This window comes from Triticum urartu, chromosome 7A (genome assembly GCF_056163025.1).
Source record: "Triticum urartu cultivar PI428250 chromosome 7A, HENAU_Tu73, whole genome shotgun sequence".
Lineage (NCBI taxonomy): Eukaryota > Viridiplantae > Streptophyta > Magnoliopsida > Poales > Poaceae > Triticum > Triticum urartu.
In genome coordinates this window covers 305,800,162-305,872,250 of record NC_141879.1, presented here as the reverse complement: position 1 = coordinate 305,872,250, position 72,089 = coordinate 305,800,162, and the positions used below count along the sequence as shown (strand labels likewise).

The 72,089-nt window shown below is 46.3% G+C and overlaps 1 protein-coding gene across 1 annotated transcript; it reads left to right on the top strand.

The window, feature by feature from the left end:
- Positions 1-49,713: 49,713 nt before the first annotated feature.
- On the top strand, positions 49,714-50,415 carry LOC125524212 (uncharacterized). The gene has a single exon (XM_048689284.2). It carries the CDS (start codon positions 49,763-49,765, stop codon positions 50,219-50,221), a length of 459 nt encoding a protein of 152 aa, XP_048545241.1. The 5' UTR covers positions 49,714-49,762; the 3' UTR covers positions 50,222-50,415.
- The last annotated feature ends 21,674 nt before the right edge of the window (positions 50,416-72,089 follow it).

Genomic DNA, 72,089 nt, shown 5'->3' with positions numbered 1-72,089 from the left:
GCATGACCTTTGCTAATTTTCTTGACCTTGGAGTGCCCCATTTCTCAACCGAAACGGAAATTAATCAACGTTTCAGGAGAAAGGGGTCATTTTAGAAGATCACAAGTAGCAGCAGCATCACTTGACAAAATCACAACTAGCAGCAGCAACTCGCAGATAGCAGCAGCAGCATCACTTGACAAGTAGTACAGCAGCAGCAGCAGCATGCATGCACTGGTCCATGTCACAAAGTCCATGATCCAGAACAGAGCACTTTACTAAAAATGAAGAAGAAAAAAGGCATGCATGCACTGGTTGTAGCAAATCATCACTTCTGAATCAAAACAACAATAAGGAGAGGGAAATTATGACACACTTCTGAAGAAAAAATGATTTGTGTAATCTGGTTGGTACTCTTACAGTTGCATAAATTGAAAAAAATTTGATCTGTGTGATCTGGGTTACAGTATCAGCAACCTTGCATTTCATTTTATACAAAGGAGCTCACAAAGGCCATGTCATGCTTGGCAATATTTGTTTACTGAAACTAAATGAACATTTTACTGGTAGTGTACTGATAGTGTAATCTAGCTATTGTACTGATATTTCTGTTTCTTTGAACATTTTACTGTCAATAAAAATGATGTACTGCTGCTTTCAGTTAATTCAAATTAGCTAAAACCTTTTACTGTCAAATAGTGCTAATGTTTACTCTATGAAATAAACTACTCCTCCTCTCTTCTCTTCTTCAGTTCATTAGGAATAGTTTTAGAGGTAACTAACTGAAACTATTTATCATGTTGACAACAGTAGCATGTGGACCTATCATGGTGATTTCATATCAAAATAGAGGAGTACTCCTGTTCATTTGGAGAACTCATACAACAATTGTTATGCATCAAACTTGGGATCAACAGTAGCATGTGACAAACAAATTATACATCAGGAATAAAGCATCAACTTTGTCAAGCGTATGAAATTGCTTAGGTTCAATAGAAAACAAAAATGCCCTGTCAATTTTCAATGCCCTGTTTAATTTACCAAACAAGTGTTTTTATAGGCATAATACAGCAGCACAGCCCCATAATGATACCACGGGCCCCCTGTCTCATTGTAAATAGACAAGTAGTACTGTCCATCATGTATTATCTAATACTGTATATTCTTGCTAGGAGGAAGACCAACTTTCTGGGTAACTAGTGTATAAACTAAACAGTATAGTCAATATCAGCCTGACAAAACAGAACTGAAAGCATTCTGAGGTTGAGCAGAAACCTAATCAGGCAGTTTTACTAGACAAAGACGGCAGCAAACAAAATAACAGGCCAGCCAATGAAACCTAAAGAAGAATGATCCAATTGACGGCGGTTGAGTAGGGGAATCGAGGGTGCGGGGGGTCGGCGGCGGCGGCCGGTGGACCGGGGGGTGCTCGGTGGCGAGGGGGACCGGATCTGGCGAGGTGGGATAGCGATCGAGATGGAGGGGGATCGAGACCGAGTGTCCATGAAATTTAAAAATATTCATGATAGTTCAAAAAGTGCCCATGAAATACAATCGAGAAATGAAGGCTACGATTTAAATACAATCGATCTTAGCTAGCTATCTGTTCACAATCTTCTTGCCCTTCTTTTTCGCAAATGGAGTTCTTCTATGGAACGGATGTCCTTTAGGTAGGGTGGTCCTGCTTCTTCTTGTGGTGTATGCTGCTACTTCATCATCGTCGTCATGTTCGATCCTCGGGTCGCCGTACTTGTCGAAGTCTTGCTCATTGGCTACTCCATCCATTTCGATGATCTTCCTTTTGCCTCTCCTCACAACAACACGACTGGGCTTTGACGGGTCGGTAATGAAGAAGCATTGGTCCACTTGGGAAGCCAGTACCCATGGCTCATTTTTCGCGGTGACGTTTGCGCCCGCGGTCTTGGATTTGGCTTCGGGTATAACCATGGTGGTGAAATACCGGTCTTCTTTTAGGACGCTCTTGGCCCATCTGACACGGAACATCGGGACCTTCTCTCCAGCGTAGCTCAGCTCCCAGATCTCCTCGATCCTTCCGTAGTATCTGTCCTTGTCATTACCATTCCATCGTTACCCTGGAGTTCTGATAACCATTGCTCTTCATGTCCTTGGCCTCGGTGTAGAATGTGTAGCCGTTGATATCGTACGCCTCATAGGTCATCAGGTTGTGCTCGACGCCCTGTGACAAGGCGAATATGAGTTGTTCTTCCGCGGAAGAATCCTCATGTAAAGGGTACGACAGAAGCTTCTGCTTGAACCAACGCGTGAAACATGAGTTGTGCTCTTTGAGTATATCTCCGTCCGTCCTCTTTTGGCCTCGGTCATTGTATGTCTTCTTAGTAAAGGTTTTGTGCTCTACCACCCAAGGATCGACCACGTCTATGTGTTGTAGTGCGACTAGGTTTGCTCTTTCAAAGTCGGCGAGTCGACCCTCAAAGTCGACATGCATTTCACGATGAACCTCACGGTGACCCCATCCAGCGAGCCTGCCGAGGTGCCTGTTGACGGGCAGACCAACGGGGTTCTCGATGCCTAGATAATTCGTGCAGTAGGAGATGCACTCTTCGGTCAGAAAGCCCCTGGCTATGCTTCCCTCTGGACGTGACATGTTGCGAACGTATCCTTTGATGACACCATTCATCCTTTCGAACGGCATCATGCTGTGCAGGAACGTCGGCCCGAGTTGGATGATATCGTCCACGATATGGACTAGCAGATGCACCATAACGTCGAAGAATGCGGGCGGGAAGTACATCTCAAGCTCGCATAGTATCACCACGATCTCTTCCTGTAGCCTTCTGAGTTGCCTCACGCCAACAGACTTCCGAGAGATGACGTCGAAAAAGTTGCATAGGCCAAATAGGGTTTCACGGACGTGCGCGTCCATGATCCCACGGATTGCAACTGGAAGTATCTGCGTCATCAGCACGTGACAGTCGTGAGACTTCATCCCGCTGAACTTCAGCTTCGCTGGGTCTAGGTATCTGCTTATCTTCCCCGCGTAACCGTAAGGAAGTTTTACTCCTACGAGGCAGGTGAAAAACTGCTCGATCTCCTCCTGACTTAGAGTGAAGCACGCGGGAGGGTAGTCATTTCCGGTCTTCTTGGCCTTTTTGCCTTTGCGACGACTTTCCGTGTCCTGCTTCGCCTCATCATCATCATCATCATATATAGTGTGAAGCTCTTGCCTGATGCCCATTGATTTCAAGTCTGCCCTTGCTTTTGGCCCATCTTTGGTCCTCTCTGGCATGTTGAGCAGGGTACCAAGGAGACTCTCGCACACGTTCTTCGTGATATGCATGACATCAAGGCTGTGAGGCACACGGTGGATCTTCCAGTACGGCAAGTCCCAGAAAACAGACCTTGTTTTCCATACCTTCAGCAGCGGCTCTGGCGCCTTTCGCTTCTTTCCCGGCTCTGGCGCCTTTTGCTTCTTTCCCGGCAGTGGGCAGTCTTTCCAATTTTTCAACAGCTCGTCTATTTCCTCGCCGCTCCTCGTACGCGGGCGTCCTCGGGGTTCGGTTTCACCATCGAACAGATCCTTGCGTTTTCTCCACGGGTCATCGTCGCGAAGCCACCTTCGATGTCCCATGAACACGGTTTACAAAGACCCGGGATCTCAATCTAGCTGGCGATACGTTGTGTCATCCATGCACCTGACGCATCCAGAAAATCCGTGGACCACCTGCCCCGCGACATATCCGTAACCGAGATAGTCGTGCACCGTCGTGAGCAGCGCGGCTCTCATAGGGAAATATTCTTTCTCTGCGGCGTCCCACGTATTGGCTGGCGTTTTCCACAGCGTGTCAAGCTCCTCTTTCAGCAGCCCCAGATACAAATTGATGTCGTTCCCTGGTTGTTTCGGTCCTTCAATTAGCATACTCATGTGAATGTACTTCCTCTTCATGCACAACCAGGGGGAAGGTTGTACATCCACACAAACACAGGCCAGGTGCTATGTGTGCTTCTCTGGCTGCCAAACGGATTGACTCCATCGGTGCTCGCGCCCAGCACGATGTTCCTTGGATCGTTCCCAAATTCTGGGTCTTCGAAGTTCAACGCTTGCCACTGGCTCGCATCCTTAGGGTGACTCAGCATCTTGTCTTTTTTATCTATCTCCGGATCATTTGTGTCATCTTCTCGCTTCTTCTCCTCCCTATCCGCGTGCCAACGCAGGAGCTTTGCTACCTTAGGGTCCGCGAAATACCGCTGCAGACGAGGAGTGATCGGAAAGTACCACACCACTTTTCGAGGAGCTTTCTTCCTCTTCTTGTATCGAGTGACGCCGCACACCGGACATATGGTAGACTCCGCGTGCTCGTCCCGATAAATGATGCAATTGTTCATGCACACATGGTATTTCACGTGCGGTAAATCCAAAGGACACACGATTTTCTTCGCCTCCTCCAAACTGGTCGGGCACTTGTTCCCCTTGGGAAGACGTTCGTGCCAGAATGACATGTTCTCGTCGAAGCATGCGTCGGTCATTTTGTGTTTTACCTTCATCTCCAGAGCCATGAGCATTACTTTCAGGCGGGTATCCTCGGGCCTGCATCCTTCATACAATGGAGTAACCGCGTCTAAATCAAGTTGATCCATCTTGGCTTTCTCTCGGGCGGCAGCTCTTGCGTTATCCATCTGCTTGAGAAGCAGCTCTTGAATATGAGGGTCCTGCACCCAGCCCATCGATGGTCCAGCATCGTCTGCTCCGCCGGCATCATCATCTTCATCATCATGCCCGTCGACTGCTCCGGCATCTTCCTCATCATCATGTCCTGCATCTTCTACATGATGATTGTGTACAACATCACCGTCGTGATCATCTCCTCGGGATTCTTCGTCTTCTTGCTCGCCCGAGCCGCGGTGGTTGTCTTGCTGCCCTTCCTCATTTCTTGCCCGGCCCCCATGGACGACTTCGTAGTCATCTTCATCACCTTGGCACCGATAGCCATCCATGAAACCACGCAAGAGCAAGTGGTCCCGCACCTGCCCGGATTCCGGGTCCGCAATAAGGCTCTTCAGCTTGCATCTTCGACACGGACATCTTATCTCCGTCTCATTCTTTTGAAGCATCTCGGCCTTCGCGGACCTCAAAAACCTATTCACGATGCCTTCGGTCATCATGCGGACCATGGTCGCCTGCGGGGTAGAGCAAAACGATATTTTAGAACCAAGAAAAAATTTGGCATGACTTTCCCTAAAAATAGGACCAAAAAGAATGCTTAATGCCAAAATTCTCGCCGAAACGGAAATGAATCAACATTCCGGCAAAATATTGGCAACTATCAAATTTCAAAACCGGTACACCTCCAAACACAAACACATATGCAACACCACGAACATACATAGATCTAGCTAGGCCATAAAAAGTGCATGTGCACATTGTTGTAGGGAGAACAACATAAATATAGCTTCCCCCTTACTTACCTATCAAAACAAGGTAATTTAACCACTTAAATTGAATGAATCTATGGTGGAAATGAGGTGAAAAAGAGGAGGCACCCGAGACAAGGAGGAGGTGGAGAGAATGAAGTGGGGAGAAAGTGAGTGTGGGTAGGAGAGGCTGTCCAAAATATCTTGTTGCTACTAATGGCGCACCTCCTGGTGGTGGGCCATTAGTAGTTTTGCAAAAAAAAATACTAATGGCGCACTGTCCCACAGTGCGCCATTACTAGAACTAGTAATGGCGCATGGTGGAACAGTGCGCCATTAGTAATTTTGCAAAAAAGGGAATAAAAAATATAATAAAAAAACAACATTAGTGGAGCACTTTCCGGCTGGTGCGCCATTACTAGTTACAACTAGTAATGGCGCACTGTATCTGGATGCGCCATTAGTATGTTTGGACAAGCGCACTAGTTAAAAAAAATTTGATACTAATGGCGCACCCTGGGCCAGGTGCGCCATTAGTAGTTTCAACTCTAATGGCGTATCAGTAGGTGGTGCGCCATTAGTATATACTAATGGCGCACCGCTTGGCTGGTGTGCCATTAGTATCAATCCCATCTATAGCCCTTTTTCTAGTAGTGAACTACCTTATTGTTGTTGAAGCTCACAAAGTTCATCTGATCTTGCCAACTCATCTTGTGTCAAGAGTGCTCCGGAAGTAGTGTCAGGTGGCAAGGGAGCTTGGGAACGAGCTGCTAGCTGAGTTGACCAACGAGTAAATCGTGCAGCTGGTGGTACTGTGGAAGGTGTTGCAACAACTAGGGTTGTCTCTGCTTGTTTGGTGGCAGCTATTTGTTTCTGTTTCACTTGTTCTACAGCTCGTGTAGCACGGGATACCCTGTCGGTATAATTTTCTACTGGACTTTGACCTTCTATTGCACCATCAGTACCAGCAAAATCTGCAGGATTGTTCTTCTTCCCTTTCCCTGTCGTTCTATCTTGCTTCCTCTTTCTCTGTGCCATGTTAAGTCAAACCGACAAGAAAAACGAATAACAAATTAGTTCTTCAAAACAAATGTACTTTGATGTAAGAACATGGTGTGATAGACAGATATTGTATGTTCTAGAAACAGGAACACGTGACTTAGTCACAAGTATAATGTGTAAAGTAAGCAGATGAAATTCAACAAAATTAGAAGCAATACAAGCTAGACATCATACATAACATGCAACCACATATAACAGTGCCAAGTTAGAGGGAGCACCTGTGAGGGTGCACTAGGCAAGACGTGCTCATCACCAACACAACTACGTTGAGTGTCTATGCATGTGTTGTCTTGGAAATCATCTTGGGGGGATGGAGGAGTAGAATCTGTAGAGGCCCTCCATTTTGAAGGAGCACCTTCATCCGTTGCCTTGCTAACTTCCTTCCGCTTTATTGATTTTGAATTGTCTAGTAAAACTGACAAGAAAAAGCAATGAAATTCACTCTTCAGAACTCATTCGTGCATGATACTGGCAATCACTACTTTGATGTAAGGCAAACACATGATTCCAGGATGGAATAATACGAAAACGGGACGACATGGCATATTCACAACTGTTTGTGTAAACTAAGCAGAAACCATTTCACCAAATAAGAAGCAATGCAAGCTAGACACCACGTGAAAGATGCAACCAATATGACTCTGCCAAGTTAAAAGTGTCCCATCATAAATGGCATTTCAACAAATTAGAAGCAGTGCATGCTATAAATCATATCAAAGATGCAACTAATATCACACTGCATATACTGAAGGTGTCTCGTCATATTGATTTATGCGGGATACAAAAAAAACAATAGTTTTATGTGAGGACATGCTTAATAGACAGATGTACTGTACTAAATACAGGAAGGCATGTCACATTAATAGGTATAATGTATAAGCTAAGCAAAATAGCACATGCAATTTAACCAGATTGGAAGAATTACAATCTAGACACCATATGCAACATGCAACCACATATCATGCTGCCAAGTTAGAGCAAGCACCTGCGATGCTAGTGTAGGGGAAATGCGATAATCAACTACAGATCTACATTCACTATCTTCATCTATCCTTGTTGTTTCTTGAGAATCATGTGGGAGGCTGACGCTGCATTCTTTAAATGAGGAGTAATCCACTTGCCTGACTGCCTCATCATAAGTGATTGACGAGGGATACACAAGAACATTAGTTTGATGTAAGAACATGGTTAATACACAGATGTACTAGTATGTACCAAAAACAGAAAGGCATGTCATATTCAAAGGTATAATGTGTAAGCTAAGCAGATGCAATTTAACCAACTTGGAAGCAATACAAGCTAGACATTCGGCTGGAGTGGTGAGCATGATCATCTAGGACCTGAGAGCCTGGTGGGAGGCGGGCTGCTTCGCCACCATCGCGGCTTTTTAGTTGGCTTCCAGGTGATGCCTCTCTTCTAGGCATGTCACTAGCTCGGCCAGTGCCCTGACTAGCTATTTGTCTTCTGTTGCTCACGGGATGGTGGTTCATGTAAAAAAATATCTTTCCTTATCTTAATAAAGACCGACTTTGGCCTTTCGAATACAAGCTAGACACCATATGGAACATGCAACCACATATGACACTGTGAAGTTAAAGCAAGCACCTGGAATGGTGGTTCATTGCGAGCGAGGTCATCAACTCCAGAGCTACATTTACCGTCTCCATCTGCTGACACTGCACCTATTATAAGGCTGAAACGTGTCTGGCCTATCCGTGTATGGCGCTGGAGTGACTTCTCTCTTTTCTTTTTTGCTTCTCTCATAGCAGCAGAGTTTGAAATACCCTTGCATAAAAACACAATAGTGAGAGTTTGAGTGAAGTGTGTGCAGAACTAGTGCACTGTAAAAGTAGCAGATAGCAGGTGGCTAAAAAATAAATGACAAGAGACATATGATAGCTCTACAACATTGCATGGCAAACAAAATTAGATTCTACTCCGTATGATTTTGTAATATATGAGCACAGGAAATGCAGGTACTCCTCCAGCACACCACCACATGTGGTCATATCAAGATAGCAGTCGATAGAAAATAAATAGGTCAGTCGATTTTTTTAATGAACCATCCGATCTATAAGGAACGGGCAGATGTCCTTCGTCTACCTCCCGCCAGTCACTGTTGATGATCTTTCTCGAACCGCCAACGACCACCGGCCCAGACCCCTGCCTCCGCCGCCCCGCCCTCCCCTCGACCTCACACCACTGCCATGCTTGGCAACGCCCCCAGGCCATCCCTTTAATCCCGGCCGACCTCCAGATCGGGCGCCAGTAGCTCTAGGCCCCACACGCCCCTAAGATAAACACCGAGGCGCTGCTTCCCCGACATAATAGGCGGACTAGCGCCTGTTATGCCGGGGAATGCTTCCGTTAATTGGGAATCAACTGACCAGGAATTGAAATTCAAGGGGGCGACGGACCTGTAGCTAAGGTGAAATAGTATATGAGGAGAAACCTTGTGCATCGCGAGTTACTAGGAACATCTAGTATCAAGAAGAAGTGGTCAACTAGTGTCTTCTATGGGATCAATACAGTGCAAGCAAACACGTAAGATTTGCATGAATAAGGGAAGAGGAGTACCATTTTCGGTTGCCGGTGTGGTCGCCTCCATATGTCGCGCCGATCTTGTTCTTTTTGCTGGGGAAACCGATGTTCTGGAGGAGGGTGCAGGCTTGGACGAACCCATGGCCAAATTGTTGACTGTGTTGCCGTCGCCGTATGTCGGTGGAGGGGAAGCAGATCCGAGGCGATGAAGGACGGCGTAGCAGGAACAGCTCCGTTGCGATGGAGGGTGGCGAAGTTGGAGCGGCAACGGTGAGGCGCAGGACGGCGTGGTTGAACTGGCTCGGGTACGGATGGCTCGGCCTCGGCTTCAACTACTAGCCGTGGAGGGCGTTGCGGTTGAGGTTGCGGTGGACGACGACGTCGGCGTATCGGCTCCGGCGTGATGGAGGAGGGCGGCGGTTGATGAGTAGAATGGGGTGGCGGACGGAGGACGCCGGGGTTTCGCCGCTGGTGGAGAGGTAGTTTTTGCGCCCACGGAGTATGAATGGGGAATCGGACGGGTGGGCGGGGGGAGGGGGAGAACCATGTTTCGGTCTGGGACGCGCTTGTTTTTGGCTTTTTTGAACAGAAGATGGGACGCGCTTGTTTGAAATTGGGGGAAAGTACAAACTTTCCCCCCTCTTAAATTTCGGGCCTACTGTGGGTCAGGGGTAGGATGGTAATCCCAGGTGTCCCAAATAGTGGGCGGGAGCGATTTCGGCTGCACGCATGTGTGCTTAGGCGGCCATTGTGTATGAATGTTTTTCGGAGGCGGTTGCGTAGCGTCTAGATGAAGCTACAAACCTACCCCGGTTTAGACCTTTGGACCTCGGGCCGGTAGGTTTCATGGGTCGGAGTTATTAGAAAAGTAATTTCCTTGTACTACCAAACATTGGTCTCACGTGGTTTCGGGCGAGTAGAGGCTCTTTTGGCGCTTCGTTTGAAATTTTGAAACACAAGCATTCACGTTTAGATTACTCTTGAACTTTGAGGATTGACCTAAATAGACAATGTTAAATTTGACCTTGTAGGTTTGAAAACCTCATTAAATTATCCGCTTCTTTTTGAAATTTTGACACTTGAAAATCCTATAACTACGATTATTTTGGAATGGAGGAGCTAAATTAGAATATATTTTGTACACGACTACATGTGCTATTATGTACAAAATCAGAGCAAAGATTGGTGCCCCCATAATTTAGGTATGATTTACAAATGCCATGATACCAAATTCAAATAATTGAATGGACTTCATGTTGAATTTGAATTTTTTTTAAACCATCTTAAGTTGAATTCAAATGTATGCTAGTTCATAGGTAGCTATTTATAATGTTCATTGTGTAAATTTTGTATGTATAATGTGCTTTACACACACAACATGAACTATACTCACGTTTATATTCGATTGCTAAAGCGATGCATTGTCTGGAGTTCAAAATACTGACTATGTGGATCAATTGTGTCGAATAATAACATAGACATGCTCAAATTCGATAGAATCCAGATGTCTGATGGATCAATGACCGTTCCTTACGCGAATTGCAAATATCATGATCCCATCCTAATATTTGGATACAATTTATATCTTTAATCAATGTGTACAGCAGTCTTGTATGTGTAGTTTCACTATCCATTGGTGGTCTCTCACACATGCTCACACACTCTCTCCTGAGGTGTCTTTCTCGCACACATGTTCTCGATATAACCCTCCCTCCCTCTCGTAACCATTTACGACTGTTTTCACTAACCTTTATCACAAGCACTCTTCCTCTCGCAAGCATATACACACACAATCCCCATCGACCCTTTCTATATACATAGACCTGCCTATGTGTCTCCTGTACGCACATTATCTTTAGGCATGTCTCTCACGCATTGTCTCACACCTCTCTTCATAATCGACGAGTATGATTCTAGCAGAGCATTCTGTAGGATGCCCCTTAAAGTTAGGTTGGATGAATAGTAATATCAGATATAAAGGGGTTAGCTTAGTCCGAGAACCTAGGGTTACAAATCCTAGCCGGCTTTGTCAGTGGACATAGAGTCCTTCACAATTATGCTATCTTTGTCTTGTACGACTATCCATTCATGGGTCTCCCTAAATGTGTCACGGGCTGACCAATGTGGCGCAGGACGGAACCGAACGAAGGGCCTCACCTCGACCCACCGGACCTCATGCGGTGACACACCCTCTGCCCCCACGTCTCGTTATCTTCTCACACCCACACATACCAACACAGACACCACACACAAAAAAATATTCTCCTGGTGCCTCTATCCACTCCCCCTTGCATATACACACTCAAGGGAATCTCTCGCCATGATGTCATATTCGTCTCTGTCTCTAGACCACTCTCATTTCTCGTGCTATCTGTCCCACGCCCCCCCCCCTATCGGCCCCTCTATCCATGCCTCTCTCGAATACGTAATACACACACATACCTCTCTAGGCCCTGCCAAATGCATCAACTACACATTCACACATGTTACATCACGTACCCCATTGATCTAAAAAGCGCTCTCTTCACGTTCATTTCGCATACAACATTCCTTTTGAATAAAGTGTGGCCAAAAAATATTTTAGAATTTCTACATATATACAACATTACAAAGTTATATGGAGGAGTATGAACGCTTGCATTGCATGGTGCCCACAATGATATTTATTCCGCACTGTGAATTTGTATATTTTTATACTATATATAAAGTTAGTCATAATAAAGAGAAACGAAGAGCATCTCTCTCTCTCCATCGCATACCCCCCCTCTACACCCCTTTCACGTACGCACACAATCTATCTCCAGGTCCTCTAAAAGTAAGCCCCCAGCACATTCACGCATGTTTCATATTTCTCTCGCGATATATATATAGTGACGATCATTGTATTTGAAGCGAAAGCACGATACGTACATTGGACTTCAGAATCCACTCATTACGGTCACCATTTACGTTTTGTGGTTATTATATAGTCACGGGCTCATCGTATAACTCTGTATTTTCTCAAGACATGACTAGTTGACCAGTTAAATGCTCCATGTGGTACCTCTAGTGTTGCATCACATTATCTCACTACCATCGGGCCCACCTGTCGGCTTGTATCTACTTTACATCTACACTCTTATAAAATACTAGCAAGATGCCCATGCGTTGCACGGAACATCAAGATGCATTTGTATGATTAGTTTATCTTGTGGGAGAAAAGAATGAACAAGGGAAGGCCTTATTTGCAAGTGTGGAGAGGGGTGTGTGTATCTTTTTGCAAAATTGCCATAGTTTCCTTCCTATCCGTCAGATATAGATCGGACGGCCTATATTGCAGGATGGCGGGCACACGATCATCACCGACTATGCTTTTTATAAGAGTAGGGATAAAATACACTCTTATAAAAAACAGAGTTGGTGATGGTGGTGTGCCTGCCATCCTGCAATATAGGCTGTCCGATTTATATCTGACGGATAGGAAAGAAACTATGACAATTTTGCAAAAAGGTACCCACACACCTCTCCACATTTGCAAATAAGGCCTTCCCTCATTCATCCTTTTCTCTCACAAGATAAACTAGTCATACAAATGCATCTTGATGTTACGTGCAACGCACGGGCATCTTGCTAGTAAGAATGAAAACAAACGACAAAAAAATATTGGACGGTGGTTCGAAGTCATGACCGCGGGCACAGCGGACAAGGTGGCCTTGTCTTGGTATGCTGAGCCGTCTGTTTTAACACATAGGAACTGGTGTGGTGATTATACACACACGCACACATGCACACGAACTGCATGCACGCAACACTCACACGAACACATGCACCCACGCACGCACGCACCACTCACACGTACACATTCAGCCACACATGCCCGCAACACTCACACGCATGCATGCATGCACACACCAGTACACCACACGACCAACATACACTCTCATGCTCAAGTGCTCAACCTACACGTGCATGTGCACACATCAGGCCCTGGCAGACACATACACAACCAGGTGATACCCGTTCACGGGGTGGAGTCTTGTCGCGCCTACGTAAATTTATGTTTATCTAACCTTTTCCCTATGCAAACTGATAGGTGGGACCCGCAAGGAACGTGGTCAATTTAACTAGTCAGCATGGTGCCACGCAGACTATTTGGCCGGTCAACAGAGTGCAATCCGATGCTGAACCGTGAGCAAGTGACCGTATAATCACCGCAAAACGTATATAGTGACCGTAATCAGCTTATTCTAAAGTTCAGTGAACGTATTACGCTTTACTCTCTGTAGGCCCTCCAAAACTACATCTCTACACGTTCTCGCATGTTACATCTAACAACTATGCAATACAGCACTACTACTACTACACTCTAACACAATAAATCATAGTATGTGTTTTTAGTTTTACTAGATATCATATTGTTACTTAATTATTCAGTTTGCATACATTAAAATTGCCTTTGAGATGTATGGCCAGTATCATATACCGCGCGGGAAAAATCCCGCCCTTTCCTGTTTAATCGGGTTTGTATCGATGGATCGTGTGAAACAGCAAAACTATAGTACTATATACAGTACAAGTGACAGTTCACTATCGATGGATCGTGCGAAATAGCAAAACTATAGCACTATATACAATACAAGTGACAGTTCACTGGGCCATCGTGTCGTGTACTCCTCCATCGTAAGAGTGGAGCGCTCGCTTTCATAAATCTTCTAGTCCCTTTCGCCGACATGTGGGGCATCAAGCTACCGGGTCCACATGCCATACCGGAATACAGTGCAGAGCAGCCGGGGTGAAGCACCCAGTCATGGCGCCGGTGTAGTAATGAGCAATGAGGCGTCAGATCACAAAGCTGCACCTTTCCCATAGTTAAGTTGGAGGGATGAAGTAATAATGCTAAAAAAGAAGTTGGAGGGACGAAGAAACCATCAATTCACTCGTTGCTGAATCCGCTTCTCCCTCATATTCTTCAAGTTAACCATGTATTGCTTCTGTCGTTGTTCTGCCTCATGTGGGAAGCTGATCAGCTTGGGAAAGCACTGAGACGTGGGACCGCATGTTAGCAAACCGCCAGGACAACGTCCTCTAAAAATAAGAAACGCCCCCCCCCCCCCCCCCCCCGCCATCTGCACGGCAAAATCACCTCCTTTTTAGTAATCTTGATTCTATAATTTTTTAGATCAATATAATTGAGATTTGTATAGATAGCACACAGGAGCAAAACCAAGTGGTACGGTTAAGGGCATCCACAATGTGTATCCAAATGTGAAAATAGCTTTTGGCATTGTGGGAACCATTGTGGACGGTGTTGCCAAAGCCAAAAGGATGGAACCAAAGCTCCCTGATTGATTGATTGATTGAAGGAATAGAAAAATGCAACATCTCTCCTCTTTCTCCCGTGCTTGGATGCATGTACAGTATAGAGGGCGGAGTCTACTCCCCTGTCCCTTCTATCACAAATCAATGAGGCATCAAATCACAAAGCACGGACGAAGCAACCATCATTTCACTCTTCGCTGACTCCGCTTCTCCATCGTCTTCTTTGAGAAACCATCTCACCGCACTAAGCTGGACGGGCGACGCTATTGTGTACGAGTAGTACTGGTACATTTGTGTGTCCTTTGGTTCAACGGACTTCCTGGATGCAAATAAGGCGGTTGTCTCGGCTTGCAGGTGGCACTTGCGAACGACTTACCGTGGTCTCCCTCAATGGTGTTCTCCGTTGAACGCACTTCGCCAAACCACAATGTTCGAGATATCGTCGACATCACCGCAATGGGGAAGGAAGTCAAATATAGTTACTACCTCCATTTTTTTACACAAGGCCATTATATCAAAATTACAATTTGCAAAAGGCCACTAACACTAATCGAGGCAAAATTGATGGGGTTTGCCTCGTACTAGCAACCAAGAACATTAATATCTCCTGCATGCATGCGGAAGTGAGAAGGTTGGTTTGCATGGCGCTGCATTAATCAAGCGATGAGGAGTGAGATGGTTAGCTCTTTGGGCTTTGGAGAAAAAAATACGCATTAATTGACACGTGAAACGAGGATTTGTATCGATTAATCCCGCGAAGGAAAACCCCGCCTTTCTTTTTTAACACTAGTACTCCTAGTACATAGTACTACGTACTTATCCTGTTTGGGTCTAGGCCTTGCATTGCCATACTTCGCCACACATTTTTGCCAAGCTTGCCTAAAGTTTTCAAAATGAAAAGGAGGTACACTTGTGCATGGCTGTCGCGGTCGCACCGCACCCTCACATGCACAGTCGCTCCTGCATGCCGCAAACCCAACCAAGGGAACGCACCCTCACTGACATGTGCTATCGCTGTGAACAAACCAAACTCAGCCATCCTACCACTGACACATAATTTTCGTTCATAGAGTATGTTTATCCAACCACATGTTGGGGAGTATCCGTACAGCCCGTGTGATGGTCTGATGGGGAAGAAGAAGAGGTGAGGAAGAAGGGTTAGGAGACGTAGGATATTCATCCAACCGCCTGAAATGGTAGACTGACCCAAGTCAGGCGACTTGCATAATAATATATGTTTTTACACAGCAAAAGATCCATAAAAACAACAACATAAAGAAAAACTATCACTGCTCGCGGAACGAGACGGCCTCGTCGTCTTTGGCTACCGGCGCGAACCAGGCGTAGCGGCCGACGTGTGTCTCTGCACCGTGGTTGTCCTCGGCCTCCAGCTACTCGTTCACGTGGAGCGTGCGGGCGCTCTGCACAAACGAGAGCACCGCCCAGTTCAAGTCAAGGACGTCCGGTTCTGCCTGCAGGAGGGCCTTGATGGCAGCGGCATCCGCGCGCTCCGCGTCGAGTCGAGCCTCCGCCGCCCGGTTCAAGTCCAGGACGTCTAGTTCCGCCTGCAGGAGGGCCTCGATGAGAGCGGCATCGCGCGCTCCACGTCGAGTTGAGCCTCTGCCGCCCGGTTCAAGTCCAGGACGTCTGGTTCCGCCTGCAGGAGGGCCTCAATGGCAGCGGCATCCGCGCGCTCCGCCTCAAGTTGAGCCTCCGCCGCCCGATTCACATCCACGACATCTGGTTCCGCCTGCAGGAGAGCCTCGATGGCGGCGGCATGTGCGCGCTCCGCGTCGAGTTTAGCCTCTACCTCCCGGTCCTCCTTTAGTATCGCCAGGTTGAACCGCTGTTCCGCCTGCACCATGGGGGACTCAGACACCGGCACGAAGTCGACGTCCATCGTCTCATACCCATCAAGGGCCTTCTGCGCTGCGACTTCCACCATGAACATTGGATCGGCTTCCTCCTCCTCGTATCTTGGCTCCAGAGAACTCGGGGATTGGCCCGCCACAAAGCGAGCTTGGGAACGAAGGTCTCTGGCGCCGACTGCCGCCGTGATTTCTGCGCGGCGCTCCGGCGTCAGCATCTTGTAGTACGTGATCTTGCGGCGCACCATGGCTTTCCAGCGAACTAGGGGCGGCTTGATGCGGGCTAGGGGATCAAAAGGTAGGGGAAGGGGCTGGAGATTAGGTGTGGTTTTAGGGAAGTGGCTGGCGTAGGCCGAGCAGCGAAGGTTTTGGTGTGAATAGTGGTTCCGGTGATGACCGATCAATCGGTTTTGATTGTACATCGCTCTTGTCGCGTTCGCGTTGCAGCCCGGCACGCTGGACCCTCCACGTCGCTCACTGAATGGAATGCACTTCGCCTTGCGTTTTTGCTTGCTTGTGGGACCGCAGTTGAGAGCAAACCGACGTCCCTCCCCCTCCCCCGCCCGCGTCATTTTATGCGGAGTAAATAAAAACAGAAGGAGTATACTACGGATGAGGATCCCCTGACGTGGCCGAACCCATTGAGTAACTGACATGTGGGGCTTGGGGTCCGCTAGTAAGTGACCGAAAGGGAGGGTAAGGCAGGGATACGTATGTGAAAGGAGCTTCCAATGATATAATTTTCACATTATACATCTCATGTACTATTAATCTTGTCAATAGTCAAATGCGGTTTTGAAAAACGCATTAGAGCATGGTTAATAATATAGCCAGTCGATGGCTATAAGGAACTGCCATGTCATCTATAGCCATCATCTATTATATGCAGTCATACAGTAGTGTGGGCTATAAGGTTGGCTATTTCCCGCAAAAAAAATTATAAGGTTGGCTATTGTATTAGTACTTTTTTCCATCTCCTCTCCATCTCTTTCTTCATATTTATTGTACGTATTTAACTAGGAATGCGTATATAGCTAGCCTCTTGCATGAGAGCTCACTCCCCTTACTTTTTCACATCTCTCGCCTCCACATAGGCCCTATATAAATGGAAGGAGGGAGTACAACTATGAGCACTGCATACTCTAGTACAGATGTTGTCAGTACTCCACTAGTACTATTGGACAGGGAGCTTAAAAAGTTACTATTGGACTGGCTATATCTGGCGAAATCCTAGTAGGAAGAGCATGCGCAAGAACAAGCACATTCATGTGGTTGAAAACAAATTGGAAACCATCTCGAGTACAAATCTAGGAGTACGTACGAATCTAACAATATTGATTGGGCGTTGTTGAATGTTGATACTTTTTTATCAAAGTAGAGACACTTTGACTACACATATAACTTATATGTAAACTAGAAATGATAGGAGGGAGTATATTGTACGTTCAAAAACGAAACGAACATTGAATACCCTTTATATATGATTTGCGGATGCTATGATCACCAGTTCAAAATTTTGAATCCGCCTTAGATATCACACATGCCCCCACTCGTTCTCTCTCGATTTCATCTCGGGGTCCGGAGATTGATTGAAAGAGGACTATGGTGGGTACAATACGTTCGTTTCGCTTATGAACGTACAATATACTCCCTCTGATCCCCACATACCCCCCCCCCCCCCGCGGGTCATTTCTATCATAGAAACAGACCAAACATTTATCTCCTTGCACGACACGCAATTGATCTCTGAACATCAATCGATCTCGTCAACATGTGTCGGGGCATGAACCGAATGGGATGTCAAAACTAAGACGCGAAGCGACACGTAGTGGAGGCAAAGTGAAACTTCAAACGAACCGTTTGTTTGTATGCATGTCAGAAAAATTACAAATAAACATTGGAAATACAAGCATGGTCTAGGCCCACATGTGAATGATACTCGGCGGAATGTTCAAATGAGGCATGCGGGAGGATGGACTCGACCGGAGGGCGACATGATCGATGGAGAAGAGGGTTGGAGAGGAATGACAAATAAGCAAACGCCACATGATTATACTTGAACAGCTCAAATAAACAATAATTTGTCTCGCTTGGCCTACATAGTGAAAGGCCTAATGCGCAACGCGGAGCACTGACGCTCGAATATGGCCGGGAAAACAGGGAAACCGACATGTGGGGCACACCTGTCGGGACGATGTAGCGCAAACTAGTCCAATGGAGGAGCTGGCCCACGACCTCCTCGCCACCGGCAACCGTTCATGTGGGTCGTGGGGGCCAACAACGTGGCGCAGCTCCAGCACCGCCTTTGGACACAACGACCGCGGTGAGAGACACGCTCATCATCGCTAGACACGGTCAGTTTCAGTGTGCCGAGGGTGGCGTTAGTGCTGTGGCACAACCAACAGTATGTTTGGTTTGTGCCCAAGGTTGCCCCATCAAAGCATTGGGTAGCCAAAATTTTGGTTGAGGTTTTGGTTGCCCATGATTTGGCCGACATTGCCAAGAAAAATGAACTAGAATTGGCTAGAGTTCATTGGCATGCAAAAAAAATGGCAACCATACAAACAAAGACCAATCTTTGGGTCATGACCAAATTTTTGGTAAGGTGCACTTTGGCCACAATCCAAACACACCCCAACACCCGGGTCATCGAGGATGCACGGGGCGCCGGGACGCGTCCATGGAGTGGTGTAGCGCGGCCAACTGCATCCTCAGGACCTGAGACCATGTCGGGTCGTCTTGCTTTTTCAATGACATGCGTCGATCGCATGTGAGCAAAGGGCATCTCCAACGTTGCCACGAACGCAGCTAATTACCCTGGCACACCAAAAACACTCGTCCCTCGCACCGTCGTGCGGTGCGTTCCCAGTCGGCGTCAGTTGCCTGCATTCATGCCGTCCATCCGTATGCCGTCGTTAAGAGGCTCGGTGCCCAAGGAACCAACTCCGGCGACTTAATGACGCACCAGGACGCTTGGCCTCATTGGAATGCGCTACTTAAAGCGGCAACGCCCACCTAACCTCCACAACATAGCGCAATGTCCTCCTACCTGGCACCACATCCTCCATGACCGCAAGCGTGAACGCTCTGCGGGAGAGCTTGTCTTCGGGGATGGAGCTCGAGGTCGCCGCCCTCGCTCAAGTCGCCGCACAAGCGGTGGCCACGCTGGCGGCCGACGACGGGAGCACCGTCAGCCACGCGTCTGACTTGCCGTCATCCAACGTCCGGCACCGCCGAGGTCGGGAACTCCTTCGAGGATGAGAAGGGCATGGGAGGCGGCAGGGCATGGTGTGCCAACTAGCCGGTCCATCTCCCGTGTTCTACTTCTCCTCGCCGGAGACCGCACCTTCACTTCACGGGTCTTGAACCCCGCCCTCGTACATGGAGATCGCAGATGGAGGACGTCGGTCGCCGCCATAGAATAGATTTAGGGTCGGGTTTCTTTTATTTTTCTGTCCTATAAAAGTTCGAAATGTAATGAAAATCTGTCGTGTTTGCATTAATCTCGGCCAGTGTATATGAACTTTCACAATAATATAGTATATTGTAGGAGTACTAGCAAGATGCCCGTGCGTTGCACGGAAGATCAAGATCTTGTGGGATAAAAGGATGAACGAGGGAAGGCCTTATCTGCAAATGCACATTCACGCATTTCACATCTTTCTACATCTACAGGAACCTACGAAAGGGTTAACGTAAATTGCCTCTCTCTCTCCTCCCCTGATTTCATGGTGGTGGGCCCCTCCCTCCTCCCAATCTACAATCAACAGCTCACACGTTTCACGTTATGTTAATTACGTAACTGGGACTACGTAGGTGTGGCATTACTCGTCCTAAAAAACCCAACTAAGCCAACCTCCCAGCATATCGCGCGGGAAAAGACCCGGTCACGTCGTTTTAGTCGGGATTACCGGATTACTAGTAGTAGTATCGATGCATCGCGCGAAGCAACAAGTTTTTTTTAAGGGGCGAAGCACCTAGTTTAAAAGGAAAAAAAGGCCGTACACTCACAGCACCCCTGTCGTGGTCGCATTGCACCCCACACACGTTCGGTCCTGCACACGGCTCACACAAAAGGAATGCGGTTCGGCTTGCCTCTTCACTGACATGTGGGACTGCACTTGGAGAAACCGACCAAGCGCCAAACTCCCCCCGCCCACCGTGTGAAAATCCTCCCCCTGCTACCTCTTGAGCACTGCGTTGGATTTCCCCGAAGAGGAGAGGATGATGCAGCAAAGTAGCGTAAGTATTTCCCTCAGTTTTTGTGAACCAAGGTATCAATCCAGTAGGAGGCTACGCGCGAGTCCCTTGTACCTACACAAAAACAATAGCTCAATGCAACCAACGTGCTTAGGGGTTGTCAATCCCTTCATGGTCACTTACTAAAGTGAGATCTAATAGAGATGATAAATAATATTTTTGGTATTTTTGGTATAGAGATGCAAATTAAAAGGTAAAAGCAAAGCAATAATAAAGTGATGGAGATTGATATGATGAGAAAGAGACCCGGGGGCCATAGGTTTCACTAGTGGCTTCTCTCAAGAGCATAAGTATTCTACGGTGGGTGAACAAATTACTGTTGAGCAATTGATAGAATTGAGCATAGTTATGAGAATATCTAGGTATGATCATGTATATAGGCATCACGTCCGAGACAAGTAGACCGAAACGATTCTGCATCTACTACTATTACTCCACTCATCGACCGCTATCCAGCATGCATCTAGAGTATTAAGTTAAAAATAGAGTAACGCCTTAAACAAGATGACATGATGTAGAGGGGTAGTTTCATGCAATATGATAAAAAACCCCATCTTGTTATCCTCGATGGCAACGATACAATGCGTGCCTTGCTGCCCCTTCTGTCACTAGGAAAGGACACCGCAAGATCGAACCCAAAGCTAAGCACTTCTCCCATGGCAAGAACAACCAATCTAGTAGGCCAAACCAAACTGATAATTCGAAGAGACTTGCAAAGATAACCAATCATACATAAAAGAATTCAGAGAAGATTCAAATATTATTCATAGATAGACTTGATCATAAACCCACAATTCATCGGTCTCAACAAACACACCGCAAAAAGAAGATTACATTGAATAGATCTCCACATGAGAGGGGGAGAACATTGTATTGAGATCCAAAAAGAGAGAAGAAGCCATCTAGCTACTAACTATGGACCCGTAGGTCTGAAATAAATTACTCACACTTCATCGGAGGGGCTTGGATGATGATGTAGAAGCCCTCCGTGATCGATGCCCCCTCCGGCGGGGCTCCGGAACAGGCCCCAAGATGGGATCTCGTGGATACAGAAAGTTGCGGCGGTGGAATTAGGTTTTTGGCTCCGTCCCCGATCGTTTGGGGGTACGTGGATATATATAGGAGGAAGAAGTACATCGGTGGAGCTTCGACGGGCCCACGAGGCAGGGGGCGCGTCCTAGGGGGGCGCCCTCCACCCTCGTGACCGCCTCATGGCTTTCTTGACGGAGGGTCCAAGTCTCCTGGATCTTATCTAATGAGAAAATCATGTTTCCGAAGGTTTCATTCCATTTGGACTCCGTTTGATATTTCATTTCTCCGAAACACTGAAATAGGAAAAAAAACAGCAATTCTGGGCTGGGCCTCCGGTTAATAGGTTAGTCCCAAAAATAATATAAAAGTGGAAAATAAAGCCCAATATAGTCCAAAATAGTAGATAATATAGCATGGAGCAATCAAAAATTATAGATACGTTGGAGACGTATCAAGCATCCCCAAGCTTAATTCCTGCTCGTCCTCGAGTAGGTAAATGATAAAAACAGAATTTTTGATGTGGAGTGCTACTTGGCATAATTTTAATGTAATTCTTCTTAATTGTGGTATGAATATTCAGATCCGAAAGATTCAAGACAAAAGTTCATATTGACATAAAAATGATAATACTTCAAGCATACTAACTAAGCAATTATGTCTTCTCAAAATAACATGGCCAAAGAAAGTTCATCCCTACAAAATCATATAGTTTAGTCATGTTTCATTTTCATCACACAAGAATGCTCTCATCATGCACAACCCCGATGACAAGCCAAGCAATTGTTTCATACTTTAGTAATATCAAACCTATAAACTTTCACGCAATATATGAGCGCGAGCCATGGACATAGCACTATGGGTGGAATAGAATATAATGACGGGGGGTTATGTGGAGAAGACAAAAAAGGAGAAAGTCTCACATCAACGAGGCTAATCAATGGGCTATGAAGATGCCCACCGATTAACGTTAATGCAAGGAGTAGGGATTGCCATGCAACGGATGCACTAGAGCTATAAATGTATGAAAGCTCAACAAAAGAAACTAGTGGGTGTGCATCCAACTTGCTTGCTCACGAAGACCTAGGGCACTTGAGGAGGCCCATTGTTGGAATATATAAGCCAAGTTCTATAATGAAAAATTCCCACTAGTATATGAAAGTGATAACATGAGAGACTCTCTACTATGAAGATCATGGTGCTACTTTGAAGCACAAGTGTGGTAAAAGGATAGTAACATTGTCCCTTCTCTCTTTTTCTCTCATTTTTTGGGCCATTTTTATGGCCTTCCTCTTTTTTTGGGGCCTTCTCTTTTTTTATGGCCTTTCTCTTTTTTTTTATTCCTCACTTGGGACAATGCTCTAATAATGATGATCATCACACTTCTATTTATTTACAACTCAATGATTACAACTCGATACTAGAACAAAGATGACTCTATATGAATGCCTCCGGCTATGTACCGGGATATGCAATGAACCAAGAGTGACATGTATGAAAGAATTATGAACGGTGGCTTTGCCACAAATAATATGTCAACTACATGATCATGCTAAGCAATATGACAATGATGAATGTGTCATGATGAACGGAATGATGGAAAGTTGCATGGCAATATATATCGGAATGGCTATGGAAATGCCATAATAGGTAGGTATGGTGGTTGTTTTGAGGAAGATATAAGGAGGTTTATGTGTGAAAGAGTGTATCATATCACGGGGTTTGGATGCACCGGCGAAGTTTGCGCCAACTCTCAATGTGAGAAAGGGCAATGCACGGTACCGAAGAGGCTAGCAAGGATGGAAGGGTGAGAGTGCGTATAATCCATGGACTCAACATTTGTCATAAAGAACTCACATACTTATTACAAAAATCTACAAGTCATCAAAAACCTCGGCACTACGCGCATGCTCCTAGGGGATAGATTGGTAGGAAAAAACCATCGCTCGTCCCCGACCGCCAATCATAAGGAAGACAATCAAATAACACCTCATGTTTCAAATTTGTTGCATAACGTTTACCATACGTGCATGCTACGGGACTTGCAAACTTCAACACAAGTATTTCTCAATTTCACAACTACTCAACTAGCATGACTTTGATATTATTACCTCCATATCTCAAAACAATCATCAAGCATCAAACTTTTCTTAGTATTCAACACACTCATATGAAAGTTTTATTATTAATCTTGCATACCAAGCATATTAGGATTTTAAGCAAATTACCATGCTATTAAGACTCTCAAAATAATCTAAGTGAAGCATGAGAGATCAATAGTTCCTATAAAACAAATCCACCACCGTGCTCTAAAAGATATAAGTGAAGCACAAGAGCAAAACTATAAAGCTCAAAATATATAAGTGAAGCACATAGAGTATTCTATCAAATTCCAAATCATGTATGGCTCTCTCAAAAGGTGTGTACAGCAAGGATGATTGTGGTAGACTAACAAGCAAAGACTCAAATCATAAAAGACGCTCCAAGCAAAACACATATCATGTGGTGAATAAAAATATAGCTCCAAGTAAAGTTACCGATAGAAGTATACGAAAGAGGGGATGCCTTCCGGGGCATCCCCAAGCTTTGGCTTTTAGGTGTCCTTAGATTATCTTGGGGGTGCCATGGGCATCCCCAAGCTTAGGCTCTTGCCACTCCTTGTTCCATAATCCATCAAATCTTTACCCAAAACTTAAAAACTTCACAACACAAAACTTAAAGTAGAAAATCTCGTGAGCTCCGTTAGCGAAAGAAAACAAAAGACCACTTAAAGGTACAGTAATGAACTCATTCTTTATTTATATTGGTGTTAAACCTACTGTATTCCAACTTCTCTATGTATTATAAACTATTTTACTAGCCATAGATTCATCAAAATAAGCAATCAACACACGAAAAACAGAACCTGTCAAAAACAGAACAGTCTGTAGTAATCTGTAGCTAGCGCAAGATCTGGAGTCCCAAAAATTCTAAATAAATTTCTGGACGTGAGGAATTTATCTATTAATCATCTGCAAAAATAATTAACTAAATAGAGCTTTCCAAACAAAAATTACAGCAGTTCTCGTGAGCGCTAAAGTTTCTGTTTTTTACAGCAAGTTCAACAAGACTTTCCCCAAGTCTTCCCAACGGTTCTACTTGGCACAAACACTAATTAAAAACAAAAACACAACCAAAACAGAGGCTAGATAATTTATTTATTACTAAACAGGAGCAAAAAGCAAGGAATAAAAATAAAATTGGGTTGCCTCCCAACAAGCGCTATCGTTTAACGCCCCTAGCTAGGCATAACAAGCAAGAATAGATCTAGGTATTGCCATCTTTGGTAGGCAATTCTTCAATGAGGCATCTATCTCCCTTAGGAATTTATTTCTTTCTAGTGATTATCAAACTCTTAGGCACAAGATCAAAAAATTCATTTGTCGCAATTGGTTCCTTAATGATAGCTAAAAGATTGGGATGAATACTTATAGATTTAAGATCCGCAGTTTCCTTACTAGATGATTCACCCTTATTTTTAGGAACATACATAAGCTTGGCAATTTTAGTAGGAGGACTTGGAGTATTCTTTACGGAAGAAAAAGCGGTTCCCAAGTTCGTAATGATACCCTCAAGTTTATCGATTCTAGTAGAATCTAAGTTTATTTTCTCATTAACTATGGGTTCCTTTTCCTTAATATTTTTCAAAGTCATTCCTACCTTAGATCCATATTGGGTAATTTGATTGTGGATCTTTTTATCTAGATTTTCAATTAATTCAATAGTAGCAACTTTATTTTCAATAATTTCAAGTCTTTGCATAACATGCTCCAAAGTTAACATAGTTCCATTAACCAAAAGAGGTGGTGAGCCAAATAAATCTAGCATAGCATTATAAGAATCAAAAGTATGGCTACCCAAGAAATTCCCTCCGGTAATGGTATCAAGGATATATCTATACCAAGGACTAACACCTACATAAAAATTGCGGAGAAGAACTGAAGTAGATTTCTTCCTGGTAGATCTATTTTGAGCATTGCAAATTCTATACCAAGCATCTTTTAGATTTCCTCCCTCCCTTTGTTTAAAATTTAGAACTTCATTCTCAGGAGACAACGGAGAAGATATGAGACTAGCCATGACAACAAGCGAGCAAACTAACACAAGCAAACAAAAGGCAAACGGGCAGAAGAGGCAAATAGAGAAAGAGAGCGACGATAGAGAGAGAGAGGGCGAATAAAACGGCAAGGGTGAAGTGGGGGAGAGGAAAACGAGAGGCAAATGGAAAATAATGTAATGCGGGAGATAGGGATTGTGATGGGTACTTGGTATGTTGACTTTTGCGCAGACTCCCCGGATTCCCCAGCAACGGCGCCATAAATTCTTCTTACTACCTCTTGAGCACTGCGTTGGATTTCCCCGAAGAGGAGAGGATGATGCAGCAAAGTAGCGTAAGTATTTCCCTCAGTTTTTGAGAACCAAGGTATCAATCCAGTAGGAGGCTACACATGAGTCCCTCGTACCTACACAAAAACAATAGCTCAACGCAACCAACGCGCTTAGGGGTTGTCAATCCCTTCACGGTCACTTACGAAAGTGAGATCTGATAGAGATGATAAATAATATTTTTGGTATTTTTGGTATAGAGATGCAAAGTAAAAAGTAAAAGCAAAGCAATAATAAAGTGATGGAGATTGATATGATGAGAAAGAGACCTGGGGGCCATAGGTTTCACTAGTGGCTTCTCTCAAGAGCATAAGTATTCTATGGTGGGTGAACAAATTACTGTTGAGCAATTGACAGAACTGAGCATAGTTATGAGAATATCTAGGTATGATCATGTATATAGGCATCACATCCGAGACAAGTAGACCGAAACGATTCTGCATCTACTACTATTACTCCACTCATCGACCGCTATCCAGCATGCATCTAGAGTATTAAGTTAAAAACAGAGTAACGCCTTAAGCAAGATGACATGATGTAGAGGGATAGTTTCATGCAATATGATAAAAACCCCATCTTGTTATCCTCGATGGCAACGATACAATGCGTGCCTTGCTGCCCCTTCTATCACTGGGAAAGGACACCGCAAGATCGAACCCAAAGCTAAGCACTTCTCCAATGGCAAGAACAACCAATCTAGTAGGCCAAACCAAACTGATAATTCAAAGAGACTTGCAAAGATAACCAATCATACATAAAAGAATTCAGAGAAGATTCAAATATTATTCATAGATAGACTTGATCATAAACCCACAATTCATCGGTCTCAACAAACACACCGCAAAAAGAAGATTACATCAAATAGATCTCCACAAGAGAGGCGGAGAACATTGTATTGAGATCCAAAAAGAGAGAAGAAGCCATCTAGCTACTAACTATGGACCCGTAGGTCTGAAATAAACTACTCACACTTCATCGGAGGGGCTTGGATGATGATGTAGAAGCCCTCCGTGATCGATGCCCCCTCCGCGGAGCTCCGAAACAGGCCCCAAGATGGGATCTCATGGATACAGAAAGTTGCGACGGTGGAATTAGGTTTTTGGCTCCGTCCCCGATTGTTTGGGGGTACGTGGATATATATAGGAGGAAGAAGTATGTCGGAGGAGCTTCGAGGGGCCCACGAGGCAGGGGGCGCGCCCTCCACCCTCGTGACCGCCTCGTGGCTTTCTTCACGGAGGGTCCAAGTCTCATGGATCTTATCTGATGAGAAAATCACGTTTCCGAAGGTTTCATTCCGTTTGGACTCCGTTTGATATTATGTTTCTCAGAAACACTGAAATAGGCAAAAAACAGCAATTCTGGGCTGGGCCTCCGGTTAATAGGTTAGTCCAAAAAATAATATAAAAGTGGAAAATAAAGCCCAATATAGTCCAAAACAGTAGATAATATATCATGGAGAAATCAAAAATTATAGATACGTTGGAGACGTATCACCCCCCCCCCCACCACCACCACCACCCAAAAATTCCCCCCCAAATCCTAGATTCAACCGCCCTTCGGTGAACTAGCCAATAATATTCCCCAAACCCCCCCTCCCCCCCCCCCGTCCCCCTCCACTCCATTCGCTCTGCCAAAGCCGCCCTCCCCGCCACGCCGATACGTCGGCGCCGCGGTTCGTCGAGGGGACGCACGGCGATCCTCTCGCTCCCATAGTACGCTCTCGTAGACTACCGTCCTCTAACCGCGCCGCCACCACTGGCGATGTTCTTGTGGAGGCGCACAGCGGTCAGCGCCACCACCGCTTGCGACGTTCGTGTGGAGATGCACGGCGGTCAGCTTCTCCCACGGTACGCGCATTCTAGACTGAGGCCCCGTGCATGTCGGTGTAGCGCTGAATGTTAGCTGATAGATGATGTTAATCTCACTGTTTGCCGAAGTAGTTTACAGTCAATGTGCTCTGCTTAAGAAGCTTCCTTGCCCTGTTCTGCACTCAATCTGCTTAGCTGAGATGGCATGCCAAGGCCGATTAGTTGCTAACATATCCTACCATATATTTATTGTGACGTAGATTGCCATGGTCTAGTAGCCAATCTGTTAGGTGAAATAGCTCTACACCATTTTATACTCGATCTTTATTGCTGCGATGGCCTTCTATAGTTGGATGACTATGTGCTCGGCCTCATTGACTGCTGAAATAGGCTGCCATAATTTAGGACTCAAATATGTTTGCTGAATTAGCCTTACATATATTTCGTTACTTAGATCTGCTCGTCCAAATATCTTGACATAGCTTTAGACATCGACCTAGGTATTTTCTTCTGGACTTCATAAAAAAGCATATATGTTTTTCCTGTAATATCTAGTAGAAGAACTAATTTGTATGTCTAACAGATGGACAGGACTTGGATAACTTCTGCTCGAAGATTCTCTGTTGCATATGTCGAGGGGGTTGAAACTTCATGAACTTTATCAAAGCTAAGTATGATGGTCCAAAATCAGATGTGCTCTGCCCGTGTAGCAGTTGTATGAATTCAGTTACAAGACCCCAGTCAACTGTGCAAAATCATCTACACTTGCATGGGATGTCGGTCACATATACTAGGTGGGTTCATCATGGTGAATCTATGAACGTCAATGTTATTGACTACGTGGAAGCAGCAGGTCACCATCTTGATTTGCCTGATGCTCAGGTGGAAGAGGAGGAGGAGGTGGTGGTGGCGGAGCCAGTGAGTTTGACCAATATTGAAACAATGCTACGAAATGCTCGTGCATTCTGTGAACTTTCACCTGCAGAATAAAAACGATGGGCCCGCATGTTGGAATAATGCAACGTGGCTGTCACCCCAGGAAATAAGTTGTCAGTATTCTCAGCTATGGTCACCTTTCTTCAGGTGAAGACATCTGAGCGGATGACCAACAAATCATTCGATGCGATGTTGGCTGCTTTCCGCAAAGCTTTCCCAGATGCGTCTGAGCTGCCACACACCTACAGTAAATGAAGAATTTCTTCGTGTAGTTGGAATTGGATATGATATGATCCATGTTTGTAAGAATAATTGTGTTCTGTTTCGGAAGGATTATGCCAACTTAAGTGAATGCCTGAAATGCAAATCATCAAGATGGAAAGATGGCGATGCTGTGAAGAGGATTCCTCATAATGTTCTGAGACATTTTCCAATTATACCAAGATTGCAGAGGTTGTTTCATGATGCTGAAACAAGAGAGGATGTACTGTGGCTTTCTAGGAACCAGGAGTACAGATATCAGAATGTAATGAGCCATCCATCACATGGTAGTGAGTGGAAAAGCTTCAATCAGAAGCACGAAACGTTTGCTGACGACCCGAGAAACATTAGACTTGGCTTAGCTTTAGATGGATTTAACCCATTTGTCCACCAGAGCGCCACATATAGCATGTGGTCAGTGCTTGTTATCCCTTACAACATGCCTCCAAATGTCCGCACCAAAGAATCAAACTACATGATGGCCTTACTCATCCCAGGTCCAAAAAGTCCTGGAAAGGATTTTGATTTGTTCATGGAGCCTCTTGTGGAGGAACTTCAACAGCTATGGAGGGGTGTTCTCACTTGAGACCTATATAGCATCCCACCAGTTGATTTCTTTCTGCGTATTGTTATAATTTGGTGCATCCATGATTATCCGGCTTTGGGCACTATGTCAGGGCGAACGACACATGGTTACAATGCATGTGTTCGCTATGACAGGAATCCGCTGTCATATGCAATACTTAGCAAGATCTTTTACATTGGACACTGTCATTTCCTTGCCAAGGACAAGCCGCATCCTAGAAAATATCAAATACATGTGTTCAATGCAAAGCATGAAAACCGTGATGCGCCAAAGAGGCTCACTGCCAATGAGTTGCAAGTGGAATTAGAGAAGGTCAGGCATATTACACCAGGAAACCATCCTGATAATGGTAGCGAGAAAAGAAAGCGTGGCAGGGCAGAAGAGATATTATTGTTTACCCGCAGGTCCACTTTGTGGGACTTGGAGTATTGAAAAGATTTGGATCTGCGGCATAATCTTGATGTGATGCACATCGAGAAAAATATATGTGACAGCATTATCGGCACACTTCTTAATATTGAAGGCAAGACAAAAGATACCTTAAAATCGAGGATTGATTTAACACACCTCGGTATCAGACAGGATTTGCAGGTGCAAGATGAAGGTAAACCACGGGATATGGCACCAGTTGTGTATGTCTTGGACAAGGTAAAAAGAAAAGAATTTTGCGAGGTCCTGTCACGTGTGAGATTCCCACATGGATTTGCTTCCAACCCTAAAAGGAGAGTCGGTGCAGATGGAAACATGGTACAAGGGTTGAAAACTCATGACTGTCATGTCCTACTTCAAAGGGTTTTACCTGTTATCCTTAGAGGATTGGGCCGCCCTGACTTATACAAAGCAGTTGCAGAGTTGGGACAATTCTTCAGGGAACTCTGCAGTAGAAATATCAGGATAGATGCTTTGGAGCATCTTAGAGACAAGATACCAACGATCCTATGTGACCTTGAGAAGATATATCATCCAGCCTTCTTTGATGTGATGGTGCATTTGGCTGTTCATCTACCTGATGAGCCACTACTTAGAGGTCCAGTACAGTATGGCTGAATGTACCCTATTGAAAGGTGGCTAGGCACTTTCAAGGGCTATGTTAGGAACAAAGCTAGACCCGAGGGTTCCATTGCAGAGGCCTACATTGCTACAGAAGCATTGACATTCTGCTCAAAATACATTGAAACAGTTGATCAGCTTAGCAAAGAGGTGGATGAAGACAATTCCGGGCTTAATGTTTTCGATTATTCTATTCGAGTTACAGGGGAAGAGTCGACAAGAGGACAAACCTAAAGATTTGGACAAAATGGTTTGGTATGTGTTGAATAACTGTCTTGAGATACTACCTTATATCAAGTAAGTGCTAAGTACTGCAGCTTATACATCGTAATCTACTAAACTTGCAGCACATTCTTATATATTTAGATGTTTGACAGGATCACTATGTTGTGCAGCATCTACAAAAAGGAGTTACTGCCGCAAAATCCAAGAAACATTGACAAACTGGTTATGGCAGGATTTGCGAAATGGTTCAAGAGCCATGTAAGCTTTTGAATTGCACTGTCAGTTTTTTTTAATATATTGAGTACATAAGATGATCAGCTTGTCTATTTTCTAACCATAGGTTAAGAAGATGCGGGAGGATGGGCAGGCAGTTGATGATGCCCTTTACTCACTAGCAATGGGTCCTGATACTCGGGTAAGACATTATGAATCTTGCGTTGTTGGAGATGTGCGCTACAACACCCTTGCACGAGACGGAGGCAGGAAGACACAAAATAGTGCCATCATGAGCACGGATACGTATGACAAAGAGACAACTGAAATGTATGCTAACATAACAGACATTGTTTAGTTGCAGTATATCTCCAGTTTCGAGAATCATCGGTGTGTGGTTCTGTTGTGCTGTCGTTGGTATAACCTGTTTTCCAGGATCGCAAAACCCAGAGCTGATGATTATTTCAAATCCATCAATGTCAAGGCGGCGTACCAAACCAACGAGCCTTTTATTTTGGCAAATCAAGCAACACAGATATTTTTCTTGGAAGACACATTTGCATGTAGCGATGACTGGAGAGTATTGCAAAGGTTTGAGTAGAGGAATTCGTTTAATGAAGTTGCACAGCAAGATGATGCTTACACTGCTCCTGATGTACAAGATAACACAGATGTTCCTAATATCTTAGAGAACCATCACGTCAATGACGCCGGCGAAAATATTGCATGTCGTGTTGTGGACATACAAGAGTTGATCAAGAAGAAGCCAACGTTCGAGGACGTTGAGGACGAAGAAGAAGATGACACCGTGGGGAATTACGATTTAGACTGATACACATGGCGAAGATGTTCACACTGCTGCTGCGGATGATGATTACATTGCTTTTGTCGTATTTGCCTGTCAGAAGACGTTTTTTTATCTACTATGTGAAACCGTGTTTGCTATGACAACTGAAACATGATGAACATGTTGTTTAGTATTTTCCTGTGAGAACATCACTTGTTATGTATGCTGATTTGTGTTTGTTGATTGTATGACGACTAAAACATGATGACATTGTTGTTTAGTTGTGCTCATATTTGGCTGTGAAACTTGAATTTGATGACATAGTTTGATGTTGGACTACAATTTACTTGACGTCTTCGAATGAGAACAAAGCTGACTCGACAGGGCCTCTGCTAATTTATTTATTTATTACCAAAAGGGCCTCTGCTATTTATTTATTTATGAGCAAAAGGGGATACCCCCTGATTTCCGTTAATAGAAATCATGAGATGTTCACAACACTACGCCCAGCCTGCTATACAGGTTTCATTCATTACTAGTTTCAGCAAAGTGCTCATGTCATAGCCACTGAATACATCACGAATGCTACATACACTGCAAATAAAGAGACAATCATCCTACATAGCACATCGCTTTTGCCCATTATCTTCACAAGCTCTTTCATCTCCTCATTGATGTCAAGGCCGTTCAGCAGTTGTTGCTTGGCCATGATCACAGGAACTGCATCTTTAACCTTCTGCTCTGCATCTTCCTATTCTGTCGTTCCTTTAGTTACTTGTCCAACACCCCAACCTGCTGGTATTGGGATTCCTCGGCTAACCAAATAATCAGTGTAGTTGCACTCCCCCACATCAAAAACTTCCCAGAAATACAAATCACATGAATCTTTCCTTTTATGCACGAATCAAATTGGAAGATCATCAACCAAACTATTAAAAAAATCTGCAACTGAAAGCAGCAGAACAACACTTAAACATATTATTACCCCGTGATTCGGGCATTTGTAGAAAACTCGGCCAGGGTTGAGGATTGTGATTGAGATGCGACGGATGACCCTGCATGATTTGCAGCAGTGGCACCACACCAACGGCAGCAGGTTGCGATGAGCAATCGGCTGCGGTGCGCGTGCCGGCGGGGGTGTGATGAGACCCACAGGCGATGATACGGGTGGCGACTTGGCGCATATTTGGTTGTTGCCTGCTGAAGAGCATGTGGATGAGCAGCCAGCGGACATGGTTGCTGCAGCCGAGCTTCTGATGCTAGGTAGAGTAAGTAGAGAAGAGGAGAAGCGAGCGTTCGATATGTCAGTTTCATTACTTGCGGAGTAGCATAGCACCATATATAGTCATAGTCTAGGTTTGGATTCGAACCAGCTACAGGAGCACGTCTCTCTTGTTTCTAAAACTCAGCAACGTCTCTTTACTGGTACACTAGCTTGTTTTGTACGCCTTCTCAAGTCTTTGATTCCTCCACCTGACATCTAGGACCCACTGGAAGGGCCTTTGTATTTCGAGAAAAAAATGTGCCCCCTGCTGACAGGTCGAACCCACCAGCTATCTTCGCACGCAAGGAAGTGCCTCCTTATTACGCACAAAAAAATGAATACTTCCCTTGCCAGCTAGAACCCAGCATCGTGGGAGGCTGACTTGTGGGCCTACCAAGTTGACGGGGACGGAGGGCTTTGTCAACTTAGTCAATATGAACGATTCTAGCTCCAGTTACCGTACGATGTTCATCCAACGGCAGTAGTGCTTCTTCAACCTCTGGTCTTCTTGCTCCAACCGCCCAAACCAGCGCCAGTCGTGCCGCATGCTCCTGCCTCCTATGGCCGGTTGTGATGCCGCGCAGGCCTCACCGCCCCCTACTACTCCCACCGCTGGCCAGGGCATCCCTCTACTCACCCACACCCCCTGTTATTCTGCGGCGACGGCAGCCTCACACCGCAGCCGAACTAGTGAACCCTCGTACTCCTCTCCGTGTGGGCATCCACTGTCGCGTCTTCCCCGGCTCCGCGTCATCCCTTTCCTAGGCCTCGCCGTCGTCCACCACCTTGGTGCTCTCGGCGCGGCGTGGTCAATGTGGTCAACGACCAACTTCCATCAGAACAGTACTATACGTGGAGCGGCTGACAGCTGGATCCACGGCCGCAGCTGGGTTCATGGCCACAGCCCAATTTTTTATGATTTGCCAAGTAAGTCGCTTTGTCAGGCATGTTGGGCTGCAAATCTTTCAAGACGAGGAGAGCTTCATTCGGCTGGCCGAGAAAATGGCCTATCAGTAATAAGAAATGGGATGTACATTTTTAAAACACATCAAACCAGCAATTAGTTTCAAATTTATTTATTTTCATTTCGAGATTTTAAATTGCATTGATTTTTATGCGTGGACAATTTGTTGGATTTTATATTGATATATATTTATTTTTAAAATCAGTTTGAATGTGACTCGAAATTTCGGGACTAAAAACAGTTTGGACCGCACCGAAATATGCAAAATTTCGTATAATTTTTTAACTGTGTCCACAATATGGGCTGTAATGCTAACAAAAAGAATATGGGTTCCAAAAAAACCTTAAGAATTAGCAAATGGGCTGTAAATTATTAGAAATAATGACAGATGGGTTGTATGATGTTTTCCGCAGATTTGAGGCATTCCTAAAAAAAGGTTGACGCACAAGAAGTGACAGTTGGATGTCCATCCAACGACCGTCGTGCTTCTTCAATCTCTGCTCTTCCTGCTCCAGCCGCTCAAACAAGCGCCGGCGGGACTGCCTGCTCTTTCCTCCCCGCGGCCGGCTGTGCTGCCGCGCAGGCCTCACCGCCCCACTGTACTCCCATCGCTGGCCTAGCCATCCTTCTACTCACCCACACCTGCTGTTATTCTTCGGTGACGGCAGACGAACCAGTAAACCCTCGTACAGTCGTCTCCCCTCCACGTGGGAAAGAACTACCGAGTCTTCACTGCCTCCATGTCGTTCCCTTCCTAGGCCTCACCGTCGTCCACCGCCCAGGTCCTCTCAGCGCGGCCTAGTCAACATGGTCAACGACCGACATGCATCTGAAGTGGACTATACGTGGAGAGGCTGACAGCTGGGTCCACGGCCGCATACAAGGAAATGCCTCCTTATTACGCGCAAAATAATGATTCCTCCACCTGACATCTGGGATCCACCGAAAGGGCCTCTGTATTTCGCGAAAAAAACGTTACCGCCGCTGATAGCTTGGACCCACCAGCTATATCTTCGCACGCAAGGAAGTGCCTCGTTATTACGCACAAAAAATGAATACTCCCCCTGCTAGCTGGGACTCAGTATAGTGGCAGGCTGACTTGTGGGCCTACTAAGTTGACGGGGACAGAGGGCTTTGTCAATTTAGTCAATATGCATGATTCTAGCTCCAGTGACCGTACGATGTCCATCCAACAGCCGTAGTGCTTCTTCAACCTCTGGTCTTCTTGCTCCAGCCGCGCAAACCAGCGCCCGATCGTGCCTCGCGCTCCTGCCTCCCATGGCCGGCTGTGATGCGGTGGAGGCCTCACTGCCCCCTACTACTCCACCGCTAGCCAGGCCATCCCTCTACTCACCCACACCCCCTGTTATTCTGCGGCGACGGCAGCCTCACACCGCAGCGAACCAGTGAACCCTCATACTCCTCTACACGTGGGCATCCACTGCCACGTCTTCCCCGACTCCGCGTCGTCCCCTTCCTAGACCTCGGCGTCGTCCACCGCCCTGGTGCTCTCGGCGCGGTGTGGTCAATGTGGTCAAGGAATGATTTCCATCTGAACAGTAATGTACGTGGAGAGGCTGACAGCTAGGTCCACGGCAACCGCAAGGAAGTGCCTTCTTATTACGCGGAAAATAATTATTCCTCCACCTGACAGCAGGGACCCACCGGACGGGCCACCGTATTTGGCAAAAAAAACGTTTCCCCCTGACTTCTGGGACCCATCGGACGGGCCACTGTATTTCGCGAAAAAAACGTTCCCCCCGCTGTCAGCTCGGACCCACCGGAAGTGCCTTCTTATTACGCACAAAAAAATGAATACTCCCCCTGCTAGTTGGGACCCACCTTGGTGGGTGGCTGACTTGCGGGCCTACTAAGTTGACGGGGACGAAGTGCTTTGTCAACTTAGTTAATATGAACGATTCTAGCTCCAGTGACTGTACGATGTCCATCCAACGGCCGTAGTGCTTCTTCAACCTCTGGTCTTCTTGCTCCAGCCGCCCAAAGCAGCACCGGTCGTGCCGCATGTTCCTGCCTCCCGTGGCCGGTTGTACTGCCGCGGAGGCCTCACCGCCCCTACTATTCTCACCGCTGGCCAGGCCCTGCGGCGACGGCAGCCTAACACCGCAGCCGAACCAATGAACCCTCGTACTCCTCTCCGCGCGGGCTTCCACTGCCGCGTCTTCCCTGGCTCTGCATCGTCCCCTTCCTAGGCCTTGTCGTCGTCCACCGCCCTGGTGCTCTCGGCGCGGCATGGTCAACGTGGTCAAAGAATGGCTTCCATCGGACGTGGACTATATGTGGAGAGGCTGACAGCTGGGTCCACGGCCGTAGCAAGGAAGTGCCTCCTTATTACGCACAAAATAATTATTCCTCCACCTGACCGCGGGGACCAACCAGACGGGCCACCGTATTTCGCAAAAAAAACGTTTCCCTGACTGTTGGGACCCACCAGCTACATCTTCGCACGCAAGGAAGTGCGTCTGTGCAAAAAAAACGATTCGCCCCCTGACTGCTGGGACCCACCAGCTACATCTTCGCACGCAGGGAAGTGCCTGACAGTCAGGACCCACCTGGTCGAAGCGTACGTAGCATTGTCATTCTGGTCGCGAATATGTACGTACATAATGGTCGATGTAGAGGCGCGCATGTGTCGTAGTAGAGGCGCGCACGTAGCATGTACACGTACGTACAGCGGCCAGTGTGCAAGAAAGAAAATACGGCCACGTACATACATACGGACAGGGTCTCGAACGCCTACTCGCGTATACGTACGGCCAGGGCTCGTGTACATGGCTGGGTCAGAACGGAGAAAATGCGTCATCGTCGTGTTCATGGGGAGACAACCGGCTGGGTCGGAACGGAATGTGTCGTCGTGTTCATCGGGAGGGCTTGGACGGAACAGCCGATGGAAACGAGGCCTGGCGTACCGTAGAACGGAGGAAACGGCCTTGTGTTCAACCGGGCACGATCGAAACAGGATCCTGTTCATTGGGAGGGGTCTGGCGTACCGCAAAACGGAGAAAACAGACCTCCTACGGTCAAAATGGGGGTCATGTTGATCGAAAGGGGTGTGGCGTACCGCAAAACGGAGGAAACGGACTTGTGTTGGAGCGCTGCGGTCAAAACGGGGGTCATGTTCATCGGGAGGGGTGTGGCGTACCGCAAAACGGGACTCCACGGGATACTGTTCATCTCCACCGTTGACCCCCTCCAGTCTCCACGGGCTACTGTTCATCCACCGTCGACCTCCTCCAGCCTCCACCTGCGACTGTTCATCCACGGGCTCCTGTTCATCCATCCTCCACCCCATGCTACTCCACCGGCTACTGTTCAACCAGCCCTCTCCATGGGCTCCTGTTCAACCACCCCTCCACTGGCTACTGTTCATCCAGCCCTCCACCTTCTACTGTTCATCCTGCCCTCCACGGGGTGGTCCTGTTCATCCAGCCCTCCACAGGGTCCTGTTCATCCAGCCCCAACCGGCTCGATCGATCGGGGTCCTGTTCATCCAGAGGCAACACCACGGGGTCATGTTCATCCACCCCCACCGAGAACTGTTCATCCAACGCCCCCCCCCCAGCAACGCTCATTGTTCATCCAAAGCCAGCATCGATCGGCTTCAGTTAGCAACAGTAGCGAAGGAATCGCTCAATCAGGTTCAGTTAACAGCCATCGATCGATCGCTCGGGTTCAGTAACGCGTAGCCTGCAGTGCAATGGCTCGGTTCAGTTAGAGCCCAACGCCTCGCTCGGATTCAGTTAGAGCCCAACGCCTCGCACCCACGCGCGTGCATGTACGAGAGAAACGTGCATCGCTCAGCCCCGACCACCCACCGTAACCGGGAACACCCCGATATTTTCCTCGCCCTCGCTTCTACCACGGTTTTTTCCGTCATGGACGGCCCAAAGAATGTCATGCAGTTGCGTCTCCGGCCTGCCCAGGACGAAAAGCCCATTTTCTGTCATGATTTTTTGTCATAGAAGTAGGACCCCACCACATCTATGATGATACCGGGTTTTGTCACAATTATCGTCATAGAAGTGCCATAAGTATGACAGAAAAAATTTCGTTCGGCCCAAAATGTCACGGATGTGTCTTTTTTTGTAGTGTGATCACTCTTTGGGTGTTGATCACATAGCGATGTGAACTAGATTATTGACTCTAGTAAACCCTTTGGGTGTTAGTCACATGGAGATGTGAACTAATCACATAAAGATGTGAACTATTGGTGTTAAATCACATGACGATGTGAACTAGATTATTAACTCTAGTGCAAGTGGGAGACTGAAGGAAATATGCCCTAGAGGCAATAATAAAGTTGTAAATGTTTATTCATGCTAGAATTGTATTAACCGGTAACTTAGTACATGTGTGAATACATAGACAAAACAGAGTGTCCCTAGTATGCCTCTACTTGACTAGCGCGTTAATCAAAGATGGTTAAGTTTCCTGACCATAGACATGTGTTTTCATTTGATGAACGGGATCACATCATTAGAGAATGATGTGATGGACAATACCCATCTGTTATCTTAGCCTAAATGATCTTTTAGTTTTATTGCTATTGCTTTCATCATGACTTATACATGTTCCTCTAACTATGAGATTATGCAACTTCGGAATACCGGAGGAACACCTTGTGTGCTATCAAATGTCACAACATAACTGGGTGATTATAAAGATGATCTACAGGTGTCTCCGATGGTGTTTGTTGAGTTGGCATAGATCGAGATTAGGATTTGTCACTCCGATTGTCGGAGAGGTATCTCTGGGCCCTCTCGGTAATGCACATCACTATAAGCCTTGCAAGCAATGTGACTAATGAGTTAGTTGCGGGATGTTGCATTACGGAATGAGTAAATAGACTTTCCAGTAACGAGATTGAACTAGGTATTGAGATACCGGCGATCGAATCTCGAACAAGTAACATACCGATGACAAAGGGAACAACGTATGTTGTTATGCGGTTTGACCGATAAAGATCTTTGTATAATATGTAGGAGCCAATATGAGCATCCAGGTTCCGCTATTGCTTATTGACCGGAGATGTGTCTCGGTCATGTCTACGTAGTTCTTGAACCCGTAGGGTCCGCACGCTTAACGTTCGATGACGATTTGTATGATGAGTTATGTGATTTGATGACCGAAGTTTGTTCGGAGTCCCAGATGAGATCGGGGACATGACGAGGAGTCTCAAAATAGTCGAGAGGTAAAAATCGATATATTGAAAGGCTATATTCGGACATCGGAAAGGTTTCGAGTGGTTCGGGTATTTTTCGGAGTACCGGAGAGTTACGGGAATTCGCCGGGAGAAGTATTGGGCCTTATTGGGCTATACGGGAATAGAAGAGGCAGGCCAAAGGGAAGTAGGTGTCCCCCCATAGGTCCGAATTGGACTAGGGGAGAGGGGGCGGCGCCCCCCCCCTGCCCTTTACTACTCCCTCTCTCTTTCCCTCTTTCTTCTCTCCTACTCCGGAAAGGAAAAGGGGAATCCTACTAGGACTTGGGAGTCCTAGTAGGACTCCCCACACTTGGCGCGCCCCCTCTAGGGCCGGCCTCCTCCTCCTCCCTCCGTTATATACGTGGGCATGGGACACCCCAAGGCACAACAGACAATCTCTTAGCCGTGTGCGGTGCCCCCCTCCACAGTTACACACCTCGGTCATATCATCGTAGTGCATAGGCAAAGTCCTGCGCCGGTAACTTCATCATCACCGTCACCACGCCATCATGCTGACAAAACTCTGCCTCGGCCTCAACTGGATCAAGAGTACGAGGGACGTCACCGAGCAGAACGTGTGCAGATCGCGGAGGTGCCGTATCTTCGGTGCGAGGATCGGTCGGATCATGAAGACGTACGACTACATCAACCGCGTGGTCATAATGCTTCCTCTTATGGTCTACGAGGGTACGTGGACAACACTCTTCCCTCTCGTTGCTATGCATCACCTAGATGGATCTTGCATGTGCGTAGGAATTTTTTTTAAATTACTGTGTTCCCCAACAACTACTACGTGGAGACCGCCGACAATCAGGAGTAGTTAAGAGGTCCCGGGCAGGAGGCCTTGCCTTTTTTTATCGTTGTTGCTTTTGTGTTGGCCTTCTTAAGGCAGTCTTGTTTAACTTTATGTTTATACTCAGATATTGTTGCTTTCGCTGACTCTTGTGCTTTCGAGCTTCTATATTGGAGCCCTCGAGGCCCCTGCCTTGTAATATGAAGCTTGTATTATTTTAATTTGTGTTGTGATATCTTCCCGTGAGTCTCTGATCTTGATCGTACACATTTGCATGTATGATTAGTGTACGATTGAATGGGGGGCGTCACACAGACAATCCGACCCTATAAAATTAGCATGTAGGCATACAAAGAAAAGGTTGTAACTTTCTCATACGATTTTTATGATCTCGGCTCGTTTTGAAGCTAACAACATGCCCGACGTCCTTTGATAGAGAACTACCCAAGAATAGCTAGAGAATAGGATTAATAATATGCAAAGGTTTAAGCAATATATGTACGACGTGATTGAACTACTCACCCGATAGCCCCTCCTGATAGTACAACTATCAAACTTATAATCCGGTCTCCCACCAAGCACCATGAGACCGGTATAAATAGGGAAGCCTCCGTAGGTTATACCTTGTCTTTGATCATTCAACTTGAGCTTGATGCTGACGTTCACGCTTGTCTCAAGTTGAAAACACAATCTTGATCACATCACTTGGTGAAGACTTCAGGTAACTCCATAAGCCATGTGGGAAGCATTGCATTGCATACCATATTCACATTTACCAATCATCCATGGATGAAGCTTCAAAATTAAGGCATATGTCCATTCATCAATGTCTCTCAAAAGCTTGGTGAAGTTGTCGAATCTCTTCACCAAATAGCATGTAATCCCTCTGGCGGCCTATCTTGAACTTTCCCTTATCAACCTTGAAGACTGTCTTCACTTGATGTCATCTTCACACACTTGAAATATTTCTTTCGAGCATGCTCATGAGAATCTCCTAACCCACTTAGACGTAGAAAACACATAGTATGGATTAGCTCAAAAAACACAATTCACAAGCTCTTACCATTCACTAGATCCCATGCTCTATGTCATTTGCGCTTGTTTGTTGACCATATAAAATTTGATCTTCTGGCTTTATCTTGGTCAACATTTATCTTTACTCCATGCTATATCTTGATGTCTTGAAAACCACAATGACCCTTTCACTTCACTTCATTGCTTGAAGACAAGATCACCAATGTCTCAATTTTGTCATCACCATATCAAGTTTCTACATGAATATCATATTGTTCATCACTTTCTCTTCTTCATGCTCGATCAAAATCTCTTGAGAGGCACAATGAACTCTTCACTTGAATTACTTACTTCAAGGCTTGATCAGCCACGACTACATATGATCTCATCTTCAAGCCATATATAAAATTCTTATCAATAAAAACTCACAAAGTCTGGATCCTTCATAGCGCCTAACCTCTCCATTGCAAACAACCAACATTTATTCTAGTACTTTACTTTTATGTTATTTATGTACTACGCTTGCTACTTTGTTCCACCACTCATTCGCATGTTTTCCGGCGCCATGCTAATCACTACGGATGCCAAAACGGTTCATTCACACAAAATCTGTGACAACTTGCGTGCGACAAAAACACTTGTATTAACACTCCCTCACTCTTCGTTGGGAACGATACAATTTTAGGATACTTACATGAAAGTGCTACAACTAACCATGTGTGTCTTACAGGACATCAGCTGCCACAACAGCCAAATTGATTGCCATGGCAGATTTTCCCGCGGAGTCCCTCTCATTCACGAACGCTACCTTGGCAAAGAAATTTGCCTCGCCTCCATCACAATCCACTACCATGACAGTGAAAGGTGAGCCACCGGTGAAATGGACGAAGACGCCAGGAGCGTTCGTATCGGTACACCCGATGATGACTTGCTCTGATGTTCTCACCAAGAAACTTGGGCGTGTCAAGTTCCAGGAATTGCATGCGAAGACCGACATGGCAGAAATTGACAAGGAGCACAACCTTTAGAGAGTGAATGTTGAATAAATCTTGTGCACTTTGTCTAGGTAGTTTTTCCCATTGTTTTTCTATCACATGAAATAACAGCAATTCCACATCTTGTGCATGAGCTGCGCATAGTTATAGTTGAGGCACTGGGCGATCTTGTCACACCTAGACCGCGTCCCTTGCCACGGTGATCACGCCCCGCACTCCTCTGATCGTGGCATGCCACAATCTGAATAGAGGAAGTGGAGCACTCTCCTGGCCGTTTGCTTGTTGCTACAAATAAGATGAAGTAAAACAATTCCGTGTTTACTAAGTTCTCTCTCGAGTGGTTTGATTAGCTGAGCTTAGTGCTGACATATCCTACCACCACCTACCACATTCAAAAACAGCAATTAGGCTCTTGAATTAGCATGCTGTTTTGGCAAAGGGTAGCTATACACATAGTAGCGGAGCAATCGCTTGCTATAGGCTAAAGGAAACAGAAGACCTAGTTGAAGCTATAAAGGAGCGTGCCGCTAGTACTATAGCATAACATTGGCCCGTAGCTTAGCAAAAACAGCTATTACTAGATAAGATACTCCCTCAGTTCCAAAGTACTTAAAGTTCAGATTGGTCCTAAGTCAAGTAACTTTATGTCTGACTAAGTCTATTGAAAAATATACCAACATTTACAGTACAAAATATTTTAACGTACGTCTAACGTCACTCGTACATGGTATAAAGATCAACAATGCTACACCCACAGGCAGATCTTTACAGGATTGATGTTACGGACTGAGTTGTCAAACTATGTTTGGGGATTAGGGAGGGTGGGGTCCATCAGTTAAAATCAAGGAGAGCAGTTATTGTTGGCCTGGTGGGAAAGGAGTCCGTAAGCAGCAGTCCGTAGGGGATCCCGTAAGTATAGCATACTATACACGGTCAAACGTAACCTAGAACTTTAAATATTTTAGAACAGATGGAGTGCTTAGAACATTACGAATAAATGCGAGGACAGATGGGCAACATCTACTGTAGTGTAGCCTGTATCAGATGGTGCAGATCCAGGTCCTGCTCCTATCATTATCATGAAAGGCCCACATACTTTCCTGAAGATTTTCAAAGCCCACAGATCCATACACTGTAGCCAAGTAAACTAGCTAGGCAGCTGTGGTCTTGTCAAGAAAGGACATGCAGCTGCCTTCATCGTGCAGAGCTAGATTGTTGTGGAGCTCCAAACCAAACAGCTAGAAGCCTAGAAGCACCATTGTTGTATTGCTGGGGACAGTTAGGAATGGGTGATGGCATCTGATCTCTGAATGCATATGCACTAGAGGCTAGACTAGCCCAAGTCATCCATGGTGTACTTGCTCTGATCCTGCGTTAGGGACATGCATCGACAGTCTCCATCTGAGCAATATATGTGCACAAGCATAAAATATACATAAACATCTTGTGGCTTGGGCAATAGTTCAATTTGAAAATAACTATGCATGTCCATGATCATGCTAGCCATTCATTTTATATGTCGATATGTGCATCTCTCCACTAAGTATATTATCCTAGAGACACCGAAAGTGTAGAGTACAGTTCAGACTTACAGTAGTAGGTGCAATCAATAGCAGAGTGATCACTGATATTGAGTAGCATCTTGGAGATCTTTTTGGCGGAGGCTGATCGATCGCTTGCTTTATACTCCCTCCGTTTGCAAATACTTGTCCGAAAAATGATATATCTAGATGTATTTTAGTTCTAAATACATTCATTTGTATTATTTTTATGATAAATATTTCCAAACGAAGACGAGTATTATATATACTCTTTCGGGTCGATTCAGCCATGTACTCGTGGTTTTGAATAGTAGAACTTCGTGTAGGCTACACTGAAGATGAAATACATTTTCATTTCAACCACATCATTGCTGATAAGTCATAAAGCCCAACGTAAAGCTACCGTCCCCCTAAAAAATATTGATGATGTGTTGTGACCTCTTGCCGACAAACCAAGAAAATCCGTGGCCTCACCAGACCGCCTGCCTGCTAGTCGGGAGTATCAACAGGTGTAGCAGACTCTCAACACGCACCGCATGCACACGCTTTAGAATTTGCCGTTATCTTTTTTGTCGTCCCACCTTCAGGCGTGATCCATGCATTGATCTTGCAGACCCTTCATCAAAAAAGGTTTTCGTCCCGCTTTATATTATAAAGCCAACCGCACAACAAGCATCTGTTGGAACCGCAGCCCTCTCTCACACACGGCTAGAGGTAGAAGAAGACACAAGACACAAGAAATTCCGAGCCGGCGCACGAACGCCGCCATGGGCGCACGAACGCCCCAATCCTTTTCCTCTTTATTGTGGCTACATGGCTACCCTCAGCTCCACACCGGCGCAACTCGATCAATACATAGAGGAGGGGTTTTTATACTCGTGCACACACACCACACGGCCGGCACACCCGGCAACTAACTCACGCACTAAGCTAACCACTACATACACGATTCATATCCATGCATAACCACATGACCCGCCGGGCTAGCCCATGCATGCATTAGCATGACCCGGCCAACCATTTAGCTAGCTTGCAACTAACTCTCTCCAGCCGCGCGCACGCCGCACCTGACTCCAACAGATCGCAACGGCTCCCTGCATACAGCTCCTCCACTTCACGAACACAACCACGGGCTCACGCCGGGGGACACACACGCTACGGACTCAACCTGATCATCTTCATGCCAGTCGCCATCGCCGTGTGCATGGCTTATTGCCATCACTCACCCCTTAAGCCATGATATCGTCGTAGTCGGAGTTGTTGCAGCTCCCGTCATCGATCTCACCACGACCGTGACCCAGTCCGCGGACTTGACCTGGCGCACCGATGCCGGTAGCATCGTGCTCCGTCACGACTCCGGCGACACACGCCGAGCTCCTTCTCCGCCGGCGACACACGCCTGGTGTCCCTCTGCGCTCCACATGTCCCGCGCGCATCCGACGCGCCCGACCGCACCAGTGCGTCCCGCACGTCCCGCGTGCACCCGACGCGCCCGACGAGCCCGACTGCACCAGACGCTCACCGCGCGCCGCCTCCGCGTCCGCCACGGCATCCGCCAGCGACAAACGCCGGAAGGATGTAGCCGAACTCGAGCACGGACTCGAGCACAACGGCGACATACGCCTCCTCCCAACGTCAACCGCACGCTCGTACGCGCGCCCGCGGTCCCAACGCGCCCGACGCATCCAGTGCGCACCCATAACACGCACCGGTCGCGCCCGGCTCGCCGCCACGGCTTATTGCCCTGCACCGCCGCGGCCTCCATGCCGCCATGTAGTGCCTCCACGCCGTGCTGCACCGCCGCGCCACCACGCAGCGCCTCGGCGGCCTGCGCGGTCGCCGCATGTACGACATCACCGCCCGCCGCCTCCGCCGCGCGCCATGACAGCCACAACGCCGCCCACCTCCTTGGGCCCACACACGGTCCGGAGCTCAGTCGTGCAGCCACCGGCGAGCGCCGCCATCGCTGCCATGCCTCCGGCACGGCAAGCACGCCCAAGACATCAAGATCATGATACCAATTGTTGGAACCGCAACCCTCTCTCACACACGGCTAGAGGTAGAAGAAGACACAAGACACAAGAAATTCCGGGCCGGCGCACGAACGCCGCCATGGGCGCACGAACGCCCCAATCCTTTTCCTCTTTACAGTGGCTACATGGCTACCCTCGGCTCCACACCAGCGCAACTCGATCAATACATGGAGGAGGGGTTTTTATACCCGTGCACACACACCACACGGCCGGCACACCCGGCAACTAACTCACGCACTAAGCTAACCACTACATGCACGATTCATATCCATGCATGACCACATGACCCGCCAGGCTAGCCCATGCATGCACTAGCATGACCCGGCCAACCATTTAGCTAGCTTGCAACTAACTCCCTCCAGCCGCGCGCACGCCGCACCTGACTCCAACAGATCGCAACGGTCCCCGCATACAGCTCCTCCACTTCACGAACGCAACCACGGGCTCACGCCGGGGGACACACACGCTACGGACTCAACCTGGTCATCTTCATGCCAGTCGCCATCGCCGTGTGCATGGTCCAACACATAAACGCGCACACACACAGAGGTCCACAGGGACAAAAGTATAAAAAAAGGTCAATGCTGAGGGCACAGCACAACAAGCCCTAACACCAAACACACACGCCACCACGGCGCCACACAACGCCTCTCTCCCGGGCGCGCCCATGAAATGGTGTACAACGTCGAGTCCGCGATGCACCATGCCGCCCAGACTCGCCGTCGTCGATACCATAGATGCCATGCCGCTCTTGGCCACCGCATGAGAAGCATGCAGGGACCTACGCCCAGCCACCGAAGTCAGACACTCGTGCCTCCAAGCGATGTATGGCTCCAAAGATGCACTACTGCAGGAATGCCATACAATGGCGGGCGCCAAAAACTCAGCAGTGGCGGGCGATGCTTTTAGGGCCTCCCGCCACTGGTAATATGTCATCCGTGGCGGGCAATTTACAGCGCCCGCTACTTTTTTTTAGGTAGAGGGTGAATTTTATTGGCTCAAAATGAAGCATCAAGAAGATACATAATACAATGAGTATACACCCAATCTTTGCATAATTAGGATGCACACAACCAACACCAACTCATTAGCACGCAAAAAACACTCCCACAACTAGCAAAGTCATATAAGACCAAAGCTATGTGTAGGCGAGAAAAAGAAAATCATGACATCACATAATTTGTATCTCATCACCGAAATCAACCACTGGATCAAGAGAGATGAACCCTCCCAAAAATCTTTTGTTGATCAGCGCCCGCTACTAGAGCTGAAATTTTGTAGTTCTCTTTTCCTTTTTTGATGCTGACCACAGTAGCATAATCTTCCTTGTTTTCTCCATGTTGCATAGAGCTGGGATTGGATAGTTCTCCATGTTGCGGTTTAATAAAAAAGACCGGGAGATGAACGAGACACTTTCTTCCCGCTCGCCCCCCGCGAGGCGACGGGAGGAACCCTAGCGCGCCGCCGCCAACTCCTTCCCCGCCGCCTCCTCCTCCCTCGCCGCCGCCAGAGGGCGCGGCCGGGCGAAGCCTGGCCGGTGCCGGCGGCGGTGGGGCCTCCTCGTCTCCCCTCCCAGCGGCCTTGGCGCGGGCCGAAGCGGCTGGATCAGGGTGCCTCGCTATCCTAGGGCGAGGCGGCGCGGCGGCGTGGTGATGGCGCTGCGCGTGGCGGTGGCGTGACGGGCTGGGCGTCGGAGGACGCGCCGATGCATGGAGCGGCGGGGCGGCGAGCGGCTGGTGCGGGCGGTCCTGGCGGCGGGCGGATCTGGCGTGACGGCGGTCGCGTTGAGGCAGGGCGTCGGTGGCGGACTCCGGTGGCCTGGGCAGGCTCCTGGCTGGGCGCTGCGGTGGTGTGGGTCGCAGGCGACAAGGATCTGCGGGCGGTCGCCCCTGCCCTGGCTTCGGGCTGGTGGGGGTGGCGGCGCAGTGGTGGTGGCTGGCGGGGCGTGTTGGTCGAGTCCGCGTCCGATTCTTCCTGGTCGGGCGCTCGGACGTCGGCGGACGGCGCGGGGAGACATCTCCGGTGAGCTCTCATGGCTGCAGCTGCGGGTCGGTTTGGTCTCCCTCGTCGGCGAGCTCGCAGTTGCTGATGGCCTCGCGGAGATGTGTGTCGGCTACCATGGTGGGGCGACATGGGGGTGCTCGCGGAGGAGCTTGGTAGGAGGGATAGGTGGCCTCGATGCGGTCGCGCCACCTGTCACCGGCACGGTTTGCCGGTCCGGATGCGTCCGCTCCTCCTTCTTCCCCTTTCCCCTTGTTCGGCGGGGAGCTTGGTTGGAGGGATGGGTGGCCTCGATGCGGTCGCGTCACCCGTCGCCGGCACGGTTTGCCGGTCCGGATTCGTCCGCTCCCCTTTCTCCCCCTCTCCTTAGCCGCGGGCGGGTTGGCGCAGGTTTACCAGCGGAGCGTCTGTGGGTGGTTCCGTCGGTCGAGGGCCATCGGTTGGTCCAAAGCTGGGGCCTTTGTGTAGGTCTTGGGGTTGTCTGGTTGCAGGGCGGCGGCTCTGGCGGCGGGAGGCGCGACGTTCGTGGGCGGAGCGTGCGTCTCAGGTGCGGGCAGGCAATCATGGCTGCGTGGATGGCGTGGTTGCGGGTGGTTGGCGGAGTTCAGGTTCAACGGTGGGGTGTGAGTGCCGGGTACACCACCTGTCCAGTACTTTGACTGCTGACGGTGGCGGTGGCCTTTGCCGCCGTACCCTTCCTGAAGGCTCCGTCGCTGCGTTTCCACTCTTGTCGTCTTGCTCCGGGTGAAAACCTGATCTTTGCTGATCGGGCGGTGGCGGCTATCCACGGTCGTATCCTTCTTGGAGGCACTGCTTTGGAGGCCTGGCTTCGTTTTGGTCCGGTTCACCTCTCTATTGGTAGTCGGTGGGGTGGTGTGTCGGTGCCTGGCACCTTTGTATCTTGCCTTGGGTGTGTGCGGTGTGTGCGTTGTTCGTTGTCTCGGATGTACTCGGTAATGTTTGCTTTATAATATAAGGCCTCTTTGGTTTGAAGGAATTTCATAGAAATTTTAGAGGATAGGATTCTTATAGAATTTTTTCCTTTAGAGTCCTTTGGTTCATAGGAATAGATTTCTATTCCTACATAGGATTGGTTTCTATTCTCTACATTTCATAGGAAAATAAAAATGAGCCTAGACTCAATGGAAAAATTCTTTTGATGTCAACCAAATGACATCTCGTTTCCTATTCCTAATCATAGGATTTGAGATACATGTCATCTCATTTTCTACAAAATTCATATTCCTATAATAATCCTATCCTATAAATCAAAAGAGGCCTAAAGCGGAGATAACCCTTTTTCGGTAATGAAAAAGACCGGCTCCTGATCAAGCAGATATTGACCATTTCTTGCGAAGCAACCCGGAACGAGAATGAGAGCATGCGACTCAGCTGGGTTGGGCGAGTTGACGAGAGGCCGCACTGCAATGGCGATTTAAGCTTGAAAGTCGAGACCCATGGCGTCGCCCATGTGTGGGATGAAGTCGTAGCGCCACTTGAGCAGCGCGAACGTAGATGGACTCCAAGGGTTCATGAGGGTGGTGGTTTCGCCGGCGGCACAGGCGCCGGTGGTGGTGTGGGGGTGGTGTAAAAAAGAGAGAGCCGTTGTCATCGCCTTTGGTTTTCACAAGCATGATAAATTAATGATAATCCTTGTATTTTCTTTGTTTCTTTAGTCTGCATATAAGATTTGGTCAAAATCAAACTTTGTCAATTTTGAGTAAGTTTATAGAAAAAAAATATCAAGATTCATAATATGAAATCAATATTGTTTCATGATGTTAATTTTCATACAATTTAGTTTTAATGTTGTAGATGTTGATATTTTTTCTAATAAAGTTGGTCAAATTTTATAAAATTTGATTTTGACCGAATCGTATATAAAGATTAAAAAGAAACAGAGGGAGTATTTTGGTTCAAAACCTGGGTGGTGTGCTTAATTTCTATGGAGCGCCGTCGGCATGCATTCACCAACCAGCTGCACGTTTGGTAAACTTCAATAATTGCGTGACCACCGTCGTCAGACAAACCCCATGCTAAGTCGTCGTCGCATTCGCCTAGCTAAGGAGCCTATGTGCAGTACAGCCTCTGATCTAGCTGCTCACTCACATCTACTCCTCCCTCGCCCCTCTATATATACCAGTCACGGCGCACAGCACAGCAGCGCTATACATTTGCTCGATCAGTCTCTCCATCGCAGGCCGCCAAGTGCAAGAAATGGAGAGCTCAAGGGCGCCGGCCGGCGACGTGAACCTGGACCTGCGGCTCGTTCACCCAATGGCGGCGGCAAGGCGCCCACACCCGCAGACGCCGGTGGCCGCCGACCGGACCTTCTCGTGCACCTACTGCCGGCGCAAGTTCTACAGCTCGCAGGCGCTGGGCGGCCACCAGAACGCGCACAAGCTCGAGCGCAGCCTCGCCAAGCGCAGCCGCGAGCTCTCCGCTGCCAGCCAGGTGGCGATCGCCTCCTCCAGCGCCGCGTCTTCCCCGCCGCCCTCCGACTTGATCAGCTGGTACACGCCGGGAGGTGGAGATAGTGGCCAAGCTGCAGGGTCGGCCGCCGCAGCCGCGGCCGTCGTCAGCTGGATCGCCGATGGTGGGCGCCGCCGCTACGTTCATCGTGTGCACGCGGCCGGCAACGGGGAGGACGACATCGATCTGTCGCTCAAGCTGTAAGACGCACGCACGCATGCGTATGGAGTGGACTTGAATGCATCTACTCCTAGTAGCTTGTCCCTCCGTACGCTATAGTTCTACTTCTACTACGTACGTACGTCAGTTGTTTCTGTGCATGTATGGCGCGACGTTATTTGTTGTTTAAATTCTTTTATTGAAGTCCAGTTTGTTGGCCGAGCTGATTATACAATAAACCAGAACTCCTACGTACGTACATATAGAATTAGCCATCATATCATAGTAACCAAATCAGCTAGGGTAAAGCATCGCTCCTTTGTTGAAGGCATTGCTTAAATTTGCTCGAACATATTCTTCAAGATGAAAACCTAAAAAGTCCATGGAGCGGCCGACCTAGCCAGCCGCCGCCTTTAAAAAACGCCAGCGTTCTCTACCTCCCGCCGGCGCCGGCGTCGGTCCGTCCTGTCTCCGGTGGCCTTAGGGCCATGGAGGCCGAGTGGATCTCGGCCCCTGCTGGTGGGAGGGCACCGTTTTTAGATCTTTTTTCGAGTTTTGTTAGGGTTTGTGTTCTGCTCAGGAAGACGAGACGGCGGCGGCTCCCTGAAGATGGAATAAAGGTCTCCCCGCCTAGCCCCCGTTCTGGTGATGCGTCTAGCATCATCAGTGGGCGTGTGGAGGTGTATCTCCGACAGATCTGTCTTTGGTGGATTTGCTCGGATCTGTTCATCGTCTGTCTTCGTTCGTATGTTTTCAGGTTGGATCCTTTTGATCTACACTCTTCATCCGCGGCGGTTGTTGTTCTGGTGCGTTGGTTCTATAGGACTTTAGCACGACGACTTTCCGAAAGTCTACTACAACAAGGTTTGCCCGGCTTCAGCGAGGGAGGGGCTATGACAGCGGCGCGCCTTCGGCTCGCTTCAGTGCTCGTAGTCGTCACTAGGTGGTCTACGGATCTGGATGTAATTTTTATTATTTCTAGTATTCGTTGTACTACCATGATTGAAAATGAATAGATTGAAAGTTTTTCTCGCAAAAAAAAGATGAAAACCTAGAAATTGATCTTTGGTGGTTGGATGCGGTAACAGAGGCGCTTGAGCGTCAGTTTTGTAAAGGCGTTGTTGTTGAAGAACGTCGTTGTCCTTGTGATGTCAAGAGATGGTTGGTGCGGATATGGTTTATATTAGTTTGTCGATCGATGTTGATCGCTTCAAGGTCTTTTTATATATATACTCGCTTGGCATAGCTTTGGTCTTGTATGACTTTGCTATTTACCGGTGTTTTTATGCACATGTATTGAAATTGGCTGTGCACATCCTGGATATGCATAGACCGCGTGTGTGCTCTTTATATTTGTATCATCTTCATTTCGAGGTAATAAAATCCACTTTTTGTCAAAAAAAATAACCAAATCAGCTAGCTCATGCAGTTACGCAGTTCATACTTGCTTCAGTTGAAATTTTATCAGACACGTTAGTATAGCATGCTACTCTTTCCTTTCAGAAATTTCTGACTTGTGAGATTGTTGATGTGATTTGTAAAATGAGCGATGGTGCTGCCATACGAGATCTATCTGTCCAGAACACATAGGGCAAGTCCTGCAGCAACTGGGATCGATGTACATAATACCACGTCACATTCGATCACAGCCACTAGATTTACTGTCATGCTTAAATCGGACATCAAGCATTGGATGAGTAGTACTCTCCCTCTTTTCCGGTTTCGGATCTACTCTGTGCCTGACACTTCATGCCTGATTTTCAGACGATACTGGATCCATTGGCTATGCGAGACTTGCTCCTAACCATGCTTGGCTGGATGCATGGCATCGTCTCAAAATCGAGCATGAAGCACATGTTCAGATTTTAAGATACATTAAATTATTGAACGCGAGGATCAAGAGAAAACTCACATATGCATGCAAAAAAATTTTGTCATTTAGTAGCCATGCATGCATGCATTGTGAAATACAACTTTTTGAGAAAAATGAGTGCACTTCCTCCGTTCGGGTGCATAGAGCATCTAAGAATACCCATAATAGGAGTAGCATAAATGATAACATCACATATATTTAGGCAAAATAGATAATGTGGCAAGTAATTAATAAAATAAGAAAGGCACGTGATAACATGGTATGTTACTCAGGCTAGTCATGGTGGGAGTAACTTAGCTAGTAATATAGTGCAGTCTAAGGAAAATTTGCTTATGTGGCATGTATTTAATGCGGAGAGATGTCTTTAGGCTAGTCATAGTGGGAGTAACTTAGCTAGTAACATAGCGCACTTCAAGAAAAGTTTGCTTACGTGACATATAGTTAATGAGAAGTGGTAACATAATATGTTACTGTAACATAGCGCTTCCCAAGACAAGATGAATCTACAAACTAATAAATGAAGTCCTCTATGACACTAGTACTATGTTATTTTGCACTATGAAGATAGTAACTTAGACTAGTGTCATATGCATGACACTAGTACTCCCTCCGGTCCTTTTTACTCTGCATATTAGGTTTGTCTGAAGTCAATCTCATCCAACTTTGACCAAGTTTATATAAAAAATTATAGACATTCATATAACAACACCAATATCATTAGATTCATCTGGGAATATATTTTAATATTATATTTATTAGATATTATAGATGCTAATAATTTTTAATATAAATTTGGTCAAACTTAGCAAAGTTTGACTTTCGGAAAATCCAATGTGCAGAGTAAAAAGGACCGGAGGGAGTATAAGTTACTCTCCACTATGACCAGCCTTAGAGTAATATAATATGTTACTTTAACATATGTAACATAGCGTTTTCTAAAAAAAGATGTGTCTATAAGTTAATAAATGAAGCCATCTATGGCACTATTATTATATTAGTTTGCACTATGAAGGTAGTAACTTAGACTAGCGTCATATGCATGACACTAGTATAAATTACTCCCCACTATGACCAGCCTCACACTATGTGTAACGTCACACATATCAAGACAAGATGAGTCTACAACCTAATAAATAAAATGTTGCATGATATCACACATATGTTACTCTTTACTGTAGAGATAATAACATTAAATAGTAACATATGCATGTTACTCCCTTCGTTTTTATTTACTCTGCATATAGATTTGACTGAAGTCAAACTTCGTAAAGTTTGATCAAATTTATAGAAAAGAATATAAGCCTTTGTCATAACAAATCTATATTTATATGATGTGAAAGTACATTCAATAATGAATCTAATGATATTGATTTGTTATTGTATATGTCTATAAACTTTTTCAAAATTTACAAAGTTTGACTTTGATCAAAGTTAATATGCGAAGTAAATAAAAACAGAGGAAGTACTACTCTAAGTTATTATGGGCATCGACGCATCGCAATCTAGGGATCTGTAGATTAGGCTAGACGAAAAACAACATTTTAATCTCTCCCCTAATAAATGAATTCTCCTGTGCGCCGGTGCATGAAGGTTTTCTTGTTCATTAATTGGACCATGCATGTGTATAGTATCCTGGAAACCGAGCCAACACCTCCACCAGTGCATGGAGGGCAATAGTGCGTTAGGGCTTGTTTAGTTTCAATAAGTCATCCGACTTATAAGTCAGGTGACTTAAAACTAGTGACTTATAAGTCACGCCTGTTTGGTTGTCACCTGACTTATAAGTCACCTGACACACCTTTCCACACCAATCAACATCATGCAGGTGGTGGGACCCACGCAAAAGGGGGTGACTTATAATTTTTAAGTTGGGGTGGAGCAACTTATGACTTATAAGTTGGGGTGACTTATAAGTCGGGTCTATTTGGCAAAATAAATCATTTTTTTCACTTTTCGACTTATAAGTTGGAGACTTATTTGGAACCAAATAGGCATTTAATCATGCAAATTAAGGCGGTACTAGCTTCTTGGTCTGTTGTCTCACCGCCTGTGTTTTTATTTATATATTGGGTTTGTTAAGTTCTACGCTCAGCAGAATCTTTTCGTATCTTGTATCGTGCTACCTTGTGTGCGGCGGTGTTGCGTGTGTGTGTTTGCTGCAAACTTTTGTTGGACCTTGTTACTTGGTGATTTTTTATATATAAAGCGGCGGAAGTCTTTTTAGTAAGGCGATACTAATCACATGAATTAAGGAGGTTTTGTTGGATTTTGATTGGCTATCTTTCATAGGTGAAATTATTGCTTAGGGCAAACGAGATGCATCGTGACTTATTCTTGGATTATATAATTTAGTTAGGTGCCCTATGCACCTGGACAGAGTGAATACTAATTAGGTACTTTAGCAAACTATGAAATTTAGGCTCTGGTTATAGGGACTAGACTAAAAAAAGTTTTCTTTAGTCCCTATATAATCAAATAGGAGGGACTTTTTCTTAAGGGGCTAAAAAAAACTCTATTAAAGGGTCTTTTTTTTAGTCTGTGGGACTAGAAAAAATCTAGTCCCTTACAACCAAACACCCCCTTACTTCACCACTCATCACCTATGTTGATTAAAGATATTTTCAAATTGAGCCATATACAGGCGCTTCCAATGCAAAAATGTCTAGATGTAGAAAAAGGGCCTATAGTCCCGGTTCATAAGAGACTTTAGTCCCGGTTCAGGAACCGGGACTAAAGTGTCGGTACTAATACCTCCACCCTTTAGTCCCGGTTCAATCCAGAACCGGGACTAAAGGCCCTCCACGTGGGCAGTGCGCAGAGCCCAGTCAGGAGACCCTTTGGTCCCGGTTGGTGCCACCAACCGGGACCAAAGGGTCTCCTGACTGGGCTCTGCGCACTGCCCACGTGGAGACCCTTTGGTCCCGGTTGGTGGCACCAACCGGGACCAATAGGCATCCACGCGTCAGCACTTCTGTGGCTGGAGTTTTTGTTTTTTTTTGAAAGGGGGGGGGGGTTGGGGGTTTTAGGGGGTTAATTTAGGTGTTTCATATATTGTGTTAGCTAGTTATAATTAATAGAGAGAAGTGTCCTCTGTTATGTCTGTGCTTGGTCGACGCTACGTACTATACATACGTATATAGAGAGGACTAGACACGCTAGCTAGCTAGTAAGCAAACGAAGGAAACAGAAGATCGTCATGAACATATATGCATATATACAGAGAGAAGTGATATCGACCACCTCTCCTTCTCCGAGAGATTGGTCGAACAACAAGTTCTCGTATATCTATCTGACACTACCGGCTACATATATACAGTAATTATCTCTTACAAATATAATCATACGGACTCAGGGTTAACATAGAATTCTCCGTCTTCAGGGATCACGTGGTCAAGAAAGAATGCCGCCAATTCCTCTTGAATTCCTCGCATGCGAGCTGGTGCTAGGAGTTCATCCCGCTTCCGAAACATCTAATTTAAAGAAGGGGGTCAATACATATATATATGAATGAATGAAACTCAACACAAATGATGGTAATAAAATAAAATTGTGAATTTTGTTATTTACGTACTTCATATTGTTCGTCAGTGTAGCCCCTCTCACAGGTCGTGTGGCGGATGGACTCGCAAACATAGTAACCACAGAAATCATTCCCTTGTTGCTGCCACAACCACTTTATAAGAAATAGAGGTTAATCAAACTGATAAGCAAGAATGCCAAATGGTATTGATGAAACTAGCGCTTGAATGACTAGTAGATGCGCTTAAAATGCTACTATAGCTAGTACTTACTTTCGGGTGTCTAAATTGCAGCTCCTTCGGCAGTCCCGGAGCTTTTCTGGTGAATTTTCTCCAAACCCTGCCGGACAAAGAAAACAATTACTTGATATATCAGGAAATAAACAAAGTTGCTGATATGGTGGATAATGTTCGATTTAACTTACTTCTCGAGTATTTGAGTCATGTCTGCATAGTCCTTGGGATCTTTCCGTCTTGAGTCTAAGACGGTTACTAGTCCCTGCTCAAGCTTAATATGTAGGAGAATATAGTGGAAACTGCACACGCATGCATAACTCATCAATTACATTACTATAACCTTGACTAATATATAAGGGAAACCGAATACGCACAAGACAGTAACACTCACTTGAAGTTGTAAGGAAAGAGTATTATATCTTTGTTTTGATTTATTATCAACGATTCTAGCATGCTGGCCTCGGTTTCTGCGGCATGAAATTTAACCTGAGTTGCATCTATGAGATTTGTGTTAATGAACCCAATATCACCGACTTGTCTTTTCTTCAATTCGATGATGTTCAATCTGCATAATATAGTGAGGATGATTATAAATACATGCAATGAAAGAGCTAAGCTATATAGAGAAACTTAATGACAGAAGTAGTACTACTTACAGACAGTAGCAGGTGACAGTTGCTTTATCGAGGGCCAATTGATTGAAGAACTGATAGAACTCCTCAAATGGAACAGGCAACAGATCAATTCCAACGAGGTCATGCTCCGGTTTAACTCTCGCATACAAAGTACTCCTCCCCCAGAGTCTCTGCAGATTTTCAAGTACCAATCATGCAATCTTCGCATCATCGTTGATAGAGATCTTTCATCTTTGACGAGAGGCTTCCCGTACTCGTATCTTTGTATCTGCACGTCCATGGGGTCATAATGTACTTCGTCGGGCAGGTAATCTGCAGGATTGCTATAACCGGGCACCATCCTCGGATCATTATCGACGTTGTGGCTAGGCACCTTGAGCGGGGGGCACGATTGCTTCGCTTGTTCGCCGAGCTGGGCAGTTTGTTTCCCAGCTCGTCGTTGTTTCAGCCTTTGATCACTGACAGTACTTCCCGACCGCTCCGCTTCGGCAAATTCCTTTCCAATAATGCGGTCATAGTTTCCTTTCGGCGAATCAGACTTCGGTGGTTTTGTCAGGGCAGCCAGAGTGCGCTTCACTTTCACCCGATCTACCTTCTCTTCCGGAGGTGGATGTTTCTTTGCTTTCACCCCTTCAAAGAATTTCTTCACTTCTTCTCGCGCGATCTCGGCGTTCTCCTCCTGGGTCCTCTCGTATGGTAACTTCTCTGGAGTCTTCAGAGAAGGACCGAATCTGTATGTCCTCCCGCCTCTGGTTGTACTGCTAGACGCCGACCGAGCAGACGTAGCGGTTGTCTTCTTTACTTGCTTAAGCGGCGGAGGAGAAGGACTACGACGCGCCGGAGCAGCTGGAGCGGCGGCAGGTCTCTTCCGCCCTTGCTGACGAGGCGGAGAAGGAGGAGGCGGGCTGCTCGGACGCGTCGGCGCAGGCGGAGAAGGAGGCAGAGTGCCGCCGCGCGCCGGAGAAGGAGCCGGCCGAGGGCCCTGATCGTCACTCGCCGGAGGAGGAGGAGGCGGTGGAGGCGGAGTGCCCTGACTCGCCGGAGGAGGAGGAGGAGGCGGTGGCGTCCAGTTCGGAAGGTTGATGAGGTCCTTCCGCCATAGGCATGGAGTCTTCAGAGCAGACCCCAACCGAGTCTCCCCTTCACCGGTAGGGTGGTCAAGCTGGAGGTCCTCAAATCCCTCCGTTATCTCATCCACCATCACCCTAGCATATCCTTCTGGAATCGGTCGGCAGTGAAAAGTTGCGCCGGGTTCAGTAGGATAAACAGAGCCAACAGCCGCCTTGACCTTCAAATTCATCCATTGCGTCATAAGGTGGCAATTTTGAGACTCCGTGATAGCATCCACGGGATAGCTAGTAGGAGCCGTCAAGGCATGCTCTAGTTGAAGCAGCTCGGTGGAAGCCACGCTGCTTCTGCGCTGAGATGGCGGGGTAGCTTCGGGGGAGGCTTCGGCAGTACGTTTGCTGCGATTTGCTTCTCGTTCCTCTATCGCGTCCACCCTTGATTGCAGCGCCTGCATTTGGGTCTTCTGCACTTTTTTCCTCCTCTCATGGGATTTGTAACCGCCTGCGTCCGGAAACCCAACCTTCCACGGAACGGAGCCTGGCGTGCCTCGTGTCCGTCCAGGGTGCTCAGGATTCCCGAGGGCCATTGTGAGCTCGTCGTTCTCTCTGTCTGGAAAGAACGTCCCTTCCTGCGCTGCTTCGATATACTGCTTAAGCTTACTGACTGGTATGTCCATTTGATCGTTCGTCCAAATGCACTTCCCTGTTTCAGGGTCCAGGGTTCCGCCAGCCCCGAAGAACCAAGTCCGGCAACGGTCTGGCCAGTTATTTGTCTCTGGTTCGATCCCTTTATGAACCAGATCATTCTCACTCTTGGACCACTTAGGCCGGGCTACGAGGTAGCCACCTGACCCCGTGCGATGGTGAAGCTTCTTCTTCGCAGCATTTTGCTTGTTTGTCACCGACATCTTCTTACTCTTTTCTGATGTCTTGTGGGCCACAAATGCGGGCCAGTGATCTCTGATCTTCTCATATCTGCCCTTGAATTCTGGTGTCTCATTTTTTTGACAAACTTATTCAGCTCTTTCTTCCACCTCCTGAATAGTTCTGCCATCCTCTTCAGAGCAAAAGACTTGATTAATTTCTCTTTAACTGGGTTCTCTGGATTATCCTCAGGCGGTAGGGTGAAATTTGACTTCAGCTCAGTCCAAAGATCATTTTTCTGCATATCATTGACATAAGACACATCAGGGTCTTCTGTAGCTGGCTTAAACCATTGCTGGATGCTTATCGGGATCTTGTCCCTAACCAGAACCCCGCATTGAGCAACAAATGCGCTCTTTGTCCGGAGGGGTTCAATAGGTTGGCCGTCGGGCGCGATTGCTATGATCTCAAACTTTTCATCCGAGCTCAACTTTTTCTTCGGGCCTCGTCTCTTTACCGAAGTTGTGCTCGATTCGGAGGGCTAGAAAAAAGAACAAAGACTTAATTAATATGTGTACATACCAAAACAATGAATGCATCAATCAGCTAGTCAGCATAGGCTTAACTAATATATATACCTGGCCGGACTCGGTTCGGTCACCGGAGCCGTCATCACGGTCTCCTTCTTGCACCGGCATTGGGTCACCGGAGCCGTCCTCAGATTCTTCTTCTTGCACCGGCATTAGGTCACCGTAGCCAGCTTGTTCACCCTGTCCTTCCAGACCATCGGTTTCGTTGAGAAACAACGAGATGGCATCACTTCCTTCTGCGATTATGTCCCTCAACAACGCTTCTTTTGTTGCTTCGTCTAGGGCGGTGTCCATAGTTTCTACAAATATTTACAACATGGCAATTATTATTCAAAAATGATAGATGGATATATTAGTGCCAAACGTAGAACTAGCTACCTAATCATAGTAAGCTATCGGGAGGGGGTATATATCGACAACGACGACACTACATCTATGTCCCTCGACGACCCTCGTTCCCGATAAAAAAAAGAGGAAGAAGAAGAAAAATAAGAGGAGAAGAAAGAATAGAGGAGAAGATCTCCTCTATTCTTTCTTCTCCTCTTTTTTCTTCTTCCTCTTCTTTTTTTATCCTCTTCTTCCTCTCATGTTCGATAGGATCGCCGAGGGGTCGGGAGGTTGCGTAGTGTCTCAGGATTCAACAAAACCATGTCTTCATCATTAGGCGAAAGTAACATGTGCATGATGGTACGAAGCTCTTCAAAGTTGTTCTGGAACGGACTCCCAGATAGGATAATCCGCCTTTTGGTACAAAGTTCAGCAAGAGCCTTCCGAATATCGCTATTTGGAAGGCCTTTGCTGAATTGGTACCAAAAGGCGGATTATTCTATCCGGGACTCCATTCCAAAACAACTTTGCAGAACTTCGTACCAACATGCCCTGGTTACTTCCGGCTAATGATGAAGGCATGGATTTCTTCAATACTTTGACACTAGGAAACCTCTCTTGACCCCTCGGCGATCCTCGACCCCTCGAACCCTCGACGACCCTGGAACCCTCGACCCCTAGACGACCCTCTTCTTCCTCTCATGTTCGAGAGGATCGCCGAGGGGTCGGGACGTTGCCTAGTGTCAAAGGATTCAACAAAACTATGTCTTCATCATTAGGCGAAAGTAACATGTGCATGATGGTACGAAGCTCTTCAAAGTTGTTCTGGAACGGAGTCCCAGATAGGATAATTCGCTTTTTGGTACAAAGTTCAGCAAGAGCCTTCCGAATATCGCTATTTGGAAGGCCTTTGCTGAATTCGTACCAAAAAGCGGATTATTCTATCCGGGACTCCATTCCAGAATAACTTTGCAGAACTTCGTACCAACATGCCCTGGTTACTTCCGGCTAATGATGAAGGCATGGATTTCTTCAATACTTTGACACTAGGAAACCTCTCTCTACTTCCGGCTAATAAGAAGAAGAAGAAGAAGAAGAAGAAGAAGAAGAAAAGAAGAAAAAAAGAGGAGAAGAAGAAAGGAATAGTGGAGAAAAGAGAAAATAGAATATATATTCTATTTTCTCTTCTTCTCCACTATTCCTTTCTTCTTCTCCTCTTATTTTTCTTCTTTTTTCTTCTTCTTATTTATTTCTCCTCTTCTTTTCGGTAGAGGAAACCCTAAATAGCTAGCAAGTTTCGTGGGTGTGAGATACATGTGGCCTTCGGTGTCGGACACTACATCCACGTCCCACAAGTGACGTGGGCGTCGAAGCCCGCGCCACTTGTGGGATGTGGGTGTAGTGTCCGACACCGACGGTACATGTATCTCACACCGACGATACTTTCTATTTAGGGTTTCTCCTCTACCGCTCCTCGACCTCTCGACGACCCTCGTTCCCGATAAAATAAAGAGGAAGAAGAAGAAGAAAAAAGAAGAAAAGAAAGAATAGAGGAGAAGACTTCCTCTTCTTCCTCTCCTCTTCTTCTCCCTCTTCTTCCCCTTCTTCCTCGCCTCTCTCATGAATGTCCGACGTTCTCGACCCCCCCCCCCCACGTGTCGAAGAAAAAAAAGAAGAAAAAAAGAGGAGAAGAAGAAAGGAATAGTGGAGAAGAAGAGAAAATAGAATATATTCTATTTTCTCTTCTTCTCCACTATTCCTTTCTTCCTCTCCTCTTCTTTTTCTTCTTTTTTCTTCTTCTTATTTATTTCTCCTCGTCTTCCTCTCCCCTCTCGGCGACCCTAGACCCCCTCTCGACCCTCAACCCCTAGGCGACCGTCGACCCCTCTCTTTTTTTCTTTCTCTTCTATTTTATCCTCTTCTTCCTCTACCGCTCGGCGACCCTCGACGACCCTCGTTCCCGATAAAAAAAAGAGGAAGAAGAAGAAAAAAAGAGGAGAAGAAAGAATAGAGGAGAAGATCTTCTCCTCTATTCTTTCTTCTCCTCTTTTTTCTTTTCTTATTCCTCTTCATTTTTTATCCTCTTCCTCCTCTCATGTTCGACGACCCTCGACCCCCTCTTCTTCTCCCTCTTCTAATTCATTTGTTCATATGAATATACAAACATTTTCATATTTACAATAATTAATATCACCAAAAAAAATCTATGAACAGAAAAAAATCCTAATTTTTCTAATCCTAATCTTTTGCATATATAACATAGCTAGATATATATATACACAGAGAACATATGTATACATATATATAAAAAATCCTAATATTCTTCTCCCTCTTCTAATCCTAATCTTTTGCATATATACATGAACATAGATATATACACAGAGAACATATGTATACATATATATAAAAAACAAGCATATATATATGAAAAACAAGCATATATATATGAAAAAAAATCTAGGGCGCCGGCCGGACCAGAGGAGGACCGCGGAGTCGGTGGCGAGGATGGCGACGGGGCAGTGGGCGCGCGCTTGGGGTAGGAGACGCGGGCGACGGCGACGGCGGGCCGGGGCGGCGGGCGTCGGGCAAGGGGCCGGCCGGCGCGGCGACGGGGGCAGGGACGAGGGCGACGGCGACGGGGGCGACGGGGGCGCGGCGACGGGGGCAGGGACGAGGGCGACGGCGACGGGGGCGGGCCGGGACGGCGCGCGTCGCGGGCGACGGCGACGATGGGCGCGGGCGACGGCGACGATGGGGGCGGGCGGCGTCGGGGCAGCCTGGCGGCGTCGGCAACTGCAACTGCAAGATGAGAATGAAAAATTGCAAAGTGTGGCCTTATATAGCAGAGGCTTTAGTCCCGGTTCGTGGCAGCAACCGGGACTAAAGGTGGGCATTAGTCCCGGTTGCTGCCACGAACCGGGACCAATGGCCTCTTTTCGGCAGCCCAAAGGGCGGGAAGCGAAGCCCATTGGTTCCGGTTGGTGGCACCAACCGGGACTAAAGGGGGGCATTGGTCGCGGTTGGTGCCACGAACCGTGACCAATTCACCCCTTTAGTCCCGGTTGGTGCCACCAACCGGGACCAATGCCCTTGTGCTGCCCGCGCCCATAAGTTTAGTCCCACATCGCTAGTTGAGAGCGCCCGGCACTGATTTATAAGCTCTGCTGCCTCCTCCCTCTCGAACTCCTCTGAATAGCAGGCCTATGGGCCTAATTTGACACTGCTTTGCCTGTGGGCCTATTGGGCCTTCTGCGGGCCTGAATCCTGGCCCATGTAGGGTTTCTAGTCGTATTCAGGTCGTGGAGGCCTAGTAGGTGGCATTTTTTTGGTTTTTTCTTTTTATTTCTATATTTTTTTGGTTTTTTATTTTTTTATTTCTACTTAAAACTAAATACTTACAGTTTTTCAGTGATTTCTTTTTGCTTTTAGGTCACAAAAATTATAAATTTTCTGTTAGTGCCATTAGTTTTAAATTTTAAATAGTTTAAATTTGAATTTTTAAAAATTTGTGTGAATCACTAGTTTATGAATAACTTTACTATAAAATTAGAATTTTTTTCTATTTATTTTTTATTTCTACTTACAACTAAATACTTACAGTTTTTTAGTGATTTCTTTTTGCTTTTAGGTCACAAAAATTATAAACTTTCTGTTAGTGCCATTAGTTTTAAATTTTAAATAGTTTAAATTTGAATTTTTAAAAATTTGTGTGAATCACTAGTTTATGAATAACTTTACTATAAAATTAGAATTTTTTTCTTCTTTGCTATTTATTTTTTATTTATACTTACAATTAAATACTTATAATTTGATTTTAGGTCACACAAATTATATTCTTTTTGCTATTGAAGAATATTATAGTTTTATTTAGTTGATCATAACATAATATTTTAATTGATTGTTTTTATTATTCATAAAAGTTTTGTAGTTCATTCTGTTTGCTATTAATTCATTCTTTGAGCTAAATGACTCTGAAATTGGAAAGCATTTCAAAATGAACTCTGAAAAGGTTGAAAGTTGGCATGGTATCATCATTTCACCCACATAGCATGTTCCAAAAAGTAGAGAGGGTTACGACAAAAACTTGATGCACTTCGTGTACAAAATGGATAATCACTTTCGAAGTATCAAAGTTTCGAACCATAAGACATGAAAGCCTTTCAAATGAACTCTGAAAAAGTTGAAAGTTGGGATGGTATCATAATTTCACCCACGTAGCATTTGCTTATTGCGGGAGAAAGTCTTCACTTTTTCTTTGCTTGTGTCATTTGCTTATTGCACCGTAACCATGGATAATCTTCATTGTTTATCAGGATGCTTGGGTCAGCCTTGACATTGAAGGGAGGAATTTCATGAAACTTTTCATAATCTTCAGACATGTCTGTCTTGCCGTCCACTCCCAGGATGTCCCTTTTTCCTGAAAGAACTATGTGGCGCTTTGGCTCATCGTATGATGTATTCGCTTCCTTATATTTTCTTTTTCTCGGTTTGGTAGACATGTCCTTCACATAGATAACCTGTGCCACATCATTGGCTAGGACGAACGGTTCGTCAATGTACCCATGATTTTTCAGATCCACTGTTTTCATTCCGTACTGTGGGTCTACCTGTACCCCGCCGCCTAACAGATTGACCCATTTGCACTTAAACAAAGGGACCTTAAAATCAGGTCCGTAGTCAAGTTCCCATATGTCCACTATGTAACCATAATATGTGTCCTTTCCGCTCTCGGTTGCTGCATCAAAGCGGACACCGCTGTTTTGGTTGGTGCTCTTTTGATCTTGGGCGATCGTGTAAAATGTATTCCCATTTATCTCGTATCCTTTGTAAGTCAATACAGTCAAAGATGGTCCCCTGGACAACAAGTACAACTCATCACAAACAGTGTTGTCACCTCTGAGACGTGTTTCCAACCAACTGCTGAAAGTCGTGATGTGTTCACATGTAATCCAGTCATCGCACTGCTCCGGGTGTTTGGAGCGCAGACTGTTCTTGTGTTCATCGACATACAGGGTCACCAAGGTAGAGTTCTGTAGAACTGTGTAGTGTGCTTGAGACCAAGAATATCCGTCCCTGCATATTATTGAGTCTCTTCCAAGAGTGCCTTTTCTAGTCAGTGTCCCCTCATACCGCGATTTAGGGAGACCTATCTTGTTAAGGCCAGGAATGAAGTCAACACAAAACCCGATAACATCCTTTGTTTGATGGCCCATGGAGATGCTTCCTTCTGGCCTAGCGCGGTTATGGACATATTTCTTTAGGACTCCCATGAACCTCTCAAAGGGGAACATATTGTGTAGAAATACGGGCCCCAGGATGACAATCTCGTCGACTAGATGAACTAGGACGTGCGTCATGATATTGAAGAAGGATGGTGGGAACACCAGCTCGAAACTGACAAGACATTGCGCCACATCACTCCTTAGCCTTGGTACGATTTCTGGATCGATCACCTTCTGAGAGATTGCATTGAGGAATGCACATAGCTTCACAATGGCTAATCGGACGTTTTTCGGTAGAAGCCCCCTCAATGCAACCGGAAGCAGTTGCGTCATAATCACGTGGCAGTCATGAGACTTTAGGTTCTGAAACTTTTTCTCTAGCATATTTATTATTCCCTTTATATTCGACGAGAAGCCAGTCGTGACCTTCATACTGAGCAGGCATTCAAAGAAGATTTCTTTCTCTTCTTTCGTAAGAGCGTAGCTGGCAGGACCTTTATACTGCTTCGGAGGCATGCCGTCTCTTTCGTGCAAACGTTGCAGGTCCTCTCGTGCCTCAGGTGTATCTTTTGTCTTCCCATACACGCCCAAGAAGCCTAGCAGGTTCACGCAAAGGTTCTTCGTCACGTGCATCACGTCGATTGAGGAGCGGACCTCTAGGTCTTTCCAGTAGGGTAGGTCCCAAAATATAGATTTCTTCTTCCACATGGGTGCGTGTCCCTCAGTGTCATTCAGAACAGCTAGTCCACCGGGACCCTTTCCAAAGATTACGTAGTGTAAATCATTGACCATAGCAAGCACGTGATCACCGGTGCGCATGGCGGGCTTCTTCCGGTGATCTGCCTCGCCTTTGAAATGCTTGCCTTTCTTTCGACATTGATGGTTGGTCGGAAGAAATCGACGATGGCCCAGGTACACATTTTTCCTGCATTTGTCCAGGTATATACTTTCAGTGTCATCTAAACAGTGCGTGCATGCGTGGTATCCTTTGTTTGTCTGTCCCGAAAGGTTACTGAGAGCGGGCCAATCGTTGATGGTCACGAACAGCAACGCCTTAAGGTTAAATTCCTCCTGTCTGTGCTCATCCCACGTACGTACACCGTTTCCATTCCACAACTGTAAAAGTTCTTCAACTAATGGCCTTAGGTACACATCAATTTCGTTGCCGGGTTGCTTAGGGCCTTGGATGAGAACTGGCATCATAATGAACTTCCGCTTCATGCACATCCAAGGAGGAAGGTTATACATACATAGAGTCACGGGTCAGGTGCTGTGATTGCTGCTCTGCTCCCCAAAAGGATTAATGCCATCCGCGCTTAAAGCAAACCATACATTCCTTGGGTCCTTTGCAAACTCATCCCAGTACTTTCTCTCGATTTTTCTCCACTGCGACCCGTCAGCGGGTGCTCTCAACTTCCCATCTTTCTTTCGGTTCTCACTGTGCCATCGCATCAACTTGGCATGCTCTTCGTTTCTGAACAGACGTTTCAACCGTGGTATTATAGGAGCATACCACATCACCTTCGCAGGAACCCTCTTCCTGAGGGGCTCGCCATCAACATCACCAGGGTCATCTCGTCTGATCTTATACCGCAACGCACCGCATACCGGGCATTCGTTCAGATCCTTGTAGGCACCGCGGTAGAGGATGCAGTCATTAGGGCATGCATGTATCTTCTCCACCTCCAATCCTAGAGGGCATACGACCTTCTTTGCTGCGTATGTACTGTCGGGCAATTCGTTATCGTTTGGAAGCTTCTTCTTCAATATTTTCAGTAGCTTCTCAAATCCTTTGTCAGCCACAGCATTCTCTGCCTTCCACTGCAGCAATTCCAGTACGGTACCGAACTTTGTGTTGCCATCTTCGCAATTGGGGTATAACCCTTTTTTGTGATCCTCTAACATGCGATCGAACTTCAGCTTCTCCTTTTGACTAATGCATTGCGTCCTTGCATCGACAATGACCCGGCGGAGATCATCATCATCGGGCACATCGTCTGGTTCCTCTTTATCTTCAGCAGCTTCACCCGTGGCAGCATCATTGGGCACATCGTCTGGTTCCTCTTGATCTTCACCAGCTCCCCCCGTTGCAGCATCACCGTATTCAGGGGGCACATAGTTGTCATCGTACTCTTCTTCTTCGCCGTCTTCCATCATAACCCCTATTTCTCCGTGCCTCGTCCAAACATTATAGTGTGGCATGAAACCCTTGTAAAGCAGGTGGGAGTGAAGGATTTTCTGGTTAGAGTAAGACCTCGTATTCCCACATTCAGTGCATGGACAACACATAAAACCATTCTGCTTGTTTGCCTCAGCCGCATCGAGAAACTCATGCACGCCCTTAATGTACTCGCGGGTGTGTCTGTCACCGTACATCCATTGCCGGTTCATCTGCGTGCATTATATATAATTAAGTGTCCAAATTAATAGAAGTTCATCATCACATTAAAACCAAAGTGCATACATAGTTCTCATCTAACAACATATAGCTCTCCAGAGCATCTAATTAATTAAACCATACATTGAAACTATGTAAAACATTTCAATGCGAAAACAAATGCGATCATAATCGCAACCAAGGTAACAATTGATCCAACAGCATAATGATACCAAGCCTCGGTATGAATGGCATATTTTCTAATCTTTCTAATCTTCAAGCGCATTGCATCCATCTTGATCTTGTGATCATCGACGACATCCGCAACATGCAACTCCAATATCATCTTCTCCTCCTCAATTTTTTTTATTTTTTGCTTCAACAAATTTTTTTCTTCTTCAACTAAATTTAACCTCTCGACAATAGGGTCGGTTGGCATTTCCGATTCACATACATCCTAGATAAATAAAATCTATGTCACGTTGGTCGGCATAATTTTCATAAACAATAAATGAACCAATAGTTATGAAGATAATATACATACCAAATCCGAATCATAGACAGGACGAGGGCCGACGGGGGCGGATACCAAAACCATCGCACTATATAAGATGCAATAATAAATGTAAGAAAATGATACAAGTATCTATCTAAACAGACAAGTAAGAATATTTTTCCTTTCAGAAAGAAGATAAGAACAAGAGGCTCACCACGGTGGTGTCGGTGATGAGATCAGCGCGGGTGATCGAGGGCGGTGAAGACGGGGACGGGGCGTGACGGACCGCTAAATCTAGACAAATCTCGAGGAAAATGGAGCTTGGAGGTCGAGCTTCGAGAGGAGAAAGTTTAAGTAGTGTGGCTCGGGCATTCCATCGAACACCTCATGTGCATAGGAGGTGAGCTAGAGCACCACAAACCCCTCCCCTCGCCGGCCAGAGAAAAACAGAGCACTGGAGTGCTCTGCTCGCGGGCGAGGGTATATATAGGCACCTCATTGGTCCCGGTTTATGGCAAGAACCGGGACTAAAGGGGAGCCTTTGGTCCCGGTTCAGGCCACCAACCGGGACCAATGGTGGTGGGCCAGGAGCGAGGCCCATTGGTCCCGGTTCATCCCACCAACCGGGACCAAAAAGTCCAGACGAACCGGGACCAATGGCCCACGTGGTACGGCCGGCCCCCTGGGCTCACGAACCGGGATCAATGCCCACATTAGTCCCGGTTCTACACTGAATCGGGACTAATGGGCTGAGCCGGCCTGGACCATAGCCCTGTTTTCTACTAGTGGGTGCTAAACGCATTAAATAGCTTAGCAACTCAACTCTTCAATGCATATGTGCTTACTCATTTTATTTAATAATTTAGCACATAACCTCTTTTATGCATTGGTCCGCTTCTTCTATTTAAGTGGTTTGACTAGGTTCGCGGGTTTGACATTGGTTTTTCCCGAGATTATTAAAGTGCTCTCTCTTCCTTTTAATTACTGTGTCATGTCATTCTTTTGCTTACTATATGACATGCTTAGCAACTGTCCACCGTGAAAAATATTTTTTTTTAACATCCACCGTGAAGAGTTGGAAAGGGCCTACTAAACCGGATAGGAGGGAGTAGCAGTAGTAGTTTCGCATTCGATATCGTGTGCTGATTTTCCTGTGGGCATCTGCAGTTCAATTACTACTACCTAACTAGGTCGACACTTGTGCTGTAGCTTTCAGTTGCAGATCCTACGTCCATGCGTCATAGCGGACACTAGCTAATGCTTACCCCTAGTTCCTATGGAGTTGGCTATAGACGACTTTCTTTTTGTAAAACTTACTGCTGGCCATAAAAATCGTGCGTGGAGCAGTTTCGTTTTCTTTGTCAGATGTACTACCTTTTGTGCTAATCACGCTACATCCAAAAGCCAAGCCTGCAATTAATGGATCAATGATCTGGAGAAGCTAACGCCACCATTCCTCTTTGGATATATATAGAGAGAGAGAGAGATTCATCCAAAGAGAATGCCCGAGCCTATTTCTGATCTAGTGCTCATTTTTTACAGATAACCACTGTTCCCTCTCTGATCTTGTGGATGGTTGAAACAATCCTCTATCCTGCGGCCAAAAAACACACTGGAATTAAGGGAAATGCATGCTGAAGCAACCATTTTGGACAAACGTCCAAGAAGCTAAGACCATCTTCAACCCAACCCCCTAGTGTCCACACAATAGCCTGGACACGGCCTGGACAGAAAATCGACACACAACCGGACCCTCCAACCTAGCCTATATGTCATCTGCTCCCCGACCCCTCCCCCTCCTCTTTGGCCATCTTCGGTCATCTTCGGCCATCTCCGGCATGGTAGGCAGCAGATTTGAGTCTATCCAGTCTCGATCCAAGGACGACGTTGACTGGGAGCTCGTCGCCTATTTGGGGAAGAGATAATCGTCTGGCTTGCTCCGTCATTCCTGGGTCGAGACTCAAGCACCGTCGTCGGAGGCACAGATCCAGCAATCAGGCGCCTTCTCTGCCACTCCGGGCCGAGTCTAGCTGTGGTGTTGCATCCGATTGAAGCTCGCGGCGCATGTCCGCTCCGTCTTTGCAACAGGGCTAACAAAGACCTACTAATGGAGAAGTCATTGGCCAAGTCATAAGGCCCTCTACTTTTTATTATCTCTACTATTAAAGGAGAATCGAACATTGTGATGGTTCAACCTCCCTATTTCCTCACCACCGCGATCGCTACTCCCGCCTCGTGCGCTCGCAACTTCCACCGCATCGTGTGCGATTCATACAGAAAGAAAATTCCAGCGTAAACATAGGAGCCGATACGAGAAAAATGAGAAAAGAAAATAGCGGCGACCCACGCACGCACGTTCCCCTCCTCGATCCGCAACTGCCGCTTGAACAGTCGTATCGTACCCAACGTGTCCGCCTTTCCCTCGAGCCTCGACCTTCCCAGCGGCCTCCCCTCCTGTCCTCATCCCTCTCCCTCTCCCTCGAGATTTGACCTCTCCAGCGGCTTCAATCTTGGCCCACAGTCCATGCGAGGCATGAAGACAGCGGCGAGGCGACTGTGAAGCAACTGAGGTGAGGATCAGAAGGAATATGAAGTGCTGGGATAAAGCATCAGCTCGGTGTGGTGACCTCGTGGCTACGCCGTTAGCCACCGAAGGTGAAGGCCCTTCTTCCCTACATATCTCCCTCCCCTCGATGTCTAACGCACCAGGGCGCATCGGTCTCCTCGCCGTTGCTACATCATACAGTAGCAGCCATCCGTCTCCTCGCCGGGGCTACATCATACAGTAGCAGCCATGGTTAATACTACTGGCGCATCTGTCTCTCCAATGTGCTCCCTCTGTGGACTATAGTAGCAGCCATGGTCTCCCGTACTCCCTCTGTAGACACGCATTGTGGTGATTGGGGAGTAGGCAACGGAGACGGATACAGGCAAGCTCCAACCGAGCTGAGGATGTAAGTTCACTCTGTTTGTGACTAGGTTCAGCTATACTTTATTTACTGTGTTTTTGCAGTTGGGTGCCCAATAATCTGGAAGAGATTTATGGATCGGGTATAGCATAATTAGTTAGAATTATGTCTATGAGTCGAGGTTATCTCCCTTCCTTTCATCGATATCAATTTTGTATGTGTCATCGATCAAGGTTCGCTAGAGGGTCTAGAAAGTTCCACGTTGTTGGGCAGATGATTTTCTTTTGAGAGGCTGGGCAGAGGATTTCTGTCAAGTGATACACACATCATATCTGAGGCTGCTCCTAATTCAGGAATCAAGGTTCAATAACTTATCGGCGTGTTTGGTTTGGACAAAAAGTGTGGCTTCCGAATACAGCGATTTCTGAAACCGTAGCCAGCTTTGGTTTCCCTCGCCATGTATTCCATAACAGTGCTTTCTGATATGGCACTTCGCAGAGTTGAAATAACCGCACGAACCGGGCGGGTTAAAATCGGGACTCAATTCCACAAACTAAACAAAGGAGGTATTACGTAAAAATATTCGGAAGCAACGCTTACGGATACACCAAATTGAATACGTTATGTTGCCCGAACCGAACATGTTGTATATGTTGTTATCAGCAGTTCTATTTATTGTTTATGTGACATGAGAATTTCGTATGGCTTGTGGAAACAACATAATAAGAATCGTTAAACTGCTGCAGGTTAATTATCAACCAAAAGGAAGCATCTAGCAACAAGCTTTTCAAAGATAAAGAGCTCCCCTCGTGTTGGGGATAGGTGAGTTAAGTTCTGAATTCACAGATATTTTTCGTAGGGCATTTGCTTCAAGAGTGCTTCCTCATGTTGTAAACCAGTATGTATCATCCCTGCTTCTTTATTTTTGTACCATCGGTAACACATGATATTTTTTACTCACAACTAAATATTGTAGATTGCAGCTAAAAGACTATTGTAGATTGGGCGTTAAACATGTAAAGGTTAAGTACTTAAGTTGCTATATAGGCTTCCTGGTACTGGAAAGACCCTGTTGAATGGAAAGGATCCCAAGGTATGGTTATTCTTATTGAGCATCGAGTATAGCTTTGTTACTTGTCTAAATCTATTGATTTGAATCTGTTTATGTTTGGTCATGCGAAATCCTATTGATTAAAATCATGCAAATGTACATAACTGTTAATGTAAAAAATGAAAAATGAAATCATGCAGATGGTACATAATTGTTAATCAAGGAGTGGTAATATTCAACCACACACAGGATGTGGTGTGGATGACTTGCAAAAAATGAAAAATGAAGGATCTTTCAGTGACATAGCCAACTATCTTCTATAGCATATTGCTTAGGTGTGAGGGGGGATCATTAGCAATTAAACTGCTTGGATGTGCGCATGCTTTGGCAAAGACTGAACGTAAAGGAACCAGCAGCGATTCTTGGTCTGTCACCCCGCCAGTTTATTGTGTAATAACTGTAAATGTCAAGACTTGGATGGGGTATTTTGCTGAATTAATGGCTAGTCCATTTCACAAAACAATATCAGTCAATTTCAGGTTTTGGCATTGACTATAACTACGAATCTTCCTCCTTTCAAGTTGGATATTAACGAGCGACTGGATGATTATGCCAAGGTGAATTTTTTTGGCACACAGTTCCGGTTGGTGTGTTCTGCTCATATTATTGTTAAATAAGTAGCATCCTTGTATTCTATGTGGTAAAAAAAATTGCATGTCATTCACCGATTTCAAGAGATTGTGGATG

What these genes read in the sequence shown, in the direction of transcription:
- LOC125524212 (XM_048689284.2), top strand. Translation starts at nt 49,763, where the DNA reads ATGGAGAGCTCAAGGGCGCCGGCCGGCGACGTGAACCTGGACCTGCGG.